Source organism: Lissotriton vulgaris, chromosome 1_1 (assembly GCF_964263255.1).
Source record: "Lissotriton vulgaris chromosome 1_1, aLisVul1.2, whole genome shotgun sequence".
NCBI lineage: Eukaryota > Metazoa > Chordata > Amphibia > Caudata > Salamandridae > Lissotriton > Lissotriton vulgaris.
The window spans coordinates 1,038,578,077-1,038,650,165 of NC_141685.1; positions in this window are offsets into that span (position 1 = coordinate 1,038,578,077).

Genomic DNA, 72,089 nt, shown 5'->3' on the forward strand with positions numbered 1-72,089 from the left:
AGCCTCCTCCTTCTCAAATTCCTTTGGCGCAGGCTGTGTCTGCTCCGCCAGCTTCTTCTGTGACTTCGCCAGGGCCACCGTCCCAGATGGTATCACAGCCGCAAGTCACCAGTCCAGTTAGACCTCCGGTGGTTCCAGAGGAGCAGGTTGATTCCTCGGACGAGGATCATGACGATATCAGCAGGCCGGACCAGTGTGTGGAGTGGGATGATTATGTGATACCGTACCCAGCTTCTCCGATACCAGATGCAGTTGATTCTCCCCCGGCAGACATTGGGGGGTTTCATAAATTGATGGAGAGAACCTCACACAGATTTGAACTACCCATGCCTTCAGTTCAATCTGAGTGTTTTCTTTTTGATTTTAAAGAACCTTATAGGAAGACAGTCCGTTCCATTCCTATTGTCAGGCTCGTCTGGAACAAAGGTATAAAGGCAATGAAAAATCCGGCTACTGTCATTCCAGTCTTGCCGCATCTGGAGAAAAAATACAAGGGCCCTGACGACAGTCCGGCATCCTTAACAGGTCAACTGAAACCGGATTCAGTGATATCCCAGGCGGCTCAGAGAAAATCACGCAACCTTTCTACACCCCTTACTACTCCCCCTGATTAGGAAGGCAGACGCCTGGATAATGCTGGGAAAAGATTTTTCTCGATGGCAAGTCTTTTGGTTAGAGTAGTGAATGCATTGCCAATACTTGGCACATATGATCGTCTGATGTGGAGTGACCTCTCACCATACCTAGACCAGCTGCCTCAGGATTCCAAGGTGGGAGCAAAGAAAATCTTGCAGGAGGGAGAGGCTACATCAGCTGAGATTATCGACTGCGCAATGGCTTTCCGCTCTCTAGCAGGTCCAGCTGTTCTTTGTCACCAAGGCTGGCTAAGGGTGGCATGGTTCCGGCCGGAGGTCCAAAACAAAATCCTGGACCTTCCGTTTGATGGGGAGGCATTATTTGGTAAACATATTGATGATGCCCTCCAAGACATCAAAAAGGATACAGAGACAGCAAGATCCTTGGGAACCCTACAATATGGAAAGGTTCATTTCCGTGGGGCCAGAGGAAGAAGTACTACAACCTACAGGGGTTCATACCAGCAACAACGATATCCTTCTTATGGTTCAACGCCTCGATCTTATCGTCCATCTTACCATCAAAGACAAGGCCAGACCTCTTCTTTCTCTAGGTCTAACTCTAGAGGGAAACAGAATAGCCAGGGGCGTGACACCTCTAAGCGACAATGGCGGCGTACTGGCTCTTCCGGCTGTACACCCCTCCACGACAACATCTGTGTGGGGCAGGGTATCTCAATACCTGCACACCTGGAAACAGATAACATCAGATGGTTGGGTACTCAACATCATTCAATGTGGCTATATGTTGGAGTTTGTTCATCTTCCACCTTCCAAGCCCCCTGCCGCCATTCCTTTGAAACGTCTACGCCTTCTGCTGCTCGAAGTTCATCAGATGCTCCTCAAGAGAGCTGTAGAGCCGGTCCCTTTTTCTCAGAAGGGAGAGGGTTTCTACTCCAGGTTTTTTCTGGTCAAGAAGACGCTGGAGAAGTGGCGCCTCATTTTAGATCTCAGGGAGCTAAACACCTATCTCAAAGACAATCCTTTTGGATGATGTCTCTCCAGGACTTTTTACGTCTCCTTAACCCTGGGGTCTTTATGGCCACTCTCGAGGATGCGTATTTTCACATACCCATTCATCCAGCCCACAGGAGATTTCTACTGTTTACAGTAGCCAAGAGCCACTTCCAGTTCAAGGTTCTACCTTTTGGACTTCGGTCTGCTCCGAGGATCTTTACCAAAGTGCTGGCTCCGGTGGCAGCCTTCCTCAGGAAGCAGCATTTTCAGATCTTCCCCTACCTGGACAATTGGTTGCTGAAGACCCCACCCAGACGTGCAGTGGAAGAAACAGTTGATGCATGGACGCGTCTGTTTAGCAATCTGGGCCTGACTCTTAACAGGGAGAAGTCATCTCTCTGTCCGTCCAGGGAAGTACAATTCCTAGGGGCCATCCTGGACACCTCTCTCAGCAAGGCTTCTCCATCCCTCGAAAGGCAAGAGAAACTGATGTCCATGGCTCAACTGTTGCGAAAAAGAAAGTATCTTTCAATTTGCCGTTACAAATCCCTGCTAGGAGCAATTTTCTCTTGCATTCCTTTAATACCTCACTGCAGGTTGCGGATGCGTTCACTTCAGGAGCAGCTCGACCTGCAATGGCGACAAGTGGACGGATCCTTCGACGACACAGTGGTGATCACTCTGGCTATGAAAAAGGCCGCCTTGTGGTGGACGCAGGAAGATAATATATCCCAAGGTCTATCCTTCGTAATCAATCCAGCTCCTCAGGTATTAACTACAGATGCCTCGCTGGAAGGCTGGGGCGCAGTGCTGCAGGACTTACATGTAAGCAGACATCGGTTGCCACAGCACCGCCTTCTCCATATCAATCTCCTGGAACTCAGGGCGATTCATCTGGCTCTACGTGCCTTTCTTCCACGGCTGTTGGGATCCGCGATTCTCGTCCGCAGGGACAATACCACAGCCATGCACTATATAAACAAAGAAGGGGGTACCAGATCTTGTCCGTTGTCACAGGAAGCTAAGAAGATTCGGGAGTGGGCTATCCTTCACAGGATATCACTGAAGGCGGAATATCTTCCAGCAGTATTAAACGAAAAGGTGGACATGCTCAGCAGGCTGTCGTCAGTCAGCCACGAATGGAAACTGAACCAGACTGTCTTGGAGAAAATTTTTCACCGGTAAGGCAGGCCCTCAATAGACCTCTTTGCCACCCCGGAGAACAAAAAAGGCCAGTTTTACCCAGCAAGCTACACCAAAACGCATCTCTGGGGAATGCGCTTTCGATAGCCTGGTCAGGCGCATTTGTATACGCTTTTCCCCCATTCCGTTGATACCCAGAATACTCAGGAAGATCAAAACTGAGCTGTGCAGGATGGTCTTAATAGCTCCAGCTTGGCCGAGGCAGTTCTGGATTATGGAACTTCACCTCCACTCCCTGGTCCCTCCACGGCAGCTACGGACAGTCCCAGACCTTCTCACGATGTCCTAGGGCCAGATCTGGCATCTGGACCCTCGCTCCTTACACCTATCAGCATGTCTCCTGAACAGCGAGAGTTTCTTGGGCTAGATCTCTCGGAGGAGATTAAGGACGTGCTCTCTCAGACCAGAGCTCCTTCTACTAACAAGACATACCGTTTAAAATGGAAGAGATTCTGTATCTGGTGTCAACAGGAGGGTTTCGACCCTTTTTCATCTCAACCTCACCAAGTTCTGGCTCATTCATCCATAAAAGTTAATTTGGCTGCAGTTTCTCGCTATAGACGCGCTGCATCTGGACCTTCTCTCTGGTCAGCCAGGATTGTCAAGCAGTTCCTCAAAGGCCTCTTTAGAGTCTTTCCGCCAGTGAGGCCTCCGCCGCATATGTGGCATTTGAATTTGGTTCGCACCCAGCTGATGAAGCACCCCTTAGAGCCGATTCATCGAGCAGATCTGAAATTCCTCTCTTGGAAGGTGGTGTTCTCCTAGCTCTCACTTCTGCAAGAAGAATGGGTGAGTTACAGGCTCTGACTATCCAGGAACCCTTCCTACAATTCAAGAAAAATACAGTGATTCTAAGGACTAACTCAAGGTTCATACCTAAGGTGCCTTTGGACTTTCATTTAAATGGGCCAGTGATTCTTAAGGCTTTCTTTCCTCAGCCCTCCACGCCGGCGGAAAGAGCACTCCACTCTCTGGATGTGCAGAGATGTTTGAAGTTCTATCTGGACCGTACTAAAGAATTCCGAAAATCTTCTCAACTATTTGTTTCATTTAGTGCTCCCTGCAAGGGCTTGCCCCTGTCCAAGCAGGGGATTGCTCGGTGGGTGGCCAGTGCTATACGTTTTTGTCATTCAGCAGCGGGCAAACCCCTGGAGGGTAGAGTCTGAGCACATTTTACAAGGTCAATGGCTTCTTCTGAGGCCCTTTTTACTGGGGTTCAGATCAAAGATATCTGCAGGGCTGCAACTTGGAGCAGCACGCACACCTTCACAAGACATTACTTCCTGGAGGCCTCGACACAGGAAGACATGGCTGTAGGCCATGCAGTCCTGAGGAGCCTCTTCCATTGAGTGGTGAGCTTTCCTTTTCTTCCCTCCTTCCTTTCTTTCTTGTTATTGGCACATTTTGATTTTGGATTAATATGGGTATTTACTATTTATTCTTAAATGTTATTGCACTGTTTTAATGTTCTTTTGCTTGATGCATTTAAAAAAAAAAGAAAAGAGAGGAGATGGAGACAACAATGAGGGAGCAAAATGTGCTTCTGACTGCTAGCTACTCTGATACAAGCTATGGGAACCTATGAAAGTTCCAACACTGGAGTAAGAAAACAAGTTACTTACCTGTAACTTAATTTTATTTATTTATTATTTTTATTTATTTAATACATGTATAGGCGCTGAAAGACAAATGCAGCAAAACACAACCCAGAAAAGTTATTGGTCAAAAAGCCAGGTTTTCACAGCTCTGCGAAAGCGGATGTGGCAGTTCTCCATCCAAATATCCAGGGGAAGTGAGTTCCAGAGTCTGGGTCCCAAGTTTGCGAACAAGCCACCGCCCATTCTCGAGAGTCTAAACTTAGGTACACAGAATAGATGTTGAGACGAAGAACGGAGTGAACGGGCAGGGGTATAGGGTGTGACAAGGGCACTCCACTCTCTGGATGTGCAGAGATGTTTGAAGAGATGTTTGAAGTTCTATCTGGACCGTACTAAAGAATTCCGAAAATCTTCTCAACTGTTTGTTTCATTTAGTGCTCCCTGCAAGGGCTTGCCCCTGTCCAAGCAGGGGATTGCTCGGTGGGTGGCCAGTGCTATACGTTTTTGTCATTCAGCAGCGGGCAAACCCCTGGAGGATAGAGTCCGAGCACATTTTACAAGGTCAATGGCTTCTTCTAAGGCCCTTTTTACTGGGGTCCAGATCAAAGATATCTGCAGGGCTGCAACTTGGAGCAGCACGCACACCTTCACAAGACATTACTTCCTGGAATTCTCGACACAGGAAGACATGGCTGTAGGCCATGCAGTCCTGAGGAGCCTCTTCCATTGAGTGGTGAGCTTTCCTTTTCTTCCCTCCTTCCTTTCTTTTTTTGTTATTGGCACATTTTGATTTTGGATTAATATGAGTATTTACTATTTATTCTTAAATGTTATTGCACTGTTTTAATGTTCTTTTGCTTGATGCATTTAAAAAAAAAAAAGAAAAGAGAGGAGAGGGAGACAACAATGAGAGAGCAAAATGTGCTTCTGACTGCTAGCTACTCTGATACAAGCTATGGGAACCTATGAAAGTTCCAATACTGGAGTAAGAAAACAAGTTACTTACCTGTAACTTTATTTTATTTATTTATTATTTTTATTTATTTATTAAATTTATAGAGCACGACAGCTACCCGTAAGGGTTTCCCGGCGCTGTAAGACAAATGCAGCAAAACACAACCCAGAAAAGTTATTGGTCAAAAAGCCAGGTTTTCACGGCTCTGCGAAAGCGGATGTGGCAGTTCTCCATCCGAATATCCAGGGGAAATCAGTTCCAGAGTCTGGGTCCCAAGTTTGCGAAGAAGCCACCGCCCATTCTCGAGAGTCTAAACTTAGGTACACAGAATAGATGTTGAGACGAAGAACGGAGTGAACGGGCAGGGGTATAGGGTGTGACAAGGGCCTGAAGATACAAGGGAGCTACTCCAGTCTTGATCTTGTGCATAAAGCTCAATGCTTTGAACTTTACACGATTATCAAAACGGAGCCACTGGAGCTCCCTCAGGCGTTCAGTAATATGGTCTCGTTTCCGGCAACCACAGAGAAGCCGTGCAGCAGCGTTTTGGACTAATTGGAGACGGCGTATGACCGCCTTGGTGGACCCCAGATAGAGCACGTTGCCGTAGTCCAGTCTAGAAGTCACCAAGGCACTCATCACGGATCTCTGGGTGTTAGAAGGTAGTATCCAAAAGATTTTTCTCAGCCACCGTAAGATGGTGAAGCAGGTGGCTGCTACTTTGTTGGCCTGATCTTTCATAGATAAACCCCTATCAATAATCACCCCAAGATTTCACACTCGTTCTGACGGGGTAGGTTAGGAACCCATGGCAGATGGCTAGTGCCTCGGGCTCCAAAGGTCAGGTTTGTTTCCGAGAACCAGGACCTCGGTCTTTCCGCCATTTAATTTGAGCAGGTTACGATTCATCCAGCAGGATATTTCGCTGAGACCTGTTTGCAGAGGGGAAGAGGAGGTAGAATCAGCTTGGGATAAGGAAAATACAATTTGGGAGTCATCTGCATAAGGGAATAAGTTCAAACCAGAGCGTTGTGCAATGTGGGCCAAAGGAATAACCCCGCCCCTTTTTTCCTTCTGTTCCCTCCCCGCTCCCGCCTCCCAGCTGCTCCGCCCACCCGCGCACTTGGCCTTATATGGCGACCGTGCGACGCAGGTGAGTGTGACCCACTTGTGGGACACCCCCGCGCCGCACGGCCACCAGCTGCTGCGTGTGCACATTGCCTTCCCCTCTGCCTCGCTGCCTGCCTCGCTGCCGGCTGCCGGCTGACTCCGCTGTTGGCTGTTTTGGCCTTGTTTTGACCTGCATTTGTGCCTGTTTTCCTTTTCTTTTTTCTGTGCCCGTGTTAGCGTCTCAATAGCCTTTTGTATTGTTTTTGGTATTTTGTTTATTTTGTTTCCGTGTCAGCTTTTCCTTCCTGTTTGCCCGCCTACCTCGCCGCCCTCCGTCTTCCCTCCCCGCTCCCCGCTTCCCGCCACCACCGCAGACCCCGCCCCTTTTTCCTTCTGTTCCCTCCCCGCTCCCGCCTCCCAGCTGCTCCGCCCACCCGCGCACTTCGCCTTATATGGCGACCGTGCGAACGCGCGGCGGTCACGCGCAGCGGGCGCGCCGATTGTGCGCCGAAGGCGCGCCAAAGGTAAGCCCGTCTGCGCCCGGATCGCGACCAGCGCCAGGACCCCTGGCCCACGAAGACCCCGACCCACCCGCCTGACGTACTCCGCCGCCACCCTCATCGCACTCAACACCGGCCGACTCCCAGATTGCCACCAAGCCACACCACGACGCACCCACGGACCTTTCAGCTGCCACGCCTGCAAATTCACCTGCATCCGGACCTGCCTCGCACCAGCACCCGCCAAGCCGAACACCAGCAGCACCCACCTCAAGTGCATCCTTCTCAACACCCGCTCCGTCCACAGACACGCCATCGAACTCTGGAACCTCCTAGACACCACAGCCCCTGACGTTGCCTTCCTCACAGAGACCTGGATGAACGCCTCTTCAGCTCCCGACATCGCCATCGCTATCCCAGAGGGCTACAAGATCGTCCGGAGGGACCTCAACGCCAACCAGATGGGAGGAGGCATCGCCATCATCCACAGGAACACCATCCGTCTCACGACCAGCACCGACAACACCCTGACCACCGCCGAACACCTGCATTTCCAGATCCACACCGACCCGAACACCACCCTCAGAGGCACCCTGATCTACCGACCCCCGGGACCACGCACACAATTCAGCGAGGACATCGCCGACTTCGTCAGCCGACATGCCCTCCCCTCCGCCGACTACATCCTCCTGGGGGACCTCAACTTCCACCTGGAGAACAACAACGACCGCAACACCAGCACCCTGCTCGACAACCTCGCCAATCTTGGACTCAAGCAGCTGGTGTCCACCCCCACCCACCTCGCCGGACACACACTCGACGCAGTCTTCTCTTCCAGCACAGACATCGACTTCAGCCACGCCACAGAGCTTCAATGGACGGACCACAGCTGCGTCCGCTTCACCTTCAAGAGAACGACGACCCACCACCACCAGCAACAGATCACAGCAGACCAGCTCGCCACCTCCCTGAGCCAGCACCCTCCTACCAGCTCAGCGAACCCCAGCCAGGCCGCCGACAACCTCACGAAGTGGATCAGCAACTGCGCGGACGAACTCGCCCCACTGAGGACCCCGCCCAGCAGACCCGGCAGCAAGAAAGCCCCGTGGTTCACCGACGAACTCAAGTGCTCCAAGAAGAACTGCCGAGCCCTCGAGAAAGTCTGGAGAAGGGAACCTACACAGGACAACAGGACCACCTTCAAGCTAGCCATCCGGAAGCACCACCAGCTGATCCGCGCCGCCAAGAAAACTGCATTCAAGGACCGGCTGGACAACAACGCACACAACTGCAAAGAACTCTTCAACATCGTGAAAGAGCTATCCAACCCCAGCGCAGGAAACAACGACATCACCCCATCGCAAGACCTCTGCAACTCCCTCGCTTCATACTTCCACAACAAAATCGCGGACATACACAACAGCTTCAACAACCAACCAACGCACACCAAGACCGAACAACCACCCCCCACCACCACCCTCCACGCCTGGACCCCGATCAGCACCGAAGACACCATCCGCACGATGAACTCCATCCACTCCGGATCACCGACCGACCCCTGCCCTCACCACGTCTTCAACAAGGCTGACGCTGTCATCGCACCCCACCTGCGAGACATCATCAACACATCCTTCGACACCGCCGCCTTCCCTGAGAGCTGGAAGCACGCCGAACTCAGCGCTCTACTCAAGAAACCCACAGCGGACCCCAACGAACTCAAGAATTACCGCCCCATCTCGCTCCTCCCGTTTCCAGCCAAAGTCATCGAGAAGACCGTCAACAAGCAGATGGCCGCCTTCCTCGAGTCGAATGGATCCCTCGACCCCTCACAGTCCGGCTTCCGAGCCAATCACAGCACCGAGACCGCCCTCATCGCCGCCATCGATGACATCCGAGCCCTGATGGACAACGGAGAAACAGCGGCCCTCATCCTCCTAGACCTCTCCGCGGCATTCGACACTGTCTGCCACCGCACCCTAGTACAGCGCCTCAGCAACGTCGGAATCCAGGACAAGGCGCTGGAATGGGTCATCTCCTTCCTCGACGGAAGAACTCAGAGAGTCCGCCTACCACCGTACAAGTCAGAAGCCACCAAAGTCATCTGCGGCGTCCCTCAAGGATCCTCTCTGAGCCCCACCCTCTTCAACGTCTACATGAGCCCCCTCGCGGCCATCGCACGCCAACACAACCTCAACATAATCTCCTTCGCCGACGACACCCAGCTGATCCTCTCCCTGACCAACGACCCCGCCGCCGCCAGAGCCAACCTGCACGAAGGGATGAAAGAGGTAGCCGAGTGGATGACAACCAGCCGCCTGAAACTGAACTCGGACAAGACGGAGGTCCTCATCCTGGGCTCCTCACCCTCCGCCTGGGACGACTCCTGGTGGCCTCCCGCCCTGGGCACCGCACCCAAACCGACAGACCATGCATGCAACCTGGGCTTCATCCTGGACTCCTCCCTCTCCATGACCAGGCAAGTCAACAACGTTTCCTCGGCGTGCTTCAACATCCTACGCATGCTACGGAAGATCTTCTGGTGGATCCCCACCGAGACCAGGAAGACCGTCACCCAGGCCCTCGTCACCAGCCGACTGGACTACGGCAACGCCCTCTACGCCGGTACCACCGCCAAGCTCCAGAAGAGACTCCAGCCGATCCAGAACGCCTCAGCCAGACTCATCCTCGACATCCCACGAACCAGCCACATCTCCGGACATCTGAGAGACCTTCACTGGCTCCCCGTCAACAAAAGAATCACCTTCCGCCTCCTCACCCACGCACACAAAGCCCTACACGACCAAGGCCCGAGCTACCTCAACAGCCGGATCAACTTCTACGCTCCCAAACGCCACCTCCGATCAGCCAACCACGCCCTCGCCGCCGTCCCCCGCATCCGAAGAGCGACGACAGGAGGAAGGTCCTTCTCCTACCTGGCCGCCAAGACCTGGAACTCCCTCCCGACCGACCTGCGCCTGACCCAAGACCCCCTCTCCTTCAGGAAGAAGCTGAAGACCTGGCTGTTCGAGCAGTAGCAGCACCCCCCCCCCCACCCCCAGCGCCTTGAGACCCTACGGGTATGTAGTGCGCTTTATAAATGTCATTGATTGATTGATTGATTGATTGATTGATTGAATAACATGAAGATTAAAAAGAAGGGGGCAAAGGATTGAACCCTGGGGCACACCGTGCGGGTACAAGTAAGTATTAGAAGTAGATGTATGAGAAAAAATTTGGAAGGTACGGTCCGTGAGGAAGGATGTAAGCCAGTCCAGGGCTTTTCCGCCGATGCCAATGGAGGCTAGGTTACTGAGAAGGATACTGTGCGATACAGTATCAAAGGCTGCACTGAGGTCGAGTAGTATCAGTGCAGCCGTTTCATCTCAATCCAATAGCAGGCAAAGATTTTCTGTAACGCCAAGGAGGGTGGTTTCTGTACAGAAACCCGGACGGAAACCGGACTGGGAAGGATGTAGAAGATTGTTTGTTGCCACAAATTGTGACAAATTCAAATGGATATGCCTTTCCAGGATTTTGGAGAATGCCGGTAGTAACGAAATGGGGCGGAAATTAGAGGCAACATTTGGGTCCGCAGTAGGTTTTTTTAATAGCGGGGTGACCATTGCGTGCTTCCAGCAACTAGGGACAATAGGCAAGCTGAGTGAATGGTTAAGTAGAGTGCAGATCGTGGAGAGTTGGGGGAAATCCAAGAAGCGTAATATCGAAACGGGCAGAGGGTTAATCGGAGAGCTTAACCTGATCTTGCTCAGGATCTCCAGGAGGGTTGAGGGGCAGAGATCCGGCCAGGACAGAAGTGAAGCCGAGGGCAGCGCCGAGAAGTCAACGCCCTTCCCCGTAATAAGGAGTGAGTTCATCAAGGCATTGCTGTCGCCTCAGGCGGAAATGTCCTGGTAAATTTTCTCGATTTTAGAGATAAAATACTGGGCGAGTTCATCGCATTTACTGCTAGATAGAGGGGGAAGTGCAGCAGTGGTCTGTGAACCAGCAAGGTCTCTAACCACGCTAAACAATACATTAGATTTATTGATCGCTTCAGTGATTATTTTATTTACATGAATAGCCCTTGTATGGGCACACGCCTTGTGATAGTGCTTCAGCTCCATTTTATAGGTAAGACCGGCTGAGATGGAATAATCCCTTCTCCAAGCAGGTGCAAATTTTTTACATCGGGATTTGTGAATGCGAAGTGTCTCATTATACCAAGGGGCAGATGACTTGTGAATAGTTATTTTATGATGGACAGGAGGGAGACAAATGTTAATGGCTTCAAGGAGCCAAGAGTTTGTGGAGCTGGCCACAGCTTCCATGTCACCCAGACCTAATAGGTTAGTTGGCACGAGTTCGGCCAAGGCTTTATTAAAAGCGACAGTTTCAAGCTTTTTCCAGTCTCTCTTCCTAATATTCACAGAAGGTTTGTGGTTAAGCAGTACTTCATTACTCGCAACAGTAAACTTAGTAAGATGGTGGTCAGACCAAAGAACCGGCAGCGCCGGAAGGCAATCTAACTGAGGAATGTTGGAAAAGATAGGGTCTAAAAGATGCCCACCCTTATGGGTGGGGCCCTTGTTATGTAAGATGAGATTCACAGAAGCGAGGTCAGCAATAAGATTGCCGGCCACGCTATTCTTTGGGTCCTCTAAATGAACATTCAAATCGCCGACAACTTGAAAGTTACTGGACGATGTAAGAACGGATGCTATGTATTCTGAGAGTTGAATCTTCCAGAAATTCACAGGGCCCGGGGGACGATACACTAGCAATCCAGTGAGAGTGGTTTTAGGGTTGAGGGCAAGCTTAAAATGCACTGCCTCGCAGCTGCCTAAAATGACCGGGTCAGATTGACATTGGTACTTTTCTTAAATATAATTGCCACACCACCCCCTACTTTCTTAGGAAGGTCACTCCTAACAATAGCATACTCAACAGGCAGAGCTTCGGCAATATCTGGGCCGGAACTGTCATGAAGCCATGTTTCAGTGATAAAGAGTGCGTCCGGGGCTTAATCAGTTAAAAGGTCGAAAATCTCGCGTTTGTGCTTGGGCAGTGACCGACAATTCAGGCTAAGAAACATATAGCTCGAGAGAGAGAAGGAATAGCAGCCCGTAGTGCTAGGCTGCTGCATAGCTGCGGGACATCTAAACAAAAAGAACAATGAGGGCAGCATTGTGGAAACTGATCAAGCATATCAAAAGTAGCAGCTGTGTGATCTCTCGTGGGTCTCAGAGCTAGCAGTTGTTTGGCCACATAAATAAATAATAGCCACAAAGTTTGGCCCGGGGGTATGGCCCCTGGGCCCGTGTGGGCGCGGACGGGCGCAGACGGGCGCGCCCGCTGCGCCCGCCCGCCCGCTGCGCGGATGGGAAATGACACACATTTGTACAGGAAGAGGGTCGGAAAGACTAGACCGCGACCCCTGCACTTCCCTAGAAGATGGCGGCTCACCCCCAGATCAGCCCGCGGCAGCGCCTAATCGGCTGCGCGGTATGATGTCAGTGCAATAAAGTAGCTGTGTGCAAAGTGAGCAGGTAAGCAGCAAACAGAGTAAAATAGTTAAAATACAATTTTTAAAATCACAGGATAGAGATGTGCTGCCTAGCTTTCCCGGCTTTCCACATCAAGGAAAGTAAATTGCTAAGTGTCAATCAAAGCGCGTCACAACCAGCGCTGTTTAAGTACCTGAGAGGGTGGGAGGGTCGGAAAGACTAGACCGCGACCCCTGCACCTCCCTAGAAGATGGCGGATCAGCCCGCGGCAGCGTCTAATCGCTGCACGGTATGATGTCAGTGCAATAAAGTAGCCGTGTGCAAAGTGAGCAGGTAAGCAGCAAACAGAGTAAAATAGTTAAAATACAATTTTTAAAATCACAGGATAGAGATATGCTGCCTAGCTTTCCCGGCTTTCCGCCTCAGGAAAGTAAATAGCTAAGTGTCAATAAAACTTTAGTTCTCAAGTATTGGTAACTTTCATAGATTCCCATGCTCCCACCCTCCTCACCTGAGAAAGCTCATCCTTCAGCATGTTTTGTTATACTGTTACACAACTGCTACGAAAATCTGAGGCTTTGAGGTTCTCTCAGGAAGGTTCTATGGGGTGAGGCTAATCTGATTGGTTGTTGCATTATGTTGGTCTCTTTTACAAAAAGAGATGGATATGCTACAAATAAGAAGAGGCCTAGGCCTTTTCATCTCTTTTGTACCTACTGCTATGTTATTTTTTATTTACCGAGACTCCCATTCCGACCACGGGGAATGATACAAGCTATGGGAATCTATGAAAGTTACCAATACTGGAGAACCAAAGTTACAGGTAAGTAACTTATTTTCATCCTCCCTATTCTTTTTGACAATACAAATATCCTTTCAAAGATATTTTGGTTGCTTCCTCTCGAGCTAGGGAGTAGCAACCCAGGAGCGACCCAAAAGGAGGGGGGTTTTTTTGTTCTGGAGGAGCGTCACCCCACTGCTTTGCAGCAGCGTAAATAAAGGAAAAATAAAATAATATATAATTTTATTTTTTCCTGCTTTGGCAGCTTTGCGGGCCTGTATGGGCTGCTTTGCTCACAGAGCAGGAGGAGAAGTGGTGGGTACTCTGTAAGTGTGCATAACTGTTTGCCTGTCGTATTGGACCTGCCAAACAGTCATGCGCAGTTTGCATGCTCCCCACCCAGGCTGGTTTATAGCCTGGGTGGGGAACATGCCCATGCCCAGGCTCCCAGTTCCCATCTGAGAGCCGAACTAGGAGGCTCAGATCAACCATGGGCAAATAGCGCAGACCTAAATACATCAAAGCCACTGCACAACCTAGGAGTCCAAATTGACAAACTTTCAGTGGAAGTCCACGTCAATAAAACAGTAGCAACCTGTCATGGACTCCTTAAAACCATGAAGAAAGTAGTCCCATTACTTCCCCAACCTTACAGAAGACGTTTGGTACAGGCCTCAATCTGAAGCAAATTCGACTACTACAAATTGTTGCTACTAGGCAATCCCGAATACCTCATCAAACGGCTCCAGAGAATCCAGGTGCTGGCAGCCAAACTAGCGCTAAACAAGGGGGAAATGGACTTAGCATCAGAAACACTACACAAACTTCACTGGCTACCAGTAACGGAAATGAATATTTTTAAGGCACTGTGTATTACTCATTAGGCAGTAAATGACACAGGACCTATAGCTCTTCAGCAAATGTTTGAGCTATATAAAACCACTTGAACTCTAAGATCTAACCAGGTTGTCTGTTTGACCTATATAAACCCTCTTGAACTCTAAGATCGAACCAGGTTGTCTTCTCTCTCCTTTAAAAAACACAAGAGTATGAAGTAGAACCTTCCAGGTACAATGTGCACTACTCTGGAAAAAAACTTCCCCTCTCCCTCGGAATCACCACAAATCTGCTGAGTTTCAGACAGACCCTGAAAACCTGGCTCTACCCCTGGAAATAGGTAATTGAGAAAAAGGGTACTCCATTTCCAAAAAACGAATATTCCTCTTCTCTTCCGATTATTTACCAGCGCCAAGATGCCCGATGGGTGAAAGTAGCACTTTAAAAATAAAAAAAGTAAAAAAATCACAACGCTGCAATGGCTATGGGGAGTCTGGGTGCTTCCTGTTCCAGCCCAATGCGGAGGAGCGAAATGGCGATCAGTTACGTTTATTTTTCTTTTCTTACACCCGCTTACCCCCCTTCCCACCCGCCACCCCGATCCATGCCGGCCGCCACTGGCTGCAATATAGAGGAGGATTCTGTACTGGAGTTGGCTACCTTTGATCTTGGCCTTTCTGTTGAAAGGCCTTAATATAAGCAAATACCCACATTCCTACAACTTTAGCTGGAGTAGTGGGGGGCCATGTCCCCACAACCAGAAAGTCGGGTTCCATTTATCAATGGCATTTTTTGTGATCAGCAGTTCCATTTTTAATGGGTTCAATTTTATAAGATAAGAGACCATTCTTTGGTGTATGCTAATTTTGACATCAATAAATTACTATAGTAAACAACGAGACATGGCATGATTTGCCTGCACAGCTGTTGGTTGAAGTATGCCAAAAGCATTATCAGTTCACTGCAGTGGCGGCTAGTTAAAAAAGAAAATGTGTGATCTGAATTTCTCTCTACCTAAGTCTCAGGTGCGAACAGAAGTCAAGATTTTGAGTTTCGCAGAGATCAGAAATCTGCAGGTTATGATTTCGCCACTGATTTCACCTTACACATCATAGCCCTCAGATTGTACGTCGAAGATGAAATAAAAGATGGTATCGAAAAATTAGGAGGCCACTAGGGTGAGACTTTATATAGAGGAGCAATGTGGTACGAATTCTTCTCTTTCTTCCTTCAATCAAAGGCTAGTTCAGGTGTTCATGGACAGCACAACTGCCATATGTTACTTCAAACAGGACGGGGTTGGGTCGTGCAATCTTTGTCAAGAAGCTCAGAGCCTCTGGACATGGTGAGAACGTCAGGGCATTTCCCTCATGGTACAACACTTGGCAGGCTCTCTGTACGCTGGAACAGACAAACTCAGCCATTGATGCCTAGCAGATTAGGAATGACATCTTCATCCGGAGGTGGTGCAAGGTCTCTTCCGAGATTGTGGTGAGTCTTGTTTAGATCTATTCACCACCGCCAAGAACGTCCAAAGCGGCGCTTGCTCGGATACGCATTTCATCTCAAGTGGAGCTCATCATTCCTGTATGCCTTTCTGCCAATACCACTCCTGTCCAGAGTTATCAAGAACAACCGGGCCAAAGTCGGCTTAGTGACTCCAGACTGGGCACGGAGAGTATGGTATCCCCAACTTCTGAGCACGAGCATCTGTCCTCCACTTAGGTTGCCATTTGGGACAGTCTTCTGTTACAGAAACAAGGTAGGGTACTGCACCTGAACCTGTCCACTCTCCACTTTCATGTATGGAGATTGAGTGGCTACAGTTGACGGTGTTTGATCTCCCACCGAAGTGTGCAATGTTATTCTGGCAGCCAGGCGTTCTTCTACTAAAACCATCCACGCATGCCGATGGTACAGATTTGTAGCTTGGTGTACATCCACATTAGTTGATCCTGTGTCTGCACCCTAGTCTGAGGTTCTCCTTTTCTTTCTTTCCTTGGCACAGTAAAAGGATATCTGTCCGCCATTTCCACAAGTATTTTCCGTAGTTCCATCCTGTACATTTTTGTCATAGCTACAGTGCATATTTTTAACTTTTTTATTGCATTGGCATTGTTGTGTCAGTGCTAGCTTTTCTGATGTGCAGCCCTCTGAGACATGCTGCCACATCTTGAGTGCACTTGTGTTGGGCGCTGCTGACAGTTCTCTAAAGAGCCCGAGTGACAATGGCCTATTGTCTGCCCCGCTGTGAAGCAGCAGCCGGGGACGCTTCTGCTCTCAGCCTGGAGGCTACCGGAGCATCAATTCTTTGTGGGTCTCTCTACTCTATTCCTTTTAAAGGCAGATCCATATGAGGGGCAGAGTTTCTGTGAATGCGGCCACCACCACCGCTACACACCACACCACATTTGTAAAAAATGAAATGCCTGGGTCTCTAGTCAGGGAGCAGCTTGCACCAGTTAATTTATCCTGTTAGCGCCGCCTAAAACAGAACCAACTTCTAAACATGAACGCGGGGAGAGAATGTGGCGTTATGGCCAGAGCAGCAGACTTCGGAGCTGGGGAGCATGGTTGGAGCCTCGGCTCAACATCCTGTCAGTGTGGAAATCACTTAATCTCCCTGTAAATTAATTTGTCCTTAACTGGTGCTCATGAAAAGCGCAGGGTTCTGAGCACCAGAAACCACTGGCTCAAATTAAGCACTGCTCCCCCTACACACACAGCTCAGTCACACGGGTGGGCAGAGAAACACTGCATGCCTGTACACTTGTGACCACTAAAGGCGATTATTGGTCGTACTGAGGGTGATTAATGGTGGAATATGACTACTTTACTGCAGTTGTAAACAGCACTGAACATGTGTCAATGCACAATAAAAAGTGTAGCTTTTAGGTCTGGTAGAAACAGCATGGGCTGCCTAGCCAGCCTCATGTAATAAACAAGCATTGGCATAGCCCAATAGGTCTTGCCTTTGGGACCTTATAAGTATTTAGCCATGTAACAGTTGATGTTGTTGAACGATGGATACTGTGCTGGATAACTAAACACTTATACCTATTGGCTATGCCAGTGCTTGTTTAAAAGTGGGTCTGTGCTACAGGACTGCTTTAAAAAAGTAAATTGTGCCCAAACTCGACTTTTGTGTTTGGTGCACTTAAAAATGGGTAAACTACAATGTTTGGGCATATTAGGTACCCCCAGGGTCTCCCCTAGGTGTCCCAGGAGTGGGGGGTCAGGTATCTATTAGGTGGACCCTTATAAAAATAGTTTTATATACCATGGATAAAGTGAAATTACACATTTCACTCCCCACATTGTGATAAAGTGTCGCCCAAAATCGACTTTGGTGGTAGGAGTACTGTGGAGGGAGAATCTGGAATATTTTTGCATATTCAGAACCCCTAAAGTCTCCCCTAGGTGTTCCTGGGGTGGGGGGTCTGGTAGATATATGTAGCATACCTATAAAATACATTTTTATAAGGCCTGGTGCTGGAAAAATGGCCCAAGTCATTTTTCCCATTGCAAATCCTAGGCCACAGTTTAACATTGGAAAAAGTTATTAGTTAATAACTGGAGAAAAAAAGCCATACAACTAGGATTAAAGGACTAAGTAGAATGGTAATGAAAAATCCAACACGATGGTATTGTTGAATTTATTGTAAAATGAACAGACAAGAAGTTATAAGACTTATTTAGTCTGTAAGCCAAAATTCAGCCCTGTGCTGTCTGCCCTGATAGGTCAGAGATAAGTGGGTGAGCCTGGCTGCTTTGAAGAGGTGATAAATGACCCCTGGGGTAGGAAGCCTCTCAGGGAGGAGAGATTGTTGGGCATATGAATGCCAGAACAGGGGGAGGAGTTGTAAATCATGGACTTCAAGAATAAGGGAAGGACCCCAGGGTCATTTACAACTCTCCTCCTTGACCCAAGGCAGATGCTAGGTTTAAGAAAGGAATGAGCAGATGCAAGGGGGAGAGGCTATGGAGATTACCTATTCTAGGGTTGGGTTTAGCCAGCTCTTGTCTCCCTGCTGAAACTTCTAACATATTGAATTGTGGAAGAATAGTGGTTTCTGGGTTAGCATTCTGCCACACTCTGTAGGAAATGGTGAGACCTTTGGGTGGAACCCTGCAGCCCATTGGATTGGAGTGACCTCCTTCTTGACCCAGTGAAGTTGGAATAAGTATCTGAGAAGGGCAGAGCCCCTCAGATCTGCTGCTAGAAACTTAAGAGAATAAGAAGGGTCTGCGCTGCATTTCCAAAGGCCTGGACTCTGAAGACTGCGCCTTTTTGCACCATATGAAACTACAGCGCTGTGAATCAAACCAGCTTCAAAAGGACCAAAGGGTGGACTCCCTGCAAGCTACAGGTTAACAGAGCTCACCTGGACATCACCACAAAGAATACCCAGCCTGGAGAATTACCAGTGGATTTGTAAGGGTTTTGTTCAAGTGGATCGTGGGAATTGAAGTCTCACACTTTCAATGACCCTCTAGCAGGGCCGGACTGGGAACCAAAATCGGCCCCGGCAAAGTGCTCGGCCGACCCCCGTGGGGAGGTCTAAGCTCTTTGCCGGGGCCGGTTTTCGGCCGATTTTGTTGCAGGGCCGATTTTGCAGCTATGCTGCATAAACGGCCCTGTAACAAAACCGGCCCCCAGGGCCCCAAAACCGGTCCCCACCCGTGCGGCGCACTGGGGGATTGCCCGGTGCCCGCAACGGCCAGTCCGGGCCTGCCCTCTTGGAGATTCCAGACCTTGGATTGTGTGTTGGATACTTTGGGACCCGCAACAACTATTTCAGGAAGGAGTTCTAACTGGAACCAGCCTGCTGGAGGGGGCTGCACAAGCCTGGTTAGAGATCCTCCATAACAGTTGCTAAAGGTGAATGTGTCCCTGTCAGAGGCAAAGAAAATGACTAAAAGGAGCACTGTTGGTTTCTAAGCACTACACAGTGACTAATCTTTAAAAATTCATATCTCTGGTTCCCTACAGTGGATTATTTTCGTTTTGGTGTCATTTAAAAGATAAGAATATTTCCTATTTTTATAAATTGGTGTTAGTTTTTTTGTGTTGTGTCTTAATTATTTACTGAATTGGTGTTTTTAAATGCTTTACGTACCTGTCTTTGAAGTTAAGCCTGCCTGCTCGCAGCCAGGTTACCAAGGGTTCAGCATAGGAATAATTTTCTAAGACCTATTCTCAGGCCTATACTGTGTTAGTGGCCTTATTGCCAGGGGCAGAGCTACATGTGCCCCTACCACTTATCCACTTTCCAGCAACAAGGTTTGTAAGGTACCCTTGAGCTGAGGGAAGAATTAAAAGCTTAGTTCCAGAACATTTTGCAAGTTAGACATGATTGAAAAAAGAGATATAGTATGGTTGGTGCCAATGGTTTTGTTATGGGAGCTGGGCAACTTGTTAAGATTGTATGTCAACTTGCATGTCCTGAATCAAAGCATTTGAGTTGCTTGCCAACAACTTATGAACATTAAAGCGATATACTGGTCACGTTAAAGGATGTTGGGGTGTTCAGCTCACTGAAAATCCCAGCAGGTTATTTAAAGTTGAGCTGCATTGCCACTGTTGACATCTAACCTCAAATGTTATCATTCAGGGTGCCTATCACTACAAGCGTATGACATTCAGTTTGGAGCCCACATCTGCATTGTTTCAAAACATTGAGCGTTATCTTTAATAGTGTGAGGCGGGTTGCCTTCTTCCAAGATGGTATCCTGGAGTAGAGGGCTGATACGCAACAAAATAATGGGAGACTAAAGGTTGCATAAGATAAAGAAAAGTTGGATGATGCTGAAAAAAGAAGAAAAAGCAGTTTGCTGACAATGGTGTAGATTACCTTGGACAGCACATACCATAAAATGCAATAGAATCCAAAGGACGATTGTTGAGAGGGACTGAGAAAGCTCCATGCCCTACAAATAGGGATCAATTGCATTCCTTCCTAGGGCTAGCGGAGTACTGTGCTGAATGTTATTCCTCTACTTGTAAATAAGACATCAGGCCTACATGAAGTTATAGAAAAGAATGAGAGTACGTGCGGAGTGTAGAATGTGAGGATGTAAAGAAATAGTCAACGCTCAACCCCTAAAACCGTCTAATACCCATGATGTAAGCATCATTATGACAGTGTGAGTTGTTTGGGACTGGGTGCCGTTTGCATCCAGAGCTGTATGAGGATCTGAATCGCCTTATCCTGTGATATAAAAAAGAGTGGCGCTTGTAATGTGGTGAGGGGCGCAATATTCCAAAGCATATATACAGGGTACGGACTTCAAATTTGGACCAGAAACCTCGTGTGGATTTTTTCAGTACAAAAAAGTGGAGGAAGAGCAACTCCACGCATAGTCAAATGGCAATACAGACTGCAAATGTTTCTGTATCACCTGCGATATGTTCCAGTAGCAAGAAATGTTGCTGTTGATTTATGGTCACAGTTGCCACTATGTATGTGGGAGGTCGTAGTAGAGGAAATAGTATGCGAAGTGAGCCAAATCAGTGCTGTGCTAGACATATTAACGCTTCGGAGGAAGATTGGAGGAAATGTGTCGATGAAAACGAAGCATTTTGAAATTCAGTTATTACACAGTGAGAGGGTTGCCTACGAATGTAAGCTTAGAAGATAAACTTGGGCATTTACATGTGTGTGTTGAAAGTGTTGATCCTGTAATACAGTTGATGGTTTATTGAAGTACTACTGGTTGCACATATTAGTATGCCAATTGACCGGCCTACAAAAAAAATGGTCATCTTTTCACTAGATTGGTGCAAATCTGACAGTCAGCACTTCATTCTAGTAGAGCCCTATGTTCCATTGCTCCAGAAAACCCAAATTATGGGATAAATATAATCGATAAACCAGTTCTCTTCAGTAAGACAGGAAAAATAACTTATTACCTAAATGTTTTTATTACATTGAAATAGCTTAACACCACTGTCCAGGCTTTTCTGCCTCTAAATGTTGTGACTAAATGGAAGAAGAAACTATGGGTGGGGCCCACTACATGTTTCACATTCATCCAATCGCCTCCTCTGCTATTTCCATATAGTAATGTTTGCCCAGCACAGAAGAGCTATGGTATGTTATTTACCAACACATTTTTAGTTACTGCTGCGTCCTTCACCAAACCATCTAATTATTGGAATTGGCAGATTGCGCAGCAAGAGTCCTGGTGCTGCAGTCGCTTGGGCACAGATTTGGCCGTCATAAAACCTTGCGGCTCTGAGAAAGAGGCCTTCCAGCCAATGCACTTGTTTCTACAAGGCATTAAAAACAAGAAAACCTTTTAAGGCGCAAGGATGCTCAGGAGGCTGCTCTCTATCAAGGCACTTTAGAGTAGTTGGAGAGCGACAGATGCAGCCGCTACCCACTTGGGTTCTGATATAAAGCATTTTCCTGTCGTGGAAGGCGGCTTTATTCCCAGATCCATTTCTTCACATTCATTCTCCTCCGTTTCTGTATTCCCTCTATAGCCTAAGTGCTGTAGGCATCCGCCTGCTCCCTCCACTGAGCGCAGCGGCTGTTGCTGCCCAGAACTGAGGGGCTCCTGGGCACATAGTTGGCACCAGAAGTACTGTCGAATAGGCCACTAGCAAGCGCGTTTTTTGCTCACAGATAAATAACTAAGGGGCAGGAAACTCAGAGGGGATCAAAGGAAAATAACGAGTTGTCATTTGCAAAAAAGCTGGCACATATGCTCGTTAAAAGAGAGTCTGCAACCGTGGAGCCTGGGAGCCAGCTATTGTTAAGTTAGCAGTTCAACATGGCGCGATGGAAACCAGGCAGCGCCCACTTCATCGGCCTGCGCAAGGGCACGATGCGAGACCCTTGCACCGGGCTCTATCTAAGGGTGCATGGGAATGTTTGTAGCAGCTGGAGTGTCGAGATAATATACATATATGTCGACCTTCCTGATAGAAATTGTCATAATATATGCAGTGGTCGAAGTGGGGGGAAAGAAGTAGGGGAACTGTGGACAGGAGAATGTGAGGGCGGGAAAACCAGAGGATTGGATCAGAGGGCGGAGTCAGAGGTGTGGTCAGAATGTGCCAATCATCCCAATTTTTAGTATTTGTTTGGCTTTTTATCGACCAGTTACAGCTTATTATGTTATTTAATTTAACCAATGGATGCACATGATTATTTAAGGTTTAATATGAGTTATTTACATTTAAATACATTCACAATGTGGGATATGATTCCAATCACAGAATACCTCAAACACCCTTACAAGTGGAATCACAAGCCATTTGTCTTCGAGCCATGGAGTTTCTGTCATCAGCACTTCTCCCTTTTTCCACATGAGCAGTTCAAACATTAATGGTAAATATCCTGGTTTGCAAATGTTTTCTATATAACCATGGCTCTGCCATATTTGCCACATAATACATCCCTCCATGAAAGCAAAGAGAAGTAACATCACCCTTAATGGGCTGCCGTTGGAGGTAGTGGAGGAATTTGACTTCTTGGGAGTCAGGATTAATAGAAAAATGAGGTGGGACTCCCATGTCGCCAAAATGCTCCTAAACCTAAGAAGTACATCTGGAGCTATTCTAAGGAATCAGCGTCTTTCTGTCAGCGGCCCCATAGCCCCAGCCCTTGCTGTTTATAATGGAAAGGCATTGGCCTATGCAACCTATGGCTCTGAACTTTGGGGAAGCGAGAAAGTTGATTATTTGGTTAGAGCTGAGAACAAGTTTGTACGAGACTTAGTTTCCCTCCCGATCTCGACCCCACTGAAGCCACTCTTCCTTGATATGGGCAAACGCTCAATCTCGGATATAGTCCGGCTTCGACCTTTGCTGTTCTGGGTGCGCCTGAGAAGGACACCAGAATTGTCTAAATATGCCCTGGTGCTGGACGAACTAATTTCTTTGAATGGTGCCAACAAAATACAGTGGCTTACTAAATTGAAGAATCTGGTTATGAATTTGGCGTTGGCCGAATTTTGGTCCTCACAGTCTCCACCCCCTAAGGGGGCTGTCAAGAAAATTTATTGGGAGTGGGTTCTTGCTGAGGATCTCAAAAGTATAAGGTGGGGAGCTCTAACCACCAAAATATTTGGAACATAAGCCCATGAGGAAGCTGGAACCATTTTTTAGCTTTATTCAAGTTCCAAAAGATAGATCTCTTTTTTTGAAATTGAGGTATTGGACACTTCCTCTTAATACATTTATGGAGGGCTGGAAAGGAACACAAGCTCTTCTCCCCACCTGTCCATACTGCCCACGTGTGCCAGAACCTTTATCCCACTTCCTGTTTGCCTGCAAAGCATACCAAAGTCCAAGATCAAGATGGCTAAAGCCAGTATGCAGGGAATTGGGAACCAGAGATTTTAGGACTGCCCTACGTATCCTTTCCTCAGATACTACATCTCTGTTCATTGTCTGCGGGGTAATGTTTTAAACAGTTTTTATATTTGTGTAATGATGACATTCTTTTAAATGTATATGTGTGTCTTTATGTTTGATATGATATGTACTTTTATGATATGCAAATATCGAATAAAGTAATTAATATAGTAAAACATAATACATCTGCTGCTTAATCTGACAGTTTTAACTAGTAAAGCGTTTGTAGCTCAAATGGATCAAAAGTTACTGAAAAATGCCACTTGTGTTGCTGCGAAGTGGGTGGTTCTTTGCAAAGGTTGACTGATCACCTTTCTCACTGCTGCATTTGTATGTTAAACTGGTACTAATAAGGCAAAATCTTTCCAGAGACTGTTAGTTTGTGTAAAAATGTCAAAATAATAAAGTATCAGAAAATATACCACATTACACTGCAGCCTTTTTTTGCTGCCTAATTTAGTCAACACTGCGGCAGCATTTTAGCCTCTTTTGCTGCATAATTCCAGTGGCCCGATAGCAGGCAGCACATGTTAAAAGTGCTTGTGCATGAAGCAGGGAGACTAAGAAGTTTGTGAACTTGGGGGCAGATTAGGATGGCGGTTAATCCGCATCCCCCGGGCCGGCGGAAGCCACCGCCGGCCTGGAGGATGCGGATTAACCGCCGCAGCCGCATACAACACCCACCGCCAGATTAGGATGGCGGTGGGATTGCGGTTGAACCAGTGGCGGATGGCAGGTCCGTCCGCCGCTGATCCGCGGGGTGGGGAGTGCTATTTGGCGACGGTGTCTGCAAGACACCGTCAGCCAAATCAGGATGTGCACGGAGACATGCTTTTCCGCGGCGGCTTTTCCACCGTGGAAAAGCATGTGGACTGTGGCTTTTGGGGGCCCGTTGCGGGCCCCCAGGGTGTCGGGGGGGGGGTGGGGGGTGCACCTATGGTACCCCCCAACATTTACATGCACAAAGCGGCAGGCACTGCGCGGTGCCTGCCGGTTTGTGCATGTAAATGTAATACATGCATTTCTAACATTGCGGCTGGTGCTGCTTCAAGCAGCACCCGCCGCAATGTTATTAATACAGGATGTGACCGCCAGGGTGGCGGTCACATCGTAATTTGCACGGAGGGACCGCCGCTGCCCCTGCGGACGGTCCCTCCACCTCTGGGGTGGCTGACGTACGCAGGTCCGTCCGCCATCCTAATCTGCCCCTTAGTTTGGTGTGCGTGCAAATCCTGCATTTTCGATCCCTGGTGAGTTGCAGCTACTACTATTGAAACAAGGCCAATGGAGGTATCAATGGGTGAGCGGACTAGCCTCAAGGGCAGGGTCGGCTTTAGCTCTGGTGGCGTCCTGTGCAACAATGTTTGTTGGTACCCCCCCAATGACCACATCCGCCACAAATTCACTCACTACGACCAATTAACAGTGCTTCTCAAGTCTCCATAACCACACTCTCTCTCAGATGCATTTAATTTGATTTACAGCACCACTCATACCAGTGTAGGGTGTCAGAGCACTTTATATCACACACATTACACAGAGACACTCAATTATACGCTTGTAAATCACTGGATAGGAAATGTTACATAAGAATTAGGACTACAAGGTGTAGGAGTCACATGACAATCGTACTTGTCTGCAGAATAGTTTAATAGTGATTGGTGTGGGGAAACACAAACTCAGAATTTAAAACGTAATACCATGGTTGGGGGTTCTCTTTAATAATCAGAATTGATTTCTAACCAAATGAACACTTTTTGCAACATTATGATATTCAAAGACCGGGGGAAAAACCACAACGCTCTTGTTTACACCTTGCAGTCTTCATGCAGCTCTTAGGTGACAGTTAATAGGTCACTGTTCTATGTTAGGATCGTAACTTGTAAACAAGTATCAAAAGGATCTCTCGGACAAAAGCAGTAACCTGCTGACCAATTTACATTTTGTGCACTTTGTGATCTGCAGAGTACATGTTCTTTGCTGCAGGCACATTAACCCTCAGTGCTTCCGTTCCATGAGTCAAAACTCCCACTAGACAAAACTCCGATCTCTCTCTAGGAAGAACATTAATTACTGTAGTTATCATTAAATTGTTATTGTTGCCGAAAATTCCTGGAGGCCGCAAGTGCTTTTAAGACTATAATATACTTGCAAACACGACACCCCCAACCAAAGACAGCACCCGGTGCATTCACACCGGTCGTACTGCCCTAGAGCCAGCCCTTCTCAGGGGTCCTGTGACCTCAGTGATAGAGTCACTGCTGCTCTAGGGCATGGGTACTCACAAAACTTCTCTCGGGGGCCAAATTTACAGTTTGGTTTGTGTCTGAGGGCCGCACTGGTTGGGGCTGGGTCAGTGGGGGAGGGGGCGGAGCTAGAGCAACAAAGAAAACTGACCATGAGGTTGATCACAGATCCCTGCAGCGGACGCCTTTGTCCACCGATCCACCAGACCCGGCATACACACCTCTCTCTCTCTCTCCCTCTCTCTCTCTCTCTTTCTCTCTCGGTCTCCCTCCCTCTCTCTAGCTCTCTCTCCCTCTCTCTCTGTCTCCCTCTGTCTCACTCACTCTGACTGTCTCACTCCCCATCTCTCTCTCTCTCTCTCTCTCTCTCTCTCTCTCCCTCCCCCCCTCTCTCTCCCTCCCTCTCCCTCTCCCTTTCTCTCCCTTTCCCTCCCCCTCACTCCCTCTCTGTCTCCCTCCCTTACCCTCCCTCTCACTCCCTCTCCATCTCCCTCCTGTTCCCTCCCTCTCACTCCTTCTCCGTCTCACTCCCTTTTCCTCCCTCTCACTCCCTGTCACTCCCTTTCCCTCCCTTTCTCTCCCTCCGTCTCCTTCCCTTTCCCTCCCTCTCACTCCCTCTCCACCTCCCTCCCTTTCCCTCCCTCTCACTCCCTCTCTATCTCCCTCCCTCTCCCCCCCTCCCTTTCCATCTCCCTCCCGTTTTCTCCCTCTCACTCCCTCTCTGTCTCCCTCCCTTTCCCTCCCTCTCACTCCCTCTCCATCTCCCTCCCTCCCTTTCCCTCCCTCACTCTCACTCCCTCTCCGTCTCCCTCCCTTCCCTCCCTTACCTTCCCTCTCCCTCCATTTTCCTCCCTTTCCCTCCCTCTCACTCCCTCACTCCCTCTTCGTCTCCCTGCCTTTCACTCCCTCTCCGTCTCCCTCCCTTTCCCTCCATCTCACTCCCTCTCCGTCTCCCTTCCTCTCCCTCTCCCTCTCCGTCTCCCTCCCTTTCACTCCCTTTCCCTCTCACTCCCTCTCCCTCTCCGTCTCCCTCTCTTTCCCTCCCTCTCACTCCCTCACTCCCTTTCCCTCCCTCTCACTCCTTCTCCCTCGCTCTAACTCCCTCTCCGTCTCCCTCCTTTTCCCTCCCTCTCACTCCCTCTCCGTCTTCCTCCCTTTCCCTCCCTCTCACTCCCTCTCACTCTCCCTCCCTCTCACTCCCTCTCCGTCCCCCTCCCTTTCCCTCCCTCTCTCTCCCTCTGTCACCTCACCCTGCCTGTGTGCCAGCCTGGGCACACACACACTCACAGCTGCACCTGGGGATTGCCCGTCACCCTTCTCAATTAAATATTAAATATCAGGAGTATGATGAAGAGGATGTCCATGGTCATTATACACATGACGTTTATTCCACGCCATATCAGTCACCTCAGACTAGACCTTCTCGGTCTGAGGACACTAGTCATTTGCCAACTTCCTTAATTCAGGATTTGCAGGCTATGTTGGCGGATTATTGCCAGAGATTTCCACCAACCCCGGTTGCACCCGCTGGGTCGCCTATTCCAGTTGACGTGCCAAGACCTCCGTCACCAAGAGCTTCATTGTCGCCAAGACAAGATACTGGTCCAGCACCTCAAAATGATACGGATACTTCTTCTAATGATGATGAAGAAAGCAGGGAAGAAGGCGAGTTGCCGGATAAAGCACCAGTGGATCCTTGGGAGGATTATGTCATTCCTATGCCTTCGCCACCTGCGCCTCGTCCTTCAGATTCTCCACCTGAAGATATTGGCGGTTTTCACAATATTATGCAGCGAGCTGCTAATAGATTTGAATTGGCCGTCACAGTTGAGCAGTCGGACTGCTTTTTACATGACTTTAAAGAGGGATATCGCAGACTTACCAGGGCTATTCCCATTATTGACTATATATGGAAGGAGGGCCTCAACATAATGAAAACACCCGCTTCCATTCCTGCAGTCCTTCCAAGAATAGAGAAAAAGTATCGAGCACCATCGGATACTCCATCTTGTTTAATAGGTCACCCTCGACCTGATTCTGTCATTTCCCAGGCTGCGCAGCAGAAATCCAAAAACCCTTCTGCTCCCATTTCAACACCACCTGACAAGGAGGGCAGAAGACTTGATGCAATTGGAAAGAAGTTTTCAGCAAATGCAGCAGCCTCCATTAAAGCAGCTAATTCATTGGCTATCCTGGCTCGTTATGATAGACAAATGTGGTCCGATCTAACGGAATATCTTTATTTGATCCCTGAGGATCATCAGATGGAGGTATGCAGAATTGTGCAGGAGGGTGAAAGGGCGGCTTCAGAAATCATCGATTGCGCCCTGGACATTTCAAACACCAATTTCAGGCAATTGGCGGGAGCAGCTGTACTTCGGCGTCAAGGTTGGCTCAGGGCTACCACCTTCAGGCCTGAGGTCCAAACCAAAATCTTGGACATGGCATTCGATGGCGATTCACTTTTTGGGAAGCACATCGATGACGCTTTGCTGGCTATAAAAACTGATACAGATACAGCTAAATCTCTTGGTACCCTGCAATACAAGAGGGGATCCTTTAGAGGAGCAAGAGGCCCTGGTTACTCCTCCAGAGGCAATTATTCCAACCAACAAAATCGTCAGTATCAATCTAACTACAACAAGCCTTACTATCAATCCTCTTACAGGCAGCCTGCCCCTGGTTCTTTCTCTCGGCAAGGAGGGAAACGACGCTCAAGTAATCAAGGGCGAGATTCCAACAAGCGCCAATGAGCTTTGCCGGATGTCAGCCACTCACCTTTCCCTTCCCGTGGGCGCCAAACTCTCCGCCTTTTACCACCAATGGTGGAAGATAACTTCAGATCAGTGGGTCCTGGATCTGGTCAGGAATGGACACACTCTGGAGTTTTTGCAGAAGCCTCCAACAACGCCGCCCAGGGGTCCCCCTCCCCCTTGTCTTCACTTACTCTTCAAAGAAGCGTAAAGATGCAACACAAGAATGCGATAGAACGAGTCCCTCCTTCTCAGAAAGGGAAAGGGTTTTATTCTCGCTTCTTCCTCGTAGAGAAAAATTCAGAAGAGTGGCGTCCAATATTGGATTTGCGCAAACTCAACAAATATCTAAAGAAACAGAGTTTTCGCATGGTAACGTTGAAGGACATTCTGAATTGTCTCAACGAAGGGGACTTTATGGCTTCTCTGGATCTACAAGATGCCTACTTCCACATCCCTATTCACCCGAAACACCGCAAATACCTAAGGTTTCAAGTGGCTGGCGTCCATTTCCAGTTCAAAGTGCTCCCATTCGGCCTAAAATCGGCCCCCAGAATCTTTACCAAATGTCTGGCTCCGGTGGCAGCGATGTTGAGGTCCCAGGGAATGCAAGTTTTCCCATACCTCGACGACTGGCTGTTAAAAGGTCCAACCAGAAACTCAACAATGGAAGCGGTCAGGAGTACGCTTTCTCTCGTCTCGAATCTAGGACTGACCCTCAATTCGAAAAAATCTCAGCTCCAACCTCGTCAAGAATTGACCTTTCTGGGAGCAGTCTTGAACACATGCCAGTGCAAAGCGTACTTGACACAAGCGCGACAAAACAAGCTGTTAAAACTAGCAAGACAGATATTCGCAAGAAGGTCACTTTCAGTTCGGATATACGCTTCCCTACTAGGGATGTGCTCATCTGCGATCAGCCTCATTCCTATGGCGAGACTCAGAATGAGACCGTTGCAAGAAGAGTTACTTTGTCAGTGGAAGCAAGTCGAAGGATCATTTGACGACCGCATCAAAGTGACTGCCAAAATGAAACATGCTCTTCTTTGGTGGTCGAAGGCGCACAATTTGTCACCGGGCCTCACCTTTCTCCAAGAAATTCCAGAGTTCACCCTGACTACGGACGCATCCATGGAAGGTTGGGGAGGTCACCTTCAGGACCTTCAGATCCAGCGAAGATGGTCTCGCCAGTACCAACAGAAGCACATCAACAGCTTGGAGCTGAGGGCCATTTTTCTCTCCCTACAAGCCTTCCTGCCAAGGATTGTGAATTCATCCGTGCTGGTGCTTACGGACAATACCACGAGCATGTTCTACATAAACAAACAGGGAGGAACGAAATCTCTCACCCTGTCGCTGGAGGCTCAGGAGATGTGGGAATGGGCCCTGTGCCACGGCATATCCCTCAGAGCAGAGCATGTACAAGGCGTTCGGAACTCTCTAGCAGACAGCCTCAGCAGAACGTTCACAGGCTGTCACGAATGGGAGCTCGAACAACATCAAGTAGAGATGATCTTTCGACTTTGGGGGACACCGACGCTGGATTTGTTCGCCACACAACAGAACAGCAAATGCTTGTTTTATGCCAGCAGGTTCCCACAACGGGGGTCAAGAGGAAATGCCCTTCTGATGAGATGGACCGGAATGTTTGCATACGCCTATCCTCCGATTACGCTCATTCCGAAGGTACTGCAAAAGATGAAGAGGGAACACTGCACTCTCATCCTCATTGCTCCCCGTTGGCCAAGGCAATTTTGGTTTCAGGAGCTCCTTCTGCTCTCTCAACAACCTCCGTTTCGTCTCAAACCGACAGTGTCGATGTTGACAAGAGAGGGAGGTCAAATCCGTCATCCGGATCCTCAATCGCTGCACTTGCACGCTTGGCTCCTGACTTCCTAGAGTTCAAGGACTTAACCATCTCCTCGGACTGCAGAGCGATCTTGTCGCAAGCACGTGCGCAAAGTACCATCAAAACTTATCGTTTTAAGTGGAAGCGATTCTGCTCATGGTGTGGAGACAATGATGTTCATCCACTTCAGGCTCCTCCTGAAGCCACCCTTCCATACCTACTGTCTTTGGCCAAGGCTGGTCTAGCCTTTTCTTCCATTAAGGTGCATCTAGCAGCGATATCCAGATTCAGGAAGAGTTCCAACAAACCATCCTTATGTTCATCCTCTTTGATCAAACAATTCCTTAAGGGACTATTCTGAGCTTTTCCACCAGTTCGTCCTCCTCCTCCTGAGTGGGATCTTAATATTGTTCTTTCTCAGCTTCTAAAAAGGCCGTTTGAACCGATTCATAAAGCGGAACTAAAGTTTCTTACTTGGAAAGTGGCTATCTTGCTGGCTCTTACTTCAGCTCGCAGAGTTAGTGAAATACAGGCCTTCACTATTACTCACCCTTTCTTGCAATTTTCTAAGGACTTTGTTACGCTTAGAACCAATCCAAAGTTCATTCCTAAAGTACCAACTCAATTCCACATCAATCAACCGGTCAAACTCAGAACCTTTTTCCCGGATCCTAAAACTCCTGCGGAGAAAGCCTTACATTCTCTGGATGTGAAACGGTGCCTGAAGTTTTATCTTCAGAAGACAAAGGACATCCGCAAATCTAAGCAACTTTTTGTTGCTTATGGCAGAGCCACCTTGGGTCAAGCTGTCACAAAAGCAACTATAGCTAGGTGGTTGTCTTCTACAATTACTTTCTGTCATGACAAGGCCAACAAACCATTATCAAGGAAAGTCAAGGCGCAATCCACGAGAACAATGTCAGCGTCTACGGCCCTTTTCGCTGGAGTGACGCTGGAGAACATTTGCCGAGCTGCTACTTGGAAAAGTGTACACACTTTTACCGAACATTACTGTCTGCAGTCGGCAGTTCATGATGATACAGCAGTTGGTGATGCGGTGCTGCAGCATCTTCTTCACTAAGGTTGGATAACTTATGGTCTTTTATTCATCTTTTAAAGTCTAAGTATTTATAATGCTGTCCTATCAATGATGTTTTTATGAAGGTTTTAATGCATGTGTTATGTTAACGAGTTTGTACTCTATTACCTTCCTGGTTGAGTGGGGATAGATATATGATTTCTTTGTCTCCCACCTTCCTCTATCGACAGACATGATGTTACTGCTTGCTACTCTGATTCAGGCACGTGAATCTATGAAAGATACCCTAATACTGGATAAGAAAACAAGTTACTTACCTGTAACTACGGTTATCCAGTATTGGTATCTTTCATAGATTCACATGCACCCACCCTCCTCCCCGGCAGGGCAGTTCTATTCTATGGATACTCATTCTCACTTGTGCTGGGAAAATCTGAGGAGAACTGCCTGAGCTGGGAAGGTTCTAGAGGGTGAGGACAGCTGATTGGCTGAGGCTATTATTTCAGGTCTTTTTACATAATGATGTAGATAGGCTGCTAAGTTTTGAGGCCTAGTTAGGCCTTTGGGCTTTTCCAGCCTACTAAAAGAAATTTTTAGGCACTGCTATTGTATATATTTTTACCGTGGGACTCCCGCCTCGACGACGGGGAATGATTCCGGCATGTGAATCTATGAAAGATACCAATACTGGATAACCGTAGTTACAGGTAAGTAACTCGTTTTCTTCTGGTGTATTAACAAGGGGAGCACCAGTATTGGTAATGCATGGGATGCGTTTAAAGCAGGGATAAGGGGTGAGACACTTAGCTTTACTATGTTTAGACAGAAAGTGGAAAGAGAAAGGGTAGAGCAGCAAGTTAATTCCCTTTTAGCTGCAGAGGAAGAGTTGGGTAGGTTAATTGTGAACGGATGCCCCCTGGATCAACAGCTGTTGGAAATTGTGGTATTAAAGGCTGAAATAGCGGAAAATATTGCTAATAAAACAGCAGCAAACTACCTGGCAAGGAAGGAACAGGCTTGCGAGCTGAGTGTGAGAGTGGGGCATATTCTTGCTGTTAGAACGAGGCAAAAAATTGCTGCAGGGGATATCAAGAATATAAAAGATGGATCAGGTAATTTGATTTCAGACTCGGTAGGCATAAGAGAAGAGTTCAGGAAATACTATTCAGAATTGTATGATGTGGAAGAAGAAGAGAGCGATGAAAGAATTAGGGACTATTTAGGAAATCTTCAATTGACCGAGTTAGAGGTAGCTGAAAGGGAAAAACTGGAATCTAGCATAACACTAGAAGAACTAACAATAGCCTTATTAGACCTCCCATCATCAAAGGCTGCGGGCCCAGACCAGATCCCTGTGGAGTTCTATAAAACATTTCTGGCGGCCCTCAGGTTGGAGTTAATGGACATGCTTATTCAAGCTCAGAGGGGGGTTTCTATTCCAGACTCCTGGGGAGGCACTGAAGTCATAGTTATATTAAAAAAAGGCAAACCTCCCACAGCCCCCGGGTCGTACAGACCTATAGCTTTAATGAACGCTGATGTGAAGCTATACTCAAAAATTTTGGCAACAAGATTGGCGGCAGTCATACAGAAGTTGGTCTCCCCGGCCCAACATGGGTTCATCCCAGGGAAGGGCACCACAGAACATGTCAGAACAGTGATTACTTCCTTCGATGCCATGGAGGTCTTGGTCCTGTCGCAGCTCTATTTCTCAATGCCGAGAAGGTTTTTGACAGGGTCGCCTGGGGGTATCTATGGGAAATATTGAGGCACTTTGGGTTTGGCGAAGGTTACATTAGAGCAATCCAGGTTTTATGTAAGGCACCAACTGCTAGAATTAAAATTAACCGAGAACTTACGGCTGCGGTACAGATAAGAAGGGGGACAAGGCAAAGTTGTCCGAGCTCTCCTCTTCTTTTTGCACTTTATTTGGACCCTTATTTACGTTACCTTAATTCTAGCCCTAGAATTCTCCCCCTTTGCTTACATGGTTTAGAAATTAACGTGTTGGCATACGCAGATGACGTTGCTATAATTACCCCGGACCCCTCCATGGCAATTGGAGAAATAGAACAGGAGGCCCAAAAATTTGGCGTAATCTCAGGCTATAGGCTCAACAGTACCAAAACACAAATCATTAAGAATTCAATGGTTAGCTGTGATGATATACGAGTGGTTCCGGCAGCAGTCTATCTAGGGGTTGAAATATCGGCTAACCTTGAGACAGTGGTAGAACGGAATATGACCCCCTTACTGACAAAAGTAAGCTTAGATCTGGTTAGAATGAACAATCTTAGACTTTCACTGGTGGGTCGATCCAATGTGATCAAAATGCTTATACTCCCTAAGTTTCTTTATTTTTTTAGAACAATACCCTTAATGTTTGAGCTCTCTTGGTTTAATAAGGCTGAGTCAATTTTGAATAAGTTTATTTGGGCACATGGGAAGACCAGGCGGGCTTATAAATGTATGACTTTACCGAGGGCAAGGGGGGGTGGGGGGTTCCAGACCTTAGATTATATTATTGGGCTTCGGCTCTTCAATATATGCAGGGTTTGATTGGGGCGAGTGGTGTAGATTTGAATGTTAATGCCTTTTCGACCATGGTGTACTCTATTGTGCTGGGTCCAGAAACAGCGAACGCTTTCCTAAGGTGCTCTGACTCTTCATATTATAAACGTACTCGGTTTAAGACTGTTTTAGCAGCACATAACATCTAGACAGCTGTAGCAAAGAAATGTGGACTGGGTAGATTTAATAGATACACAAGACTTTTCAGGAATAAATCCCTCCCACCTTCAATTTTTGCTGACGATATTATGGCAGAATGGGCTAGAGAAGGAATCATAAAAATAGGAGATTTGTTGGGCCCAGAAGATAAGTTACTACAATTCTCCGACCTTGTGGCAAAGTTTAACATCGCCAGGCAGAGTTTCTTTAAATATCTGCAGGTCAGGAGTTTTCTCAGCAGGAAAAAAGGGGAAGAGGCTGGGTTTGCTAAAAATAGTATTTTGGAAGCTATAGAACAAGGAGGGGTGTGTTCTATTCGTAGTTTTTATGCTATCTTGGTAGAGTTGAAGCTGGATGATATTGAAAAATATGAAAATAAATGGGCAGGAAAACTAGGAATACAAGGCTGATACTTCTCGGACTCGCTGGAACTAGGATATTCTGTCCTCTGCTCTGCCCCGCTTCAATCCCAACATTACAAAACTCTATACCAACTTTACTACACCCCGGCTCGCATCGCACAGTGGGGAGGAACTACAGGGATTACCTGCCCACGTTGCAGTGACCAAGCAGCAGATAGCATACATATCTTTGCTTCATGTCCTTAATTAAAAACTTTGTTGAAAGGTATGGAAGACTTTATGGGTCGTACACTTGGGTTGGATGTGACGCTAACACCAACTGTAATTAAGTTAGGGGTTAGAGGGTTCGATGATGAGATACATCGTGAATTTTTGTTTGTAGCAATGGCGGTGTATAGATTGTTGATCGCCAGAGCCTGGCTAGACAAAATACCTCCAGTAACACAGCAGTGGATTGCCCTGATACTGGGGATTTTTAATTTAGAAAAAGGCATTTATGCTAGAAAGGGTAGAAGGGCAAGAAGTTTGGGAAGGAAAATATGGGAACCAGTTCATCAATGGAAAGAGAGGATAAATGAAAGCCATAATTGATTTAACCCCTTAAGTTATGTTTAGTTGGGTAAATCGATGTAATTTGTTATATAGGGATTTTGTTCTTTCAATATTGTTTTTTTTTTGTAATCTGTATCGTAAGCAAAGTACTGTTTTTATAAATTTCTTTTTATAATTTGTTTAACACTTGATTAGCATATGTATTAGTACTCTGTGTAATGCCATACGTGTGCCTACAAAAAAACTCTAATAAAAATATTTTTAAAAAAAGAGAGAGATTTGGCGACTTCAATTCCTAGAAAATATTCCCGTTTCGTCATAAGCATAATTGCGCATCGGGTCTGGATAAACATTGAATTTTCCCTGACTGCGCATTATGATAGAACTCTGATGGACACTAAAACGGCATCTCCATGAGTAAAAATAACATTTATTTTATTTTAAACGCACCTGTACTCACGACAAATACCGTTTGGCTAGTAGAAACGCTCATTGCATCTTTTGATTGCAAACAGCGTTTCAAGCATTCGAAGCCTGGCATCTTCGGCGTCTCCAGCATTCGAGACCCGACATCTTGGGACTCGCATTCCTTGGTCCATGGGAGTTCAACAGCGTAACAGCGCTCTTCTTATGTCCACAGAGAGCCTGGACGTCTGACGTCACACGCAAGGTCACGCTGTCCTGACCTTACGAAGCCACCATTTTGTTTTACTGAAGTATTTATTTATCTCCACAGCAACGCGTGATCAACAACGTGTGATCGGCACACAAAGGCTGCAATTATTTCGGGAGGCTGGAAAACATTATTCCTTCGATGATACGCACACCGCGTATCAAACAAGGTATTGATTATAAAGTAAATACTCCATTTCAGCACAAATAAACCCTTCGGTGATACGTAATACACGTATCAATTAGGCACTATTTGAATTATCATCTATATGTACTCTTCGGTGATACGCGCACCACGTATCAATTAGGCATTAATACCCCATTTCAACACTAATTAATTCTTCGGTAATACGCACACCGCGTATCAATCAGGCACTAACTTTTGTTCATTCACATTTTACTTTCTGGAATATTGTAGTCACACATTTGTGATCATCATTCTCAGTGTATGCAATCTTTATATGAGTTAATCTTTTGTTCCTTGCAATTTACTGACTACTCGATTGAACTTATTACATCTTTGCAACCTTTATAGCTACTATGGCTACTGTTAATATGAACCTACCCTCTCCCCAACCCTTCATGATAAAAGATTGTGAGGTTTCAAGTCAAAGATGAGAAGAGTGGCGAGACTATTTGATCAATTATTTAGACGCATTGAAAGTAAGGGACTTGAGGTTTGAGTGTGTATAACCGCATTGAAAAAAAAGTATTCGCTGGAGCTGAAGTCAATGTGTTTATACAAGCAATCGCGGATCTTAATGCATATTTCGCACCTACCGTTTGCAAAGCTGTCCACAGATATAATTTCTACCACAGAAAAAAAGAAACCCATGAAAAGGTTGAAGATTATATTGCCTCTCTTAGGAGACTAGCCTTATCGTGCAAATTTGGCATAATAGAGGAAGAATTAATTCGAGATCAGTTAGTAAATCATTGCAATAATGAGAATCTGCAAGATAAGTTATGGATTAATGGTGACTCTTAAACGCCATTATCAGTAAAGCAGAACTCATTTCCAGATGCGTAAAACGGTTGTAATTAAAAACAAGTGTGACAACAGTGAAAATGTTGTTAAAATTATCAAAAACAACGTTTCCAGACTTACTGAAAAGTTTTTTAAAAAATACGACAAATCCAGTGGCAAAGAAAAATCTTTAGAAAACACAGTGGGACATCTTCAAGTAAAGGAAAATGTTACCGCTGTGGAAGTATTTCCCACTTAGCCAATGATAGAAAATGTCCGGCTTTAGGACAGAAATGTGCTTACTGTAAAACGTCTGATCATTTTGTACGCATGTGTCATAAGTCAAAATCTGTAAAATGTGTTGTTGATGAATGTGAACAAGAAGACCACAATGAGGGCTCTTCAGATAATGATGAGAATATTGTATGCTGTATTCATGAGAAAGAAGAAAATGCTACAGGTAACAAACGTAGGAAGAAACCTGTTTGGGAAGTAAATGTGGGAGGTCTTCTAGTTTCATTGATGACAGACTCTGGGTCCCCCTACACCATAATTAACAAAAATGTATGGAGTAATCAGTTTTGTCAAGAAATCGGTACTGTGTTAGAGAACCTGATATACACCCAGTAAGTTATACAGGTGAACCTATTGATCATTTGGGATTTCGTAAATTGCTGTTTGAATTTAAAGGTAGACAAGCTGAGTGCAAATTATATGTTTCAACTTCTGGGCCTTGTGTCCTTGGATGATGGGACCAAGTAGAATTGGGGATACTATTAGATCCCAACTGTGATGACCCCGTTTTAAGTGTGCATTTGGGTGATGAAGATCTGATTGACAACTTAGTTTTGAAGTTTCTCAAAGTTTTTTCAGGAGAAATTGGCGAGCTCAAAGGTTTCTAACATGAGATCATTTTTAAAAAATGCTATCGAGGAGGAGCTACGACAGCAAGCAAGATGGCCGCATAGTCTCCCGGCTCCGCTGACCTCCGTCTTTCGCTCGCAGATCCTGTCATCTATCCTGATTTTCCGCCCCATATCCGTGTATATGAACTAATCTGCAGTCCGATGGAGCGATCCCGAGACTTTTCCGACATTGTGGAGTGGAGTAATGTCGAGGTTTGATTTGAGGCCTAACCCAGTCTGGAAGCCGTGGTCTCGAGGGCTGGTCCAGCCGGGTCCTAGTTGAACAACAGCGGACCGGTGAGGGCGGCAGGGTCCGGTCCATGGAACTTTCGACATCTTTTGGATTGCTTTGCTGCCAATCTGCTGCCTGGTACCGTATCGGAGGTGAGGAGACGAGTGACGCCTGAGGCGGTGTGGCGGGGGTCCCTGACCCGGAGGCCTAGCGTTTGCATCGCCGGTGCCTTTGGGTTGGAGACTTGGCGCGCACTAATGCATGTTGACAATCTGTCCCTCACGGTTCATTCCTGCTCCGACTAATCTTACCCCGGGGAAGGCGACTCTACGTGGGGATCACTATGCCTGATGTTATGCGGAACCCGGCGGAGTGGGCTAAGTGCGGCCCGTCATTGCCCTCGAGGCACTTCAGGTGACTATGGAGGCCCAGGTCTGGAATCTGATGTCGGCAGCGGATGGGATTAGAGGGTCGGGACCGGACCCTGACTCGTTGCGCGGGACCCGGCGGCCAGCTCACCTCCCAACAGACACCCCAGCGGTGCATTCAGACCCGGTGCTTGGAGCTGTGCCTGCCCCTACAGAAGTGGAACTGTTCGAACATGCTGAGATCGGCGTTTCAACTATATGGTCGGAATCTTTGGTTTCGCAGCCGGCGGAACATTTAACTGCTGTTCCCATTGTGGAAACTTTTGGTCGGAACTGTGAACTGTGTTGGATTGTGTCGCACCCCCTTCCCAGCTGGTCCATCAAGATGGCGGATGGGACAGTGCCTGGCCTTGGAGTCGGGGAGGGGCATCGTTGGAACCGGCCGTCTACTTTGGGATTTGCCATCTTTCTCCATCTAACAGACCATATTTCGGCAACTTCTGTATATATTTTGACAATTTGACGATGGGGCTCTACTTATCGTAGGGAATCAGCAAATTTGATCGACGGGGCCAAGGCTGAGACTGTTGTTTGGGGTTTCCCACTATGGTTTCATCGGTAACGGGATTGCTTTACTAGGTTAACAGAGACCGGGCGGGGTTTATAGTTTCCTCCGGTGTACTTTTCTATTGTGGTCTGCTCGATTGTGTCAGCTATGTGGGGGATTCTTTGTTAAGGCGGTGGGGAGAGACCGGGAATGTGTATGATATAGCCCTCCTCCATTTCGACTTTTAGGGTAGGGGTTTAGTTCTTCTTTCTTTCTCTTTTTTTTTCTTCCTATATTTCGGGTTTCGGTTAATTGGGGCAACAGGCACGCTGCTAGGGGGGTAGGCCGTAGTCATCTGCAGGGGTGCAGGGTGGGGGGTTGGGGGAGGGGAATTTTGGTTTTCCTTATTGTTTCTATGGCCTTTTTTCTCTTTCGTATCTTTCCTTGCCGTTTCTTTTGCTTCTTCCCTTTTCGGGTCAGCGTAGTGGGTCCATTCTTCTGTCAATTATCGACTTTTTCATCTGTGCCTATACTTTTCACGGTATTTCAGTATCATTGGGCGGGCGCTTAACTGGTGCGAACTGTGATTGTATGCTTGTTTATCCTGAATTGTATGCCTTAGCGCCACTATCTTAAATGAGATCGATCTAATTGTGGAAATCCTACTATTTTGCCCGCCCTTTATGCGACTTTGTGATATTGTATGGCACCTGATCCTTCTATTTTTATATTGTAAAATGGAGCCTTTAGAATCCTGTCATTCGCATGGTATGCTCTATAGCCAGTTTTAATTGAAGTTGTGGTACATTCGCTTCCCGGGAGGCCGAGTCTTGTCCTAACTGACTTGCTGTGATGAAACTGATTAGCGGCCGGCCCTGGTGGTTGTAGGCCCATATTTGTAACTGGTTGAAGTATTAATAAAGGTTTTCCCCAAAAAAAAAAAAATATGCTATCCCTTGCATTCACAAGGTAAGAAACATTCCCCTTAGAATTAAAGAAGAGTTAGTTATGGAAATTCAAAAGTTAGTGGATAAGTGCATTATTGAACGTGTTGAATCATCAGATTGGATCGCCCCCTTGGTCGTAGCGCGCAAAGCCAACTGCCGGGTCCGTCTATGTGTGGACTTAAGAGAACTAAACAAGAATATTTTTATTGATGTTTTTCCACTCCCCAGAATCTTAGAATTGTTTTCTGCAACCAAAGGCATGAAGTGGTTTTCCAGTATTGATTTAACTTCGGCTTACCATCAGGTCTCCCTCCATAAAAAAAGTAAACACCTCACTGCTTTCGTCACTCCCATAGGCATGTTTTAGTTCAATCATGTTCCTTTTGGCCTAGCTTCAGCTGCAGCAATGTTCCAAAGGATTATGCACTTAATGTTCAAAGATGTAAAAAATGTATTATTTTTCCAGGATGATATTCTCGTTATGGGGAAAAGCAGAATGGAACATGATGAAGTTTTGTTTAATGTCATGCGAGTGTTAGATAATAAAGGTTTGACAGCTGAGAAATCCAAATGTAAGATTGCTAAGAGAAATGTCACATATTTAGGTCATGAGATTAGTGCCCATGGAATCCGCCCAAAAACAGACCTTGTAGATGCCATCAAGAATGCCCCCCACCACAGAACAAGGATGAAGTCAGATCCTTTTTAGGAATGGCTGAATTGTATTCGAAATTTGTATACAATTTTGCGAGCAAAATGTTTTGCATCAGACAATTACTGAAAAAGGGATCTGTATTTGACTGGTCTAATGAGTGTCAAGTGAGTATGGATGACATTAAGAATGACATTTGTTCTGCTCCCGCTCTTCAAGGTTTTGATCCTAAGTTGAAAAGCTTCATAACCATGGACGCTAGTGGGAAAGGTGTAGGGGCAGTCCTAACCCAGTTACAGAACAATAATATTGAATGTGTGATCGCTTGTGCATCTAGATCTCTTATGCCCACTGAAGAGAAATATTCAGTGATTGAAAGAGAGGCCCTTGGGTGTGTGTGGGGCCTGAAACATTTTAGGCAACTTACATGGGAAATGAGAGTAACCTTGAGAACAGACCATAAACCTCTCACTAAAGTTTTAACATCCCATGGTTTGAATAATGTTTCACCCAGGATTTCACGGTTTTCAGTACAATTACTTGATGTTGTATACGACATAGTTCATTTACTAGGAATTAGAAACAGGATCGCAGATTTTCTCAGCAGGTGTCCCTTACCTATCCATGAGGATTTAGCGTGTGAATGGGATGATTGGCTGGTTGCTGGTATTTTTAACAACGAGTTGTCAAGCATCAAACATGAAGAATGGAGTGACAATACAACCAAAGATGTAACCTTATTTTCTGTGAGAGACTACATTTTAAAAGGGTGGCTGATAAATCTACTCTTTCCAATGAGCTACTACCTTTTTCGGAGATCAGAAATGAACGCTCCCTCGAAGATGGAGTCTTCCTCAGGGGTGGAAAACAAATTCCTCCACTGGTTCTTTGGTCAGGCGTCATTAAATTATGTCATGAAGGCCACATGGGGATTGTTAAAACTAAATGTAGAATCAAACAGTCATACTGGTGGCCAGGAGTTGACAGGGATATAGAGAAGGTGGTTCAAGATTATGTTGAATGCACCAATTCGGACAAAAGCTCAGTGACATTTAGACCCACATTACATCCCATCGTAGTTCCCAGCATGCCATGGGAAAGAATAGAAGTGGATATTTTTGGTCCAGTCAAAGCTTTGGATTGGACACCTAAATACATTTTTGTAGCATTTGACCATTTTTCCAAATGGCCTGAATACAGAATTGTGGATAGAGCTGATTCTGACAATTTACTACAATTATTAGGCGATGTCTTTGCAAGGGAAGGCCTCCCAAAAGATCTCATCTCCGACAATGGAGGACAATTTACTGGTGAGCAATTCAAGAAGTTTACTAAAGAGAGTGGCATTACCCATTGAACTACTTCGCTATATCATCCCGAGGGAAACGGAAGCGTTAAGCGGTTTAATAGAGTAATTACAAATATTATTGAGTTAGCTTTGAGTAATGATTATGATTGGGAGGACGAATTAAGGAAGATGGTGAATGCTTATAGAATTACTAAGTATGAATCTACAAACTACTCACCTTTTGAGCTCATGAGAGGTAGATCTGTTCGTACTGGACAAAATGGGTTGGTTGAAATGTACTGAAATCATTTCATGGTCCGCTAGTGATGTAAAACATTCCTTAGAGATGAAACAGAATCTTTTAATAGAAAAACACTCCAACTCTAAGACTAAAAGTAAAATTAAGTTACAAATTGGTGATATTGTAAAGGTGAAAAAGGGGAGACTTGTTCGCAAAGAAGAAAGCAAATACTCCGCTCCCCTCAGAGTCATTAGGATCTTATGCAACTCTGCTCTTTTGAGTGATGGGAAGGTCTGGAAAGCTAATAGGATTGCATTGTTTAAAGGCCATGTAGATAAACCAGTGACCAGTGATGGTAAGAGGCACAATTATGATTGGGTTGATGATGTTGTAGTTGATCCGTGTCCATCCAGCGACTCCATTGTCATACCCACTCAGCTACCTAGCTCAAGTAAAGATTCTGAACACCCAAGCAGTTCTCATCTTAGAGTTCAAAAAGGTGTTGAAGAAGGAGGGGTGTCTCATGCTAGACATGTATGTATAAAAACCCAAAAAATTTATGATTATATTTCTCCAAGTTGTATCTGTGTTAATATTCAAAATTATTTAGTTATTTAATGTTGTTTTATTTTTGTAGGAGAAAGGGGGAAGTGTTACTTTGTATCACATCCATGTACTGTTCTATAACTCTCTACATGACTTAGTTAATGTTCCACCTCATGATGTCATAGCAAGAATGGAATGTATTCTTTCATACAGGAGAGCTGTCGGTGGTTGGATGTAGCTGTTTCTTCTTATTACTGAAGAGGGTTTAAGTTATGGAATAAACCTGGAAATATATCTACTTGAGTACTGGATTTATTCTTAACAAAACACGTGTCAGCTACTCACAGCACACTAACAATATACATGTGTAAGTATCTGATGGAATTACTTACACTAAAGGTAAAGTGACATTTCAAATACCGATAAAAACAGAAATTCCAAAGAGACAACAAGGACTCTTAGATTTTCTTACTTAAGGGTAGATACACTCAGTCTTTTCTACAAGTGAACTATGGGTATTTCTGAACAGGAAGGGAGTGCTGGACATTGAAGCACACCATTACAAAGCTACAAATCACTGACTTCACCCATGGTCTTGGCGGTTGTCCTTCCAGTCCCAGGACCAGGGCACAGAAGCAGGCTGGAGAGGGCCATGCCGACTACAGAAGGGACACATCCCAATGAGCCAAGGAGCCACTGCAACTGCTCCTTCCAGCCTCCTAGCTCCAATATTTCTCACTGCGGCTCCTCTCTGTCTGCGGCCTCCATTCATGAACCGCAGCAGGCTATGTTGCCTCTGCGCTGTCCCCAGGGGCCAAGTTGCAATTTGGACTGCAGTCCACAATGGCCTGGGTTCTGTGGGCACCTTCTCATTGCTGCAGGGGCCAGGGCCGAGGTGAGCAGGTAAGCTTGAATGGATTAAAATGTGGCTCGTTATGGATCTCACTTGTGACGTATCCGCCATCTTTGGTGGTTAAGCCTCGACCCGCTCTTGGTGAACAATTATTTTATTTGTGTAACCAATTTTGTTAGATTTTATTTAATGTTCCCTGTCCTGTAGCCTGCCTTTAAGTGCAACATTGCTAGTTACATCATTTTGTGGTAGCATGCATACAGAATGAATATAGCAATGTACATTATGGGATGTGTACAGCATGCAAGGTCTGTATTTCATACGCTCTGCTAGTAACAAAACAACTTGAACTGTAATGGGGATTTGGGAGGGGGGAGGGTGGGGTGTTCTTAGTGACATTTACAAGTGGGTTTGGCTCATCTGTAGCCAGGCGTGGTCAGAATATGGGTGTTGTTTGGGTGGGTCCAGCGCTGTAGTTTATGGGGCCGGTCTTGGCATAGGGGTATCATGTAATGGAGGGTTACGGATGGTCAGTCTGGGTCAGAGGCCTCAATTAGGGGGAGGGAGGGAGTAGAGAGAAGGAACCTTCAGTAGGACCCCTCCACACACATTGGGGGAGATGCGCCAATTCACGGCGGTAGGTTGTTGTTGGAGACCAGATATCAATGAACAATTCTTGACAATTGTTTTTATAAATCTGTTTTTGCTGTCCATTAGTGTTACACGCATAGCTGAATATTTGCGACTTCCTGGCACAGAGTGAACTACAAGCAGGACCGCGCTCAGGCTGAAATACCGGGATGGCCCCTTCCACGTAGGTAATAGCAAGGTGAACCTGTTCCCGGACTACACCTATGAGACCCAGCGACGCCCCTCTTCCTTTCTGGCGGTCAAAAAGGAGTTGAGAGAGGAAGGCATTCAATACTCCTTGCTATTTCCAGCTAAATTAAGAATAATCCTGGATGGTAGAACCTGCTTTCACGAAACCCCGGAAGAGGCATGGACGTGGCTAGAATCTTACAGAGCTGGGAGGGATGACGAGAACCGAGGGTCTCAGACGGTATTGGAGGGCCAGCCACAGCACAAATCGCAGCGGCACCGGCGCAGGAAACGAGACACGCGTAATCCATCGCCTTCACAAACTGAGTTGGAACGGCAGGAAGCTCTGGCAGCGGTATCCGCCCTCTCATGCGACAAGATGATACACTTCCAAGGAAATTCGGACTCTGAAAAGGGCGGAGTTAGCTCAGAAGCTGAAGGTTCGGAGGGAGACAGTACAAAGTTACCATCGATCACTCCGGCAACCGCGGACGAGATGCTGGATGAGTAAGGGCCGACGCTTTGGATGGGCTGCTCGGGGAAGCTGCAGGTGAGACAAGGCGAGGAGACCACGGTCGATCTGAAAGAGACCTGGTGTTGGCTGGTGGGGAGGGGAGGGGGGGGATTTCCCCTCAGTCCCGTTTAGTACCTCAATGAGTCCGGATGCTTGCCGGGACCGATTGGCCCACCAGTAGGTCGGCAGGGGAGAAGGGGTGGGTTGAGTTTATTGGGGTTTCGAGGACGGACTACGTTTACAGACTGCGCAGCACCCATTGGCACTGAGCATCCCTCATTGCCCTTAAGGCATGCTGTCAGTACCTACTGCCGGGTTTAGTTGTGTGGTGATTGTTGCAATAGTTTGGATGGGGGCTAGCAATCTGATTCTAGGTCCAGTTCTTGGGAGGGTGGGATGTAGGGGTAGTTGGGGAACTCGCTGGGTTAAGGGGTCACCAGTGTGTGTGCAGGAGAGTGATTTACATTGAAAACATTGCTGCATAGTGATGGGGTCATTACTTGATATACAATGTATTACCTGGAATGTGAGGGGACTACACAAAATGACAAGGCGCCACAAGATTCATGCATATTTACTTAGAAGAGGAATACACATTGCACTGCTCCAGGAAACCCACCTCACCAAAGCGGAGGGGCTAGCCCTGCAGCGGAGTTGGAGGGGACAAGTGTACAACACCACATACTCTGCATTTGCGCGGGGAGCATTAATCTGGATAAGAGCTGGGGTGCCGTTCCAGATGACGAGACAGACTATTGACCCGGACGGTAGATTTGTAGCGGTGGAGGGAAGGTTACGCGGTAGGGACATAGCACTCTGCAGCGTATATGCACTGAATGTTGAGCAAGCACGCTTCTTTGAAGGTTTGACTGGCATGCTGGCACATTACCTCACGAGCCTGGTGATGGTGGGTGGGGACTTTAACTCTGTTGTGGATGTCTCGCTAGACAGGTCGCACCCGCCGCTGGCGGGCTCACCGGTGAATAGATTGGCTTAACAGAGGAGAGAGATGGGGTCTAGTAGATATATGGCGCAGCCAGCACCCACATGACCGGGACTATTCATACTTTTCTGGAATGCATGACCTACATGTCAGACTGGATGCAGTGTTTTGTTCCGCACAATTAGCACCCTCAATAGTGCACTCTGAATATCTTACTAGGACACTGTCTGATCACAACCCCCTGATGCTCAGAGTGAACTGGATGCCCACAGACTCTGATATCCCCACTTGGCGCTTGCGCCCTGAAACAAGGAATGATCCGGTATTCCATAGGGAAGTGGGGGACGGGATTACGCATTACTTCAACGAAAACGCCAACACGGCGCCCACCAGAGCAATGGAGTGGAATGCTTTTAAGGTGGTAATAAGAGGGGTTTGCATCAGCAAACACGTGGGAGTCCGGAGGGTTCTGTTGCAGGAGGTGGACAGGGCTGAAAGTAAATTAAGAACAGCCGAACTTGCAAGACCAGGACATCCTGAAAGGCAGGCAGAGGTGGTTGAAGCTAAGGAAGCGGTAGCTGTAGAAATGGAAAGATTACGTTGCTTTGATCATAAAACCTATCTCACAAAGGTGCACGCAGAAGGAGACAAGGCGGGAACCCTATTGGCCTGGCTGGCCAACCCCATGATGAGGGGCTCGTCGATTTTAGTGCTAGAGGACGGAGAGGGTAGAGAGGTTTTATCCAGCGAGAGATATTGACCAGGTTTTCGTTGTACTATGAGGCATTGTACAGTAGCTCACTGGCGACTGGGGAATCAGACATTGATGCCTTCTTAGAAGGGCTGCTACTCCCGCAGCTAGAAGAAGAGCAGGCACAATGCCTGGGTAGGGACATAACGCTTGAGGAAATTAGAACTGCCATCAAGGGTATGGCCCGTGGAAAAACACTGGGGGTAGATGGTCTGCCGGTGGAGTTCTACTGGCAATATGTGGACCTACTGGCTCCGCGGTTGTTGGAGATATATCAGGAGGCGAAAGATCTAGGTAGACTTCCCGGCTCCATGAGAGAAGCATTACTGAAACCAGGGAGGGAAGGGAAGTATCCGGCCTCCTATCGACCGCTATTGATGCTGACCACTGATTACAAAATACTGAGCAGGATTTTGTAAATGTAAATGTAAATGTAGGTGTATTTATATAGCGCAACCTGTCACCCAAAGGGCATCCTGGCGCTTGCTTAGGGAACCCGTCCTGGTATTCCCCTGTGAGAGGCCCCGGCAGGGAGACCACAGGGTGAAAGCCAGGCATCCCGCCGCGAGGGGCCGTCGTGGAGATTAAGCAAGCTATTGCCCAGAGTTGCAGAGTGAGACCCCGTGAGTTGAGTAGGCACCGGAGCGAGAATTGAAGAGGCCGTGGAATTTTTGAGCCCGAGACCCGCCGAGGCGGGGAATCGAACCCTGGTCCACGGTCGATCCCAGCTTCCAGGTCTGCCGCCTCTAACCACTGAGCCACACTTCTCCATTTTGGCAACTCTTTGTTGCAATATATGACGGACCTGGTACATGAAGACCAGGCCGGGTTTATTCCAACTCGAAACACGGCAATTAATGTGCGGAGACTGTTGAGGCTGATGGAATCGGCTCAGCCGAGTGGGATGCAGCCCATGGTGCTATCAGTGGATATCGAAAAGGCATTTGATAGCTTGGAATGGCCATATTTATATAGGACCCTAGGGCGATTCGGAATAGGAGAGGGGTTCATATTTTGGACGAGGGTGTTATATACCTCTGCGGTGGCCAGGGTAAAGGTGGGAGCATTGATATTGCCTCAATATCAAGTGGCCCGGGGAACAAGACAGGGATGTTCATTGTCCCCATTATTGTTCGCCTTAGCAATAGAACCGTTGGCAGCAAAAGCTAGATTGGGAACGGGCTATAGAGGCCTGAACTACAGGGGAAATCAGCAATATATATCATTGTATGCTGATGACCTCTTAATGTTCTTGGAAGATGCGGGTGCTGTCCTAGAGGGAGCAGCGACCCTGCTATCGGAGTTTGGAGGCCTCTCGGGATTGGGGGTGAACTGGGCTAAGCCATGTCTGTTCCCACTGAAAGTTTGGGGAACAGCCACTTAACATAACTAGAAACGTGTGAAGGGAGCCAACCTGTTTGCAATACCTGGGAGTGCATGTATATCATGGTACCAGCGACCTATTGGAAGGAAATATAGGAAGATGTGTGAGAGCGCTGAAGGGAAGTATGTCCTTTTGGGCCAGTCTGCCGCTTTCGGTGATGGGCCGGATAGCGTTATTGAAAATGATAGCACTACCTAGACTATTATATTACTTCAGGACACTCCCAATATGGATACTGTGCTCGATTTTTAAAACATTAAAATCTCTGATTGTAGGGTTTCTATGGGGCTCTGGTAGGCGAAGAGTGGCACTAGCAACACTGATGCGGCCGAAGGCAGAGGGAGGGCTGGCACTCCTGGATTTTGAATTATTCTATCTGGCAGCTCAATTACAAGTTTTTGACACAGGCAATAGCAAAATAATTTAGAGGTCCTGAAATTTTAAGGGGCAGGGAGATCCCACGGCATGTTCTGTCCTTCATTGTTATGCAACAAAGGCTGGATATAGGGGATCTGACCATGGAGGAGAAGACGTTATGGCTATGCTGGAACCGAGTTCAACGTAGGGTGGGGTTGTTGCATCCCTATGCGCCTGAAATTCCGCTGGGGATGATTACAGCATTGCCAAAGGGGGGAGACTGGTTGTCACTGTTGGACTGGGAACAGGCAGGGATCCAGGTTCTTGGGGACCTATATGAGAATGGAGAGTTACTGCCTTATCAAGCATTACAGGAGAGGTACGATCTGAACAGAGGAGGGTTCCTATTGCATGCTGCGCTGATTTCTGCGCTCCGGAAGCACTGGAAGGGAGGTCTGATTGATAATGGCGGCAGGGACGTTCAAGGCGGTGACATGCCTATACTCCAGAATGCTACATGAGGGACTGGAACCATTGGTCACACTGAGGTCGAAATGGGAAACGGGCATGGGGAAAGCTATACTGGAGGAAGCATGGGGACAAATAATGCGCAGGGCATGGAAGAGCACAAGAAGTGCATTTCTTTATATTACATAGAGCATACTTAACTCTGGGTAAGATCAAGAAATATTTTCAGGTTGAGAACGCAGCATCCCCTCGGTGCGCGAGCGAAGGGGTGGAGTTGGAGCACATGTTATGGGGGTGTCCTACTCTGGAAGCATACTGTGAGGACATAGGGGAGGTATTAGAAGGGGTCACGGATAGACACGTAACTTTTGACATGGCAACTTGCATATTGCATTGGTTTCCACACACTTCCAAGACTAAGGTGACAAGCAAATTCATTGATATGGGACTGATACTAGCCAAGAGAGAAATCATGAGACACTGGAAATCTAGCGATGGTCTTAGTAGCGGGAGATGGAGAGCTGTGTTCCAGAAGTGGGCATACAGTGAGAGTACTGTTAGATACCAGCAAGCGCGGCGCTCAAACAACGAAAAGGCACTAGAAACCTCGCACGCATGGGAGGCGTTAGTGCAGTCCTTGGCTGATCATTGCATAGAGGAGGGTCAAGCGGAGAGGGCTGAGCAGGGAGAGTCCACCTCACAAGGCTAATACAGATCACATTATTTAGCAGCACCAATTTGCACCGAATCTAGCAGTTTGCCTGTAGTAACACACACTGGGGGAGGGGGAAGGGAGGGGGATGTTAAGATTGTGACTATTTTGGGAAAGTTGCAGTTGGGGGACAAGAAGGGTATCAAGACTGGACAGATATAGCACGAGTTATGTCGGACTCACCTAACAAATAACTGAGGACCCCTAATAATGGGTTGAAGAGGATTACGAGTGAGGATGGAGTAAGCTGATGATGTATACCAAGGGAATTGCACCCTTCATGTATAAAACAAATAAAATATGTGTTGTAACTTTATCCTCCCAGTGGTATCTTCCGTCCACCCCTTCCCTTTGGCCCCAGTTGGTATTCCCGTCACCGAAGCTGTCAATGGAATGTTGGTGCTCTCTGCAGTGAGGAGAGTGGATGGTCAATAAACATGTCTTAAGTATCCAGGCGTCTTGTCATCTCTTTTGGAATTCCTACACTGGCGACGGGTCTGCGCAGGGGGCAGTCTTGACCATCTCCCCTTTGTGTACTCTCTCCACACGAGGAAAAATTGAAAGGAAGACTTATCAAGTTGTCAAGAAGATAAGAGGTATTGGAGTAAGAAGGGTACTTCCCGTTAGGCAAGCGCTGTAAGGACATTCAGGAAAAAATAAAAGAAACTAATACTGCAGCTAGAGTATTTAGAGTTGGCTTGGTTGAAAATGGATGACGGGAATGTGTGCGCAGCTTAGAAATCATCCCATGAGCAAAGAAGTGGGACGAGAGGAAGTGGAATAAAATTGTAGCAGTGCCATCTGTGGGATTCTAGAAGCGTACGTTATCACAAAGATAAACGTAGTGTGCAATCATCTAAAAGAAGTGAATGCAGCAGCGCATTGAGGCTTTTCGAATATGTCTTCCGATGTCCAAAGGTGTATGTATCGGCAAAAGGGGGAATAAGTAAAACCTTTGTCACGTACCTGTCATCTCTGTTGGAAGGGACCTTACCTCATGGCGGTGTGTGTGAGGCGGCAGGAGTAGTCATTCGGAATCCAGGCACTTCAGGGAGAAGAGTCGTGATACTGCTTCGGGTGTACTAGTCAGCGGCTTAACGTCCTTGGGAAGCAAGTCACCGTCAACGCCTCCTCTTCGGGTCTCAGCCGCAATCTGATCTCCGGAGTCAAGTTGAGAGGCAGAAGTCGACGGAACGTGTGGGAAGCGAGTCCTGTCAGGCGGCCATAGCGTTCTCTAGCAGCTAAAGTTCAGTCTGGATGTTCTACTGGTCAGCCGACTGGAACCGGAGTCAATCGACGTTCCCGGCGCACCAGCCACTTTGAGCCGGGCGTGTTCAAAACCAGGAAGAAGGTGTCAGTTACAAGGAAAAGTGAAGCCAGCTCGTTTTTGGGGGGTTACTGAGGTAGTAAATTGCGCACAAGTTGTATGTGGTCACCTTAAGGAACAGCTGAGTTACCCTGACTGGCAAGTACTTAGGGCCAGATGTAGGTGGGCCAATACTGGTCGGTAACGGACGAAAAAAACGATTTTCGGCCGTTACCGACCGGTATTGAGCCATTGTGATGTAGGAGTCCGAAAACCCTCAGAATCGGTAAATTTACCGAATCGGTAAAGTTACCCAATCGGTAAAATACCGAATCGGAAAAATTACAGAATCGGTAAAGTTACCGAATCTGTAAAATACCGAATCGGTAAAAATACAGAATCGGCATATTTACCGAATCAGTAAAGTTACCGAATCGGTAAAATACCGAATCGGAAAATAAGAAGTGGTAAAAATGAATATTGAGATGTAGGTAAGCACAGAAATACTGAATTTGGCTCAAATTCGGTATTTAAGAGTCGGTATTTACCATGGATTGGAATCAGGTGGTAACCAGCTGCAACCCATAAAAATGGACCCAAAATGCATTTCTGCTTGCACAATGGCGGCATTTTATGTCATTGCAAGAGGGCTACGGCTACAGCAGGAAGGAGAGAGGGAATGGCAGAGAGAGGAGCAGGTCTACAGAGAGAGGATCACCCTGTTCATGCTCACAGAGGCAGAGATCCTCCAGAGGTACAGGTTGGACTCAGACACCATCTTGGACCTCATCAGGGACCTCCAACCACTGTTGGAGCACACCACCCCAAGGGCACACGCTATCCCACCACACGTGCAGGTGCTATGCAGCCTACACCTGCTTGCGTCTGGAAGCTACCAGAGTGTGGTTGCTGCAGTAGGTGGTATGACCCAGAGCAGCCTGTCAAGGTTTTTCCACAAATTCCTTGACGCCATGTTACAGAGGATGGACCAATACATTTCTTTTCCTGCAACCCATGCGAAACTTGTCCAAACAAAATAAGACTTCTACTGGATGGCACGATTCCCCAATATCATTGGCTGCATTGATGGCACGCACATTCCCATTTGTCCCCCTGCTGCCACCGAATACATATACCGCAATAGGAAGTCTATGCACACCATCAATGTGCAGGTGATTTGCAATGCAAAGTGTGCCATCACTGACCTTGTGGCAAAATTCCCTGGGAGTACCCACGACTCCTATATATTTCAAAATAGCCGCATCTATGCACGGCTGACTGCCGGGGAATTTGGTGAAGGATACCTCCTAGGTAAGACACAGTGTCTGACCCCCATAATACCTATTGCAGTAAGAAGTACATGTATGTATGTGAGTAATGTATTCCCTTTTCCTTTTAGGAGACAGTGCACATGCCCTCCGCTCATTTATACTCACCCCCTACCTCAACTCCTCAACACCCAGCCAAAGGAGGTATAACCGGGCCCACAAAAGCACAAGGAATGTGGTTGAACGGACCGTTGGCATCTGGAAAAGCAGATTCAGATGCTTGCACAAGAGTGGAGGTGCAAGGCAGTATACCCCCATCACCTGCTGTAAGATAATTGCTGCCTGTGCCATGTTGCACAACCTTGCGGTGAAGAAGGGTACTGAGGTGGAGTCGTCAGACTACGAGGATCATGACGACGACATTGCTGTGCCTGAAACACAACCTGCTGGAGTGTCGACACCAAGTGATGGCAGATACAGACGTGAGGATATTACACACAACTATTTCTGAGTGAGTAATGAGACACAGACAGGTTGTGAATGAGAAGAAAGTAATTTAATGTTGTCACAACGTTCATGCACTGATGTGCAACAAAAAAAAACAAAAAAACGTGGGGACTGTATGTCCCGGGTTTCCTCACCCACACCGGCAATGTCATTTGCGGACGCGCTTCCCAGAGCCACTGGGATGTTGCTCGCTGCTTTCCGCATGGCCTGCAGGCTCAGCTGAGCGCCTGGTGCTCCTACGTGGCTCAACTACAGCGCTTGCCAAGCTGCTGCTGCTACTGCTGTCGTCTGCCTCTGCCACATCCAGGGCAGGATTTACAGCAGTATGTGAAATTATAATCGCCTCCAGGGCACTAGTGATCCTGGCCATGCCCCTGGTGACCTCTGCCGTGTTCTGTGTGAGGCTCTCCTGCATATTAGCGCCTCTACAGCATAGCTGGGATGTGGCAGTGGCCAGCCGATTCATGGCCCTATTGTGAACACGCGCATCCCTGCGCCTTGTGTGTTCCAGGCTGTCCATTTTTGCGCAGAGCTGGGTGATGGCGTTGCTCATTTGCTGCATTCCTAATGCAATGTCTGCATTTGTCTTTGCTACCTCCCTATTACTGTCTACAATGTCACTGATGCCCTTCCCCATGTCTCCTATTTGTTGGTTTAGGACTCTGAATTGGCGGTGGCAGGCCTGTATAGATTTTCCCTGCATGCGCTGTATGCGCACCATGCTCCCCTCCAGGCCACGGAACACAGTGCCATCTCAAGGTGCACCTGCACTGCTGGGTCTGCGTTGGCGTCTGCGCAAGGTGCTTGACTGATTGGTGGACTGCAGTGCAGCAGGAGTGACTTGTACAGTTGCTGGAGCCTCACCCTCTGCTCCCTCCATTACTGGGCCACGATTCTCCTTCTGGCTGGTGAGGTTGCAGGTGCTGACAGGGACATTGATGGCGAGTTCTCTGGTGAGAAAACCAATGGAGGGGATTGTGAAAGGCGTGGGGAGTGGGGAAACTCAGGGGACTGTACTGTATCATCCTCATTGAAGATGGCAGTGGTGTCTTCTTCCTCCTGCGAGGCTTGTACATTGCTTGGCTCTGCCTCCACGCTCTCCTCCCTCGCTGGTGCAGTCCCTTCTGATGCTGAGGCTCGACTGCCTGATGTTGCCCCTAGGTATAAAGAAGCGTATGTCAACTGAGTGCTTCAGTGTCACAGTCACTACAATTAATGCTTTGCACATTTGACTTTCATTTATCTGATTTACTTTCAGTGCCTTGCTGATGTCTGTGCACTTACACATGGTCCTACATTTGCTGACTACATTTCCCATAATGCATTGCTCCTGTATATTGCTAGCAGTACTGGACTGGGGTTGGCCTGTACACAATGGCTAAAGGGAAGCTGGTTGCTATGGGGTGTCATGCTGCACATGCCTCTTACCTTTTCTTGTAGCTCTGGCTGAGCTGTCCACATCTCCTAGTCCCACAACACTGTCAGGCTCGATGGTTGAGGCCACCAATTCCTCCAGGTCAGTCAGGGGGGGCGCTGGGTTCCTGCCTCCACCGGTGACACCAGCCTGCTTATGGATTTCTGCCATCTTCTTTTTTGTGAGGCTCCTGATATCATAGAAGCGTTTCTTCAGGTCCTCAATGTTCCTGCTCGTGGCACCCACTGCATGGACCTTTTCTCCTATAGCAAGCCACATTTTCCTTTTAGCAGACTTAGGGACAGTGAGGGACTGCCTGCCAAATAGCTGCCTGTGGACTCTCACAACTTTCTCCACCAGTACCTGCAGCTCCATGCTGCTGAACTTTATTTTTCTTTTCCTCTCTGCCTTCTAACTCTCAGTGCTGCTTGCCATTTTTCTTCTATTAAACTCCAAACAAACTCTCCCTGCTGCTCTGTCTCTCTGCTCAGTTCTGACTGCCTCTCCAGAACCTTCTAATGAGTTGCAGCTGCCTGAGTAGCCACTTCCTGGTAGGGAGGGGGAGGGTGGTAGCACCTGATTGGCTGTTTTCATTAGTTTCACTTTTGCTTGCTTTCCGATTCGGAATTTACTGAATCGGTATTTACCGATTCGGTATTTACTGATTCGGTATTCCAATGCATTCCTATGGGCCTTTTGGAATTCGGTAAATACCGAAAGTCCGATACCGATTTTTACTGATTCGGTATTTGATACCGATTTTTTTACCTACATCTCATTTACCGATTCTTGAATACCGATTCGGTAAAATTCGGTATTTAAGAATCGGTAAATGACTTTTACCTACATCTGGCCCTCCGGTGAGTGAACTGCATGAGAACCGACCTTGTGGAAAAGAAATTCTGTTCAGTGTAGCCTCTTTGGGACAGAAACTGCAACTTTTCATGGGACCTGCATTAGGATTATTTAAGTAATTGAGAAAGCTCGTAGGGTTCATAATCGATGTGAGGATTGTGAATTACATGGTTCCCATATTCATGTGTTGTTTGGAAAAAAGTAATATTAGTCTTGTTGAAATCTCACATTTTAGCCTGCCTTTGAAAGCCACAGTGGTTAATCCATCCTCCGTTTAACCATTTATCCAAGTGAATCATGGCAGCAGCAAGCATGAGTCAACCCCCACCTTTTTTGAATGAGATAGGCGAACCAGAAATCAGTTGGAAGGAGTGGGTGAAATTGTTCGAATCTTACCTAATAGCGGTAGGGGGTGAGAAATATAAGGCAGAAAGGAAAAAAACACATTTTACTGCATAATTTGGGCATACAGGGGCGCAAAGTGTATGAGTCAATGCAAGAACAGGAGGGGGAGTTGGAAGGAGACATAGATGTCTATGAGCAGACCATGAGTAAATTGGAAAAACATTTTGGTGAGAGGGTAAATGTGGTGTTAGAATGCCACAAGTTCTTTAAAAGATGCCAAGGAAAACAAGAGTCAGTGCAGAATTACATTGCATCGCTGTGGGGTCTCACTCAACTATGTGAGTTTGGTAATCTAACTGATTCCCTTATAAGGGACCAGCTTGTGAGGTGCACTAATAATCCAAGCATCCAAGAGAAATTACTGGCAAAAAACCCAGGGTTAAGGGAAGCTATCGAAATAGCTAAATCAGTTGAGCATACTGCTAAATGTATTAAAGAGATGAAACCTAGCAGCGAGGTTGTGGCTTCTATTAATGATGAGGAGGACAGGAATGATGTGTACAAGGGGAAGTTAAAAGAGAACAGTAGCATTAGAGGAGAAACCAAAGAGAAGGGTCCCAAATGCTACAGGTGTGGCAGCAATAACCTTTTTGCAACTTTTTTTCAATGCCCTGCCAGGTATGTTACCTGTAAAAAATGTAATAGGAGAGGGCATTTCGCGAGGGTATGTAGAGATGGGGAACTTGTAGACTCCAAAACGATTCTGGTTGGTTGGTGATGCGTCGGGAAAACTTGCCACACAGGTGCGATGCGTGGAAATCCGGGTTGTGTCGACGATTGATGCGGCGGCATCGAGCGGTGCTGCGACATTTTCTTCCGCCGCGATTTCTCGATACGTCAGTTCATGCAGCAGCAACAGGCGCTGCGTTGATGTGGCGCGGCGATGCGGGGAAATTCTTCTTGCACAGCTGTACTGCATCGGAAAAACAGCCACAAAAAGAGCGATGCATCAATTTCTTCAGTTCTTTAGGCTTCTTCCAGCTACCAATAGCAGGAACAACCTCCAGAGGCCAACAACTGGAACACGCACCTCCTGGCAGGTCAGAACTCTCAGCAGCAGAGTTCGGGGGGGATGGGGGTGAAGTCTTTGTGTCCCTGAGACTTCAGAACAGGAAGCCAGCACACACAGGGGCCTTGGAGATCTTCTTCAAGAAGGTTCAAAGCAAAGTTCCAGTCTTTGTCCTCTCCTTGGCAGAAACATCAACTGTAGACCAACCCCACACAGCACACAGCATACAGCAAAGGGGCAGTACAGCTCTTCAGCTCTTCAGCTCTTCTCCTTGGTAAAGGTTTCTCTTGGGTCCAGAAGTGAACTAAAGTTCTGGGGTTTTAGGTCTAATACTTATACCCTAAAATGTCTTTGTTCTCTTTGTGCAAGGGTCTCTGAGCCCAGTCCAAACCAGTTCTGTCCTCACTGGTGCAGAATGACCACAGGGGGTGAAGACAGCATTGTGCAAGGGAGGCAGGCCCTATTCAGATGCAAGGAAATCTCCTCCGACTATTCTTAATTCAGCCAAGGTCTATTCAGCCCAGCTCTGAGTCATCCAGGAAGGGTCAGGCACCTCAACCCCCAGTGGCTGTCTACAGTGAATGCAAACCCCCAGCCCCTGTCACTTCAAAACAGACAGTCAATACACCAACAGGCAGAGGCACACAGAATGGTTAAACAAGAAAATGCCTACTTTCTAAAAGTGGCATTGTCCAACACATAATTTAAAAACCATCTTTACCAAAAGATGTGTTAATAAATTCTGAGTTCAGAGAGCCTACACTTTATTTCTCTACCTAGTCCCACTGGGAAGTTATACTTGAAAGAAGTTACAAAGCATTTCCCATTCTATCTTATGGGGCAAGATAGCCTTTCAATAGTGAAAAACGAAATTGTCAGTATTTCACTGTCAGTACATTGCACATACACCAGTACATGTCCTACCTTTCACATACACTGTACCCTGCCATGGGGTACCTTGGGCCTACCATAGGGGTGCCTCACAAGTAAGAAAAGGGAAGGTTTGGGCCTCTCAAGTGGGTGCACTTGCCAGTGCGATATGGCAGTTTATAACTGCGCACAGACACTGCATGGCAGGTCCAAGATACCTTTTCAAGGCTACTGATGTGGGTGGCACAATCAGTGCTGCAGGCCCACTAGTATCATTTGGTTTACAGGATCTGGCACACTCAGTGAACATTACTAGGGACTTACTAGTAAATCAAATATGTAAATCATGGATAACCAATCATGCCCACAATTTACACAGAGAGCATATGCACTTTAGCACTGATTGGCAGTGGTAAAGTGCCTATAGTCATAAAATCACCATCGATAGGTCAGGAAAAATTGGAGAAAGGAGAAAAAAATTTGGGGATAACTTTGCAAAAAAGGCTAGGTCCAACAAGAGTTCTGCTGCGGGGGAGCTGCAGTCTTCAGGAATACTTGTCCCATCATGCCACGGGGCCGGTGAGATATCCGCTTTCTCCATTGCCCACACCTATGCCAACCGGGAGCGCTATTTTGTGCATTGTAGAGTCCTGCTACGCAAGTAGTGCCCGGCCAAGCCAAGGGCGGGCCGTCATTGTCCTTAGGAGGCCGGGCTGGCCCACCCCACTTACGTCCATCCTTTGTTCCGTATGACTGACACCTTTGATTATGCTGGATTCAAGAAAACCTGTGAGAAGACCCTTTACTGGCCTTTATGTTCTCCATGTAATTTTACGCTGCTACATTTAGTTTGCTGTGCTGGACAGGCTTGTGGGACTGAAAGAACTGCTCTCCATTTTGAATCACAGATTGCCCCAGTGCTCTTTTAATGCATGATTTTGCCTCGCTTGTGCCTTGTTACCTAGGCCTACGATCGGATTTAGCCTGAATTGCGTTTGCTGTTCATCCTATCATGGGAAAGAGAAAGCCTCCTTCAACTGCGATCAAAACTGAATCCCCAGGCAAGTTCTGCACTACAATTATGGACTATTTTACGGGACCCATGGGAGATATTAAAAAATACATTTCTAGTATTGAAAATAGACTGTCTTCATGTAATCAATGTCTGACAAACGCCTTAATACAGGATCTCACACAAGATGACCTCATTAAATCCCCTGGGTTTGTAGTAATCTATGGGACGAACGGTTGCGTGCAACCTATTTCAGCTTGTATTACCCCATCTGACTCTATATCCCAGCCTCCTTAAAAACAAATGAGGACACCTGAGACTTGCACTAAAGCAGCTCAGAATAATCCATTGACTGAGGATACAGGAATCACTAAGCCTAAGGTACCCTCGAGACTATTCAACACTAAGCTCAGAGTAACAATCTTTGAGAGTCCTTAACAGTCTGTTCTCAATGTTTCAAGCTTAGGAATCTACGGTAAAGGTCTCTTTGGGCTCCATGGTTACCAGACTAATGCATGTGGAGAAAATTACTTCGAGCTGTTTAGACTTTTTAAAGCCTAATATAACCACTGCTGCCATTCTTCCTATGCCTAACCCTGGAGAGGTTTCTACGAAGGTTTTACCTGTTCCTTCTCAAAAAGCGGGTGTTCATCCTATACCTCAGATCAATGTTGGTGGCATTATTACTTTGCATGTAAATCGCAAAGCGGGTGGTCACACAATATTACATGCTCCCATTGGAGGTATTAATACTCTTTCCACGTCTCGCCATACATTACAACCCTCACATTCTAACACACAGCACTACAGCGATTGATCGTTAGGTAAAGTGGGCAGGAACTGTAATGTGTTAGAACTACCGACTGAAGCGATACCTTATGTCATAATTCTGGCAAACGTACCCATTCTACCAGGGGTTGAAATAGAATCCTGGGAATCATTGACAAATAAGTCACTAAACTGGTTGGGAAATAAAACAGGTCTTGCAGGGGCACTTTTTGACGATTTTAAAATGGCAAGAATGGTACAATGGGTTGGCAAGGGCTCAAAAAGATTACCAGGTGATTGTATAATTCTGTCTTTTAAATCACCCAGTTTAGTGGATACAATAATGCACAGAACCAGATCTCGTTACTCCAAAGGTTGGTAATACCACTTGGCTACTTCTATAGAATAGGTCACGTTACAACGCATGCATTACACCACATGCCATTACAAGGCGGTCATTACAATGACCGCGTTGTTACATTGCATACCATTACAACGCAAGTCGTTACAACAACTTGCTGTAGGGGGCGCACTGGATATTGGAATAGTATAATTTACTATTCCAACTCCAGTCTGTGCAACATTATGAACGGTGTTGGATTTTAAATCCAACACCTTCTGACCCCTACAGCAAGTTGTTGTAACAACTGCATTGTATTGTTTTGCGATGTACCAACGCGGTCATTGTAATGACCGTATTGTAATGGCATGCGATGCATCGCATGCGTTGTAAACGATGTTTCCCCTTCTATCAGTCACCATTTTTTGCCAGCAGTCAAATTCTGCCCGTTAGACCATCTCCACTATACAATTATAATCCCTGCATTTCATTCTAACATTCCAATTTACAACCACTTTGATAGATTAGCATCGATAGATGCGTTCGGCTGACTTGCAGTAGATCCATCCAGACTGTCATTTCCAGTAATTATGGTACCATAATGAATAGCAGGACTTCACCATATTCCTTATTAAAATCAGATGAGTCCCTTGACAGGTCTAGTTCCTCTACTCTTTCTCCTTTAAATAACATGGCTGATTGTTATATTTTAAACTCATGCTCCGAGTATAATTTCCAACAATCGCCCTGTAGTATTTTATTTTGGAACGTGGCAGGATTATGTGGAAAGGTCAGCATTACAGAATGGGTGGCTTTTGTAACAAAATCCCAGATTTCATGCCTTCAGGAGACCTGGTCTGTCGAGCCTATAAACATCAATGGGTATAGAACTTCCATGTATCAGCAGTGTGTACGAAACATGGTAGAGCAAAGGGTGAATTAGCTGTATATTTCTCCAACTATCTGCTTTTCTACTATGTATCCAGTGCACTAACCTCACAGTATTTACAATTAGTTATCATTGAAATGTTGCCCCTCTTTATTGTTGGGCTGGTTAATTTTTATTATAACAGTCATCCCACCAAGTGAACTTCTGACTGTTCTTGGTCAGCTTAACCATGTTCTTGAGTTCACCTGTAAGGGTGGTACAAAGTATGTTATTACACTTTGGAGGGGGAGGGTGATTTTAATATTTATTTGTGCCCTTTTATTTCAAATAGGATCTGTGGTTTGATGAATATCTATGATTGTGATTTATCCCACTTCATTCACAGTGGTTATGGTGATAAATTAAAGGAAATGTTATTTAAATATGATCGTGTCTTTTGCAAAGAACATTGTGTACCCTGTGCTGCATTCGAGTGTACTTTTAATGGCAGAGGGGAAAATATTGTTATTGAATACATATTATCCTCCTACAAACATTCCTCATTGATATCCAGTGTTACCACACACATTGTCTCTTTGAGTTATCACTATCCACAAAGTATAGTTTTTATTCATAATCACTTGATTTGTCAAGTTAAGCCTGTTACATCACGCCTGGTTGACAATATAGAGATTGCCACACGCTGTCAGGAAGTAACAATGCATTCTTACCTTGAAGTCCGCACTGTTGAGATTCGCAGAGGCGTTATACACCAACTGCCCAGAACCCTACCTTATAACCTGTGTATTACATAACTACTAGGATGTTGCAGTAGGGTCCAAGGCCTGGGGTTTGGACGCTTTTATGTTCCTAGTTGTCGACCTGCGTGTAGTGTCCCAGTTACAAAGGACACAGACTTAGGTGAATGGGCTGCGATCTCTCTTTATTAGCGTCCTCTCTTAACTTAACCCCGACTTCAACTGCCCCTTTCCGGGCATGCTCCTCCTCTTCCCCCATCCCTCCCTCATCCCGCCTCCTCAGCAGAGGACGTCCTAGAGTCCACAGTTTATGCACACATTACATCTCCCCCTTTCTTAACAAAATGAGCTAGTCCGGACTTCTTTCAACATTTAACAAAAAAAAGTCACATAGTTACAGTTCTTCAATCAGACGACTCGGTCTCTTAATGATTCGGTGGGGACGGGTATGGACACCTCGACCATCAGATTCTCTTCCATCAGAGATTCCTCTCAACATCTGGTCATTGGTTCCAGTCTCACTAGGTCTTGTTTCTCTACTGACAGGACCAGTCAGCAATTCTTTGACTTGAGGGCTGCATTTCTGAAAGTGCGCCACATTCCGGGTGATTCTTTTCTCATCCGATTCAGCAGTGATCATAATACCTTTTTGTTGGGTAACTACTAGTGGAGTTTCATGATAACGACAGTCTGTTTTCCTTTGCTGTTCTTGTTTTGCTAGTACCCAGTCACCTTCTTGAATCAGGTAGGGTGCCGCTCGCCGACGGCGATCCGCATACGTCTTCATTTTTTCCTTCTTGAGTTGGTCAGTGACAGCTATGTCATCTAGATCAGAGTCTTGTGACACTGCTCCCTCATTCCAGTCAATCATGGGTATTCTGGTGCCCACCGGCCGGTTCAACATTAAGGTCGCAGGGCACTTGCCAGTCGTGGAATGGGGCGTGTTTCTGTAGGCTCGCAAAACTTCATTTAAAGCTATTTGAGTATCTTTTCGTGACAGTTCAGCCTGTTGAATGGCTTTCTTTAGTGTTGACATAAATCGTTCTACCATCTCATTGGCCTGAGGCCACAAAGGTGTAATTTTGCGATGTTTGAAATTAAGATGTTGGGCAAAGTCCGTGAAATCTTGACTGTTGAATGGAGGCCCATTGTCTGTTTTTACTATTTTGGCAATGCCCCAGGCAGCGAACACTTCATCCAAGACAGGTATGGTGCTGGATGCTTTTGTAGACGCAACAAGTTGAGCAATAGGAAAACGTGAATATTGTCCGGATTTGATTGGCCCAAAAAAGTCTACAGCAACATGCTGCCACACACCCTCCGGCAATCGGGAGATTTGCAGTGGTGCGGGAGGATCAGGTCAACGCACCAGTTGACATTGGGGACAGTCCTTCAATGTGAGCTTTACCATTTGGTCTAGCACTGGGAACCAGACCCGTTCCCTCAGTGCTCTCTTGGTGGCCACGATGCCTCTGTGGCCTTCATGTGCCAGATTAATAATGCCTTGCCGTAAGTGTCTTGGGATAACTGTTCGATTACCTCGTAAGAGCAGGCCATTGGCGGCTACCGACAGTTCGTCCTTCACGTGCTTGGAAACGGCAAGTTCCTGTCTGTCAATTGAACTGTTGGGAGGGTTGTCATCTAGATGCCTCCAGTCATTGTTGTGTATGCGACGCTTTACATCTTGTAGGGTGACATCTTCAAGAGTGGCATCCAGGATGGCTTCCAGCGGGACGGCTGGCGGCCGAGCCTGATCTACCACAAAGCATACATATTCTTCGGCCACGGACGGTCTGGACTTGGTTGTCTCTTTGGGATGCCTTGACATGTAATCATCAGGGTTTTCTGCTTATCCAGGCTTGTGCACTATAGTATAAGTGTATTCTTGAAGGCGAAGACCCCAGCGTTCTATTCTCGATGGCATCTTAGCTCTAGGGTTGCCAATTATCGTAATGAGGGCCTGGTGTTCGGTAATTAATGTGAAGTGTTTTCCATATATAAAGATGTGGAAGTGCTCACAGGCCCACACAACAGCCAAGCTTTCTTTCTCGGGCTGTGAATATGCTTTCTCCATATCAGTCAGACTTCTGCTGGCATAAGCAACGATGTATCGTTGATCACTTTCGGAGCCATATTGAGCTAGAATAGCTCCCAGCCCCACTGGACTAGCGTCAACCGTGATCTCTGCCTTCTTCTTCGGATCAAAGTAAGCCATGTTGTCGGCTGACTCCACAGCCGCTTTAATTTCGTTGACATCTTGTTCACAGCCCGCAGACCATTTGAATGGGTGACCTTGTTTGGTGAGTTGTCTCAGGGGATAGCTGATGGTTGCATAGTCCTGGATATACCGGGCACAGTAACTGGCCATCCCTAGAAAAGAGCGAACATCTCCAGCATCTTGAGGACTGGGAGTATCATTCAAAGCAGCCACTTTGTCTGGATCCGGTCTCATCCCTGCCTGTGAGAATATATGGCCAAAGAACTTCAACGTGGACCTATGGAACTCACACTTTGCTTTATTTAACGTGAGGTTGGCTTCCATTAATGCATGACAGACTCGTTCCAGGGCAGTGTCATGTTCTTGTGTCATGGACTCGTACACCAGGATATCATCACTGTAATTTAGTGCGTTAGGGATGTGATGAATCGTTTTTTGAATGGCTTCTTGAAAAATTTCAGTGGCAGAAGACACGCCAATGCTGAGTCTCTTATACCTGAAAAGACCAATATGCGTTGAGAAAGTTGTAATGTACCGTGACTGCTCGTGCAGCTCTAGTTGGTGGTACCCTTTATTAAGATCCAGTTTGGAAAATATCTTTGCTCCGTTAAGTGATGCAATCATGTCACCGCTATGTGGCCCGAGGTGTCTTTCCCTTTCAATGGAGGTGTTGGGCGCCCTCATATCAACACACAGACGGATTTTGTCGGGTTCACCCTTCTTCGGCACAATGACTACAGAAGAGACCCAGGGTGTAGGTCCTTCCGTTCTTTCAATGATGCCAGCTTGGAGCAGATCCTGTAGTTCCTGTTCGACCGCTTGTTGTAGATGAAATGGGATCCGTCTATGGTGTTGGGCTACTAGAGCTATTTGTTCGTTGATATGTAATCGAATCTGACAGTGAGCCATTTTTCCCAGGCCAGCAAATAATTTTGGAAATTTCTGAACCACATCCAGTTCATCATCCACCTTGTACAGAATGTCCACTAGTCTCAGCCGTTCGGCAGTCGGAAGACTCAGAAGGCAGTCAGCCTCTGGCCCTTTGATGACATGAATATAGGCAGGAATGGTGCGATCTTGATATGTGAGATGTGTCGAAAATTTTCCCGCACGGGGAAGTGGCTTTTTGTACATCCAAGTGTAAACTCTCACATGCGCAGGGCTTAGTTGCGGTGGTGGCTTCATCCTCTGATATTCCGCCACTGGTATGTAGTTAAGAGAGGCTCCACTGTCCATCACAAATTTGGTCCAGTGCGTGTCAATTTGAATGCTGAGCCGAGGGTATTTCTTCAGACGATCGGGGTCAGCAACCATACATATGTATTCATCGCTGTCCTGCGAGATGGGAGACAGTGACCTTGAATCTTGAGACGGGGTACGTTGGGATTGGTAACTCCGACGGGACTGACAGCTTGAGCGTGATGATCCAGTTGACGAGTCTCTACGATCACGTACTGCTTTGACATGGTGACGCGTGCTCGATGGTCGAGAGGATCTTTCCTGATCTCTCTGTTTGTCTTTCCTGTAGGTTCCACATACGTTCTCGAAGTGGTTCTCTCCACCACACTTTCTGCATTTTTGACCCATGGCGGGGCATCCATCTGTGTGAGGAAAGTCATAGCCACACCGGTAGCATTTGAGATGGCGTTCCCGCCGTCTGTTATTTCGACTGGAGATGCGACGTCGTCGGTTCACAGATTGCTGTTGTGCTTTGGACCGGGATGACCTCGGTTTCACCGGAGAGTATCTACGTGTGTTGCGAGATTGAAGTCTGAACACTTGTTCACGCTTTTCACTTCTCCCTGCTTCCATCTTTTTGGCATGTTCTTCAGCCTGATAATGCACCCGTGTCATCTCTTCGATCTCGTCCAGCGAGTAGCTCTTCTTTAACAGCTTCCGCAGCAGTGACTGACAGCCTTCGATGACTCTCAGACCAAGGGCATCTTCAGTCGAGAAAGAATCAAACTTGCAATACTGTGCCAATCGTCTGAGACGTGTGATGAAAGCGCACATGGGCTCTTGCTTTTCCTGAGTAGCTAAGTTAAACATGTATCTCTCATAGTCAATGTTCTTTTTGTGCAAGAATTTTCAGTTCAACGCTTCACATACATCAGCATAAGACGCCACATCAGCCACAGGTAATTCCTTTATGATTTGGCCGACATCTTTACCTAATAAATTCCTTCGTGCTATCAGCTGTTGACCGGCTTCCATTACGTGCAAACCTTTCATGAAATCTTCAAAGTCTTCAAGCCACTCCCCCAACCGAAGACCCATACCTCCTCCTGTTTCAAGGGCCAAGGGTTCAGATGGACGCAGAAACGACATTCCAAGCACCCCATCTGTCCAGCATTGACTTGCGCTGGACCAGCCTGACGAGGTGGTGAGGTTGCCATGGTGAGGAAGTGTCCTTCTGTCGCGTCTGTCCATCAACTGAGACGACAGCTCCTTCCGTTGCTTTGGACGAAGCACACTCCAGATCTCCACTAGACGTACCTGACTTGAACTGGTTAGGGCTTGATACCACCACTACGCAAGAGAGCACACCCCTGCTGTAATTGAAACTGCTCGGTTGCCTTTCACCAGTGCCTGACGATTGTCCAACTTGTTAGTTGAAGGTACCAATGCTTGATGAATTTCAGTTCTTTGTTTTCGTTGAATTTGCCAATGCTTGATGAATTTACAATTTCTCAGTTGAATTTACCAAGGCTTGATAAATTACTGATGTTTCAATTGCATTTGTCAATGCTTGATGATTGTCAGGTGTATTTTTATTTGCTACGTTTACCAATGCTTGATGTTTTTACTGTTACAGTCACCAATGGTTGATGCTTTACAGGGACTCTGCCTGACTCCAAAATGGCCACCGGGGCTTCCTCGCAGGGGATTGGCGCAGGCACCTGACTCAAAGATGGCCGCCACGAACTCTCGTGCCCCACGAGATTTGCTTTCCACACACCGGCAGCAGCTCCTCCAGCCAGCCAAACGTCCCCAGGAACCGGAGCACGACGAGAAGACATGCACCCCAGGTATTGGGCACCGCACCATGCGGTTGGGGTGGGCTCTCAGGTCGCACTCGCACACCAGCTACGCGAGACCTCCGCGATCCTTCAGCATCGGAGGGGGTGTCACAGGTGCCCCCACACTCGTCTGCGCCACTCCAACGTCAGGAGGGCTCACAATACCCGTAGTCTGCAGCAAATGAGACATGACCGGGGTCGGCACCCGGATCGCGATGCAACTCAGGGAACGCCGTCGGGGTAGGCTCCTGAACCGGGCTAGGCAGATCGGCGCTAGGTCCCCCACGCACTCGTGAAGTGTGCCCAACATCCACAGGGCATACAGCCACACCGCTTGGGTCCTGGCCACCCTCGTCGCCAGCTGTAGTATCCCAGTTACAAAGGACACAGACTTAGGTGAATGGGCTGCGATCTCTCTTTATTAACGTCCTCTCTTAACTTAACCCCGACTTCAACTGCCCCTTTCCGGGCATGCTCCTCCTCTTTCCCCGTCCCTCCCTCATCCCGCCTCCTCAGCCAAGGACGTCCTAGAGTCCACAGTTTAGTGCACACATTACACTGCGAGGCAACCAGATAACACTAGTCAGTTTGGTCTCGTATTCCTCTTTAGTAATCACTATACACACTCTACGGTAATTGCAGGGGCCTTGAGGTTTTTTTATATCCTACCTGCGTTTAACTATTCTTAGTCCAGCGTCTGTAGAATGACAACTTCTTCATGAGTAGTCCTGGTTGTAATCTCTGGAATTACATCTGATTGGTTTAAGGGCAAATACCAACAGGAAATATTAGTAGTTTCTTTTATGTGTCTATGAATAAACAAAACATAACATCAGCTACCACCACAGTTAAATATTCCAGTTGGCTTTTAAATTGAATACGTTGATTTTACCATACTTAAGAAGCCAAACCACCAGTACACTGTTCTTCGTGCTTTATCCTTTTTTTTTATAATAGTCTCTAATAGTCTTTGCCAAACGAAATACTAAAGTTCAACCTTATTGCTAATTTCTGTTCTCTTACATTTCTTTCTTGCGTTTCTAAAGATTATGGTTTATATATTAAAACTTGTTCTTACTTGCAATGGGTACCATTTTCAAGTTGTTCTTTTTGTTTTTGCAGCGTTTCTCGAAGGCAGAATGAAGTCCAGGGATCGCGTTGCTGTTGCCTATGAGACAACTTGCGGAGCAGCAGGAACACAGGTAAGGGTCCCCTTGCGCGTACTCCGAGTTTCCGGAAGGCTAAGCACCTTCCAGAACACAGGTTTTGCATTAAATAGTCATGCCACACCCAAGATGGCGGCTGCTATGTCCCAACAGAAAGTTTGGCGTCCTGACGTCAATATTTGTTGCAGCACATGTGTGAGAACTCTCTTTTATTTTATGCATTTTTATATAGCGCAGACTTTACCCGAAGGTGTCAGAGTGCTTCACAATAGGAACAGAACTCATACATGAGGAGAAAATTACAAGTGAACAAATTACAAAAGCAAACGTTAAGTTGCATGAGGCAAAAGTGACAATCGTGAACAAACAAATACAAGAGGTAGCAAACGGTACATTACAGGAGGAAAAAGTGACATGTGTGCAGGTTACACAAGCGTACAAAGTACAAGTAAAGGTTTAGTACTGCAATAAATGGCAGACACTCAACGCAAGAACAAACGTTACGTAGGCAATGGTGGCACTTGTGCTAGTATCTAAAGCAAACAAAATGTAAGAGGTAGCAAACAGTGTGTTACAAGAGAAAAATGACGTGTGCATGTTACAAACGAGTACCAAACACAAGTAGAAGGATAATACTGCAATAAAAGGATAATAATGCAATAAATTCGATGCAGAGCAGCAAACTGGCACACACTGGCTATGATTACGGGAGCATTTACAATGATTACGGGAGCATTTACAAATGCAAGCATGTACAAGTAGGTGCGGAAAGTAAACACTTGTGTGTACATCAAATGTTTGCTTGTACAAGTTGTCAGACAACGAACGTAACCAGAACACATAATTCATATAACTGATGTCACAACATTACATAATTACTGCACCATAGATACTACAGATTGCCAGGTAGTATAAACAGGTAGTGCTGGTGCACAGGATAGGGGTGGGTTTTTTAACATACAAAGCCCTTTTCTGCAAGTAGAGCAATATGGGCATGACTAAGGAGTGTGCAAGCAGGCAAAAGACAGGGTTTCATGACAGTACCCCCCCTTCAAATTCCCTCCTAAAACCTTTGGAATGGGACTCAGTTTGTCTGGATACCATCTGTGGAAAGCACGTACCAGTTGTGGTGCATTTTGGAGGTGTGCCAAAGGTTCCCTTGAGGTCCATACCTCTTCCAATCCACCAAGTAGTGTAATTTTCCACTAATATGTTTTGAATCTAACAAGGCTCGCACTTCATATTCTTGTTCTCCTTCTATGTCTACGGGGGGGCCAGAATACTTTTTCTGATTGCTAGGTGGTATGGCTATAATAAAGAGACATGAAACACAGGATGTATGCGATGAGTGCTTGGTAACTGGAAACGTATTGCTACAGGATTTATAATATGCTGAACTGGAAAGGGACCAATAAAGTGGGGAAGCAATTTTCTTTTCCCTTTTAACTTCAAATGTTTGGTGGATAGCTTCACTCTATCCCCAATTGCATATTGTAGTTGTGGTGAACAATGTTGGTCAGCTACACATTTTTGTGATTCTTTGGCCCTGGCTAAATGATAGTGAGCTTGTTGTTGAATTTCACGTAAGTGCCTATGACATTCGTGAACAGTAGGAACTGATGTATTTGGATGAAGAGTCCAGGGAATATCTTTAGGGTGAAATCCTTGAGCAAAGAAAAGTTGAGAAATACCAATAGAGGAGAGTTCAGTGTTATTATAAGCAAATTCCTTGGCCCACAAAATAGCGACCCATTCTTGTTCACTGTCTGCTACTACACAACACATATATTGTTCTTTGGTCTGACTTGTGCCTTCAGTTCATCTATCAGTTTGTGGATGATACCAGGATAATGTGGTCGCGTCCATGTTCAATGTCTTATTCAAAGTCTTCCAAAAATGGTAAATAATTTGAGGTGCATGAGCAGGAATAAGTATGGTAGGAATACCATGCAAACTAATGATATTAGACATAAACGTGTCTGCTAATGTAAATGCAGAAGGAAGTTTTTTAAATAGAATGAAATGGGCCATATAGGTAAAGTGATCAACCACTGTTAAAATGGTGTTGTAGCCTGCTTTCGTTATGGGTAGTTCCACAATATAATCTAATGACACGGTATGCCATGGTTGTGGAGGTATTGGAAGAGGTTGTAATAACCCACAAGGAGATTGATGGCATGATTTATATTGTTGCCAAATATTACAGGTGTCTACATGCTTTTCTACATCATCAAACATGGAGGGCCACAAGAATTTACGCTTCATTAACTGCTACGTTTTCTTTACAGCTTGATGCGCGGCTAATGGTGTGTCATTACTTATTTGCAAAGTTATGCTCTGCAACGCTTGTGTGGGTACAAACAACTGGTTATCTTTCCATAATAAACCATTTTTACACAGAAGAAAATATTCTTGTGGTGTGTGGCAAGTTCTTGTATGATTTCTTCCAGGAATTCAGCACTGCCTATAAGTGATTGGAAACATTGTGAGGGGAGAATTTGCGGAGGATCACAAGGCTGTTCTTGTACCTCCTCTTCCCCAATAAGTAATAACGGGTCCCCTTTAGAATTCTCTTTTCCTGGAGGTATGTGATGGTGAAATGATAATCATTAAAAAAACAATGTTCATCAGAGTTATCGAGCTGATAAAGCTTTCACAGATTTTAACCACTGAAGATTACGATGGTCTGTATAAATGGTTGTCACGTGGTTACTAGAGAGATTATCGACATCTTTACGTTAGCATGAACCCGGTAGCCATGATACTGCTTTTGCGCACAACACTGCATATCTTTATTTTTGCACAACTCTGTTTATGCCTTTCACATGAGAACTCTCTCCTGTGCTCGTCTTCTGCCTGTTCCTGGAGTTTAATCTGAACATAGTGAGCAAGGTCGATAAACACTGACTCTTGTTATTCTGTTCTGGTCAGGCCCTAGCACTTAGACATAACATACCAATGCAGCTGTTTCTGCTGGAGAATCATACTTTGATATTATGATGATGCATGTTTAGGTAACACAAACTTGGAGAGGGTCCTTTCCAGGGAGAAGAGCAACGTGCACCCGTGATGTAGAAATGCGATCTATGTCCTAAGGTATGGGGTCTGTTGACAAAGCCCAGAGATCTTCTATTATATAATAATACTTCTGCTTACCAAGGGGAGGGTGGTTAGGCCTCATAGTCCTTTATCCACTGTCTTTACAAAACGATAATTCCCTTTATGATATATGGCCTTGCTGCAATGCTAACTGTATTGATATTATGCATTTTTCTGTTGGTGGTGGCTCGTATACTGCATTTTAGAGTACGTTAGTTAACATAAATATTTTAAACTAATTTTATGTTTCTGTCAGAACTTATTGTGGACAAATACGAGAATGTGAGCACAAAGGTGAATCTTGTTACCACGATTCCTGAGAGATATAGGAGTGTTGTGTTCTGGGGTGTGTAATCATTGGTTTCTCCATTTTTGAGTAGGAGAGTGAGTGAGACACTATAGCTAGTTGGTCCTAGGTTTGTTGGCACTAAGATGGTGAGAAGGCTTAGCCCCTATACACTGAGGCCCCATTTTCCTGGGCATAGTTCTGTGTATGTGCAGAATCCTTGTAACATGGCGCCACAGTTTGGTCTGGTACTTATTCGGGAGACCCCTGAGTAGCGCTTGTGCTTGCCCATAATACCCTCTCACCAATTACGGGAGGTGTCTGTGGTGTGAGGGATTTACCTCCTATATTAGAGATTATAGGTTTGTCAAGCTTGGATTTTAAAAGGTTTAATTTTTCGTCTTTTATACCCAGTGTTGTGCTGCCGTTTTCCTTCTTTTCCTCTCTGATAGATAATGGCTCTTACAGTCGCTGCTCATAATCGAGCAGCACTGACTGTTCATTTGACTCAACATAGAGTCCCGGCTACAGGGGCAGGCATTATCTTTGTGGTTGAAGCGAATGCTGCTTTTCGTTTCAAAGTGTTTTATTCTTGGGTTAAGGTCCCGGCGGTAGATGGGAATGATAATTTCTTTCATGAATATGAACATGCCACGGTTCCTCGGAATTATAGACCCCATCAGCCACTTGAAGTTCCGTTGTCAGCTTGGGAGCACACCATCTGGTTTAACCCCTTGCATGCTGATGACGAACCCCAGCCGTCATGCACTACGGTGCTCGTGTGCTGATGACGGCTCGGGTTCGTCATGGCCCGCCCCTGTTCATTTGTTTACAGCACAGGGGCGGAAACGGGCCAGCAGTGAAGGGGTTAATGGCGCCCTACCTCACCGTGTTACAATGGTCCGTTTAGGCCCTTTGTCGGTCAACGGAGCCACATGGCCCATGTTGGCGAGTTTTACACCACACCCAAATTATCATGGTGTTACACACGCAGAGCTGCGTCAATTGCATGAATCATTAGTTCATATACACAGAAGTGTGATACAATATGTGTCTCGCATGGTCCAGGCGGCTCTGGCTCGGGCCTCTCTTCATCACCCAGGGCATGGAGGAATGGTAATTAGCCCAATCATAATTAATTCAGTGATGGGAAAGCATCCTCAAAATAGAGATGAATTGCCTTTCTGGTTGGCTGAACAATTTCAGCAACTCAAAGCTGTATTTCCCAATACTTCTCCTTTGGATAAGCATAGAATCCTTACAATGAGTATACCAAAAAGTCGTATTCCCAATTTGGCTGATTGCACCACTTGCAGGAAGGTGTTTGGGGCGCTGTATTCTCTCTGCTTTTTCACCCCCTCCATGACAGTGCTACCAACAGCTCTAAAGAAAGTTCAAGAGGAGCACAGGGCGGAGGCCGCCCTGGAGTTGGGGATGAGGCTGGTTGGGGTATTCCCTATAGTCTCTGATATGATACTTGCCAATATCAAAGGAGGAGCGGTTAGCTTGCAAGTGAGTCAGAACCTTGAGGCAGTAGCAGACATTGATTAACAACGCAAACTGCCTAAGATTATTGCTAAGGTGTATAAAGCATTAAGGCGTAATCATTTGGGGAATAAACCTTTTACTCACCCACAGAATAAACCCCCTCCCGAGAAGGAGGGGTGTCCATTCTTTCCTAAAAAGAATTTGAACAAGAATAAATAAGAACAACAACAACAGAAGCCAGGTTCGCGTGCTAGTTCACCAACACCTGATGCTTCCGAGCGTAGGTAT